We start from the raw sequence: 72,089 nt of genomic DNA, 5'->3' as shown, positions 1-72,089 counted from the left end.
TCCTTGTCTTATTACATGGTGTCTATGGAAGAGAAGATGCAAGGCTAGAATGGATGGAAAGTATGATACGACTATGACTGTCTGGAGAAGTGTTTAGTTGTGGATTAAGTTATTGGCTAATAACATAAGATCGTTTAGTAATTTATCCATGCACGATTTGAAGATCTTGGAAGGATTTAATTTGGATAGGCCAAAAACTTCTATGAGACCTAGAAAAATTGTTAAATGGTCTAGGCCTCATACGGGTTAGGTGAAGCTTAATTGTGACAGGAGTTGCAGAGGTAATCCCGAAATTCGGGAGGGGGTGGCATTATTAGAGATTCAAATGGTATGGTAAAAGGGGCTTTCCCAGCCTCTTACAGGGTCGGTACGAATAATGGCACGGAAGTGAAAGCAATTCTGGATGGTATTAGACTATGTAAACGGCTCCATATGGTCAATGTGATTATTGAAAGTGATTCTCAAATTGTTGTAGATTGGCTTTGCAACGGCAAATGTACCTTATGGTATCTTTGGGAGTTTCGGGAGGTTTTGTGAAAGGAGCTCAAGGGGATTAATTTCATGGTGGCTCATCAATTCGCGAGGGTAACAGTGCGGCGGATTTTCTTGCTAGAGGAGGGGAAATGGGATGAGTGTCACGTATAATGGTAACCAAGATCGTCCCCTATTTTTAAGAGGTATTATGCGGCTGGATTTCTTCAGCCTTCCTTATTTCTGTCGTTAGCTCTGCTGTTTTTTGGTTTGCTTGTCAAACTTGTTTAGCTTGTTTTAGGCTTGTTTAGATTTTTACATGTCTTGGTTTAGGCCTGTTAGTTCTTTTGTGGTGTTTAAATAGGCTTGTTTAGATTGTTCGTCTCTTTGTTTCTTTTGTTTCGGTTTTGGTTTGTTTGTATTTGGGAGGTTTTTTTTTTCTTTTGTTTTTTGGGAGGTATTTGGGAGCTCAAGGGGATTAATAAGATGGGTTTCAAATTCGCAAGATACCTAGCTATAAGAATAGGAAGTTTGGAATTCCCGTTGCAGAATTGTTGATAATTCCAAGTGTTTAGCGCAATTTTAACAATGAAAATAATTGCAATTCTTTAATAAAAAAAAAATGACAGACAGGGATAGAGAGAGGTAGCTAATCTTCATAGGCCAATCGCTAACTGTGTCTTTCTGTCTCTCTCTGATAGTTCCGTTGTGTACATGAGTAACATGACCACTTAGCATCCCATCTCTTTTAACTTTTTTTCAACCAAAAAGGTCTGGAAAGGAAGCAATCGTATTCATTATTTGGCCGCAGATCCAACATTTGAGATCCACCCTCTTTTTCCTCGCTACCTTCCCAATAATTAGCAAACTATTTGTAAAAGCTCACACTCTATATATCTCTACTCTCTCTTCTAACTCTTGATCGAAGACAGATAAGCTGCATACAACTTGGGATTTCTAACTAATAATTTTACCCTTTCACCCAACTGCCTAACTTCATTCTCTCCCGGCCCTTATAAAATCCCTCCTCTAGTCCGTCTCAAAACATCAACAACTACTGCAAATACCACTTTGCATTCCCAAATATCCCAAGCTAAAGAAAGCCCACCTTGCAAACTGTATTACAAAGCTCCCCAAACAGGCCTTGATACACACTAAAAGTATCGAAGATGATGACCAAACCCGGTGTCTTTTCCCTCTCAATTCTACTTCTTTTTCACTTCCATGTTATTAACACTTCAGCACAGCCCACCGCGGCTCCAGTCCAATCCACCACGGCTCCAACTCCACCTGCCAATGCTCCAGCCAAGCCGGCCACGCCCCCAAGCACTCCTGCCACGCCTCCCACCTCACTTGCCAAGCCTCCAATCCAATCTGCCAAGGCGCCTGCCCAGTCTGTCCAAGTACCTATACAAAAAGGCTCTATTGACGTCACAAAAATCCTTGCAAAGGCACACGGCTACTCAGTCCTTATCCGCCTCTTAAAAAGCACTGGATTGGCTGCGCAACTATACGGGCAACTCAACAATTCGAACAATGGCTTTACCATCTTTGCACCTACGGATACAGCATTTTCGAATCTCAAACCAGGCACTATAAACTCTCTATCTGACCTACAAAAGACCCAGCTAATACAATTTCACATCTTGAACTCCGTGATTGGTCTGTCCAACTTCCAAACTCTAAGCAATCCAGTGCCGACAGAGGCCGGTGATACTAGCGCCGGAGAATTCCCCCTAAATGTGACCACAGCCGGCAACCAAGTGAACATTTCGACCGGCCTTGTGAATACCACAATGGGTGGTACAATATATATGGATAACCACCTAGCGATATATCGAGTGGACAGTGTGCTTCTTCCACTGGACATTTTTTCTCCTAAGCCTAAAAAGGCTGCTGCCCCTAAACCAGCATTGACAGACAGCTCAAATACTACGACTACTGCAGAGAGTCCATCAGGTGGTGGTGGTGCTACTACTGCTTCTTCTTCTACAACGGACACCGATGCTGCCACAGTAAATGCGTCTGGTGCAGTAAGCCTCAGTACAAACAAACTTTTGTTGCCCATCGGAGTTGTTGTGGTTGCATTCTTGGTGGCGAAATGAACAATTGATGGCGTAATATTACCAGCTTGAATTCCCTTGGTGGAATCATTTTATTTTGTAATGCATTGTTTGGCTTAAGTTGGGTTGATAAGATTGTGTTCTTTCAAAATTATCGCCTTTTTTAATCTCCTTAATCGTTCTCTGTTGTTTTTCATTTTTTTGTTTGTTATAGTCGTACAAGTTAAAGGATCAGTTTTCTTCTTAGGTTTCTGCTGACTCTTCCTTTTCTGTCTTCTTTACAGTTCATATGAATTTTGTTTAAATATTTCAGAGCATTTAGTGGTCTTGATCATTTATTTTTCATTTTTCAACTCGAATGTAATTTTTTTTGAACCAAATTGTATTAAAGTGAAACTAAAAACAGAGATATATCCAAGGAGTGGGCTGCCCCACACAAACATTGTTAAAGTGCTTGCAGTATTTAAAAAAAGAAAAAAACTAAAAGGTTGAAAAAAGGCAATGCCTAGTGGTTCAGACCCTTATTCCTTAACGAAACCAAATATCAGAACCATGTTAGATGATTTTGTAATGACCAAAGCCCAAACGTTTGACTAACCCGCCTAAGGGGAAAAGAAAAGAAGGCCCATAACGGCATCGTTTTAGGCGTACCCCCTAAAATCCTATTTCTTTTGCCCAGCCCGTGCCCCAATGTCTTTCCCTGTTTTCTCTCCAGCCCCACTACAGACAACCGGGGTGGGAACCCCCAGGAAATCGGTATGCCCTGTAGCAGATATAATAATAATAATAATAATCTGCTGTAACATAAGAAATTTTGTGAAACAATTTTCTTTCTTTTCGGATTTATAAGCTAAGCTCACCTCGTTCTAACAACTCCATTTCTTCTACAACCTCCTGGTAAGGTAAAACGAAAGCCCCCAACCTTTGCTTAGGGTTCCCAAGCTTATTGTTGGCTCGCCTGTGCTTTCGTGGAGAAGGTTATTTTCTTCTTGTAAAAGGATGGGTAAGGTAAAATGAAGGGAGGCAGAGGACAGAGGTACATGCGTCCCTCCTTTCCATGACAGCTTTGAGTTTGTCTAATAGGAACTTGCAGTTATCTATCTGAAGGGGAAACAAAGGAGAACATTTATAACTTGTAATAGTTAAGAATCAATACTTAGAAAAAGATCCAAACAGCACTTGAAGGTTGTTTGGATGAAATGAGTTGCTATAGTGAAGATCAGCATGTTATTAACTTTAAGGCCAAACAATACATAATTAGTCGATTTTTTTTTGTCGAATTTTTTTTAATATATCTCAGCTTTTGGGAACTTGGATTCACTCATTTTTCACCTAAATCCCATAAACAATAAAACTGTTGTTCTTTCTGCAATAAAACTGCATGAAATCTTTCTCTCTCTCTGTTCTTTCTTCTTTTTTGTTTCTTTCTGGGTTTCTTGCAAGCTTCCATTTGCCGCATGCTCAAATACCATGCTTTTCTGAAATCATGGAGATTAGATCTAAGAAATAGAAATCTATTGGCCTTCAAACAACCCACAGTAATGTCCCCATGGAGATGGAAAGGGATGGATTTAGGGTTATGATATGGAGACTAAGAGGGAGGAAAGAACAAAATGGAGAGGGAGAGGGAAAGGGAGAGGAAGAGGTCCGATAGAGATGGAGATGGAGGGAGGGAGGGGGAGGGGGAAATGAAATTTTGAGAGAGAGAGAGAGAGAGGGGGAACGAAATTGAGAGGAGAGAAGAAGAAAAAAAAATGGAGGAAAAACACACCGTTTTATTAAAAAAAAAAAATCCAATTTAAATGACATGTACACGCCAGTTGCACGTTGGTTACATAAGGTGGTTGTATCTATAATTTTTCTTTCTCTCGTACTGCACAAATACCACCATGCTTCTCTCTCTCTACGCACGTTACCCTCTATTCTACGTGATCGCAACTCACTAGCATGCCCAGCTCCAAGCCGTTCATCTCAGCTCATGCCGGGCCGCTCTCTATAGTTTCGACCGTCGAAACTCTAAAGCCTCAGGGCAGGTTTGGGACATCAAACAAAATTCAAAATTCTCATCTCATCTCATCTCATATCATAATTACACCTTTTTCAAATCCCCATACAAAATATAATAAACAATTCAATTTTTTCAAATCCCAATACACATTTTTCAAATCCCAAAACAATAATAATATTAAAACTTAATATTTTAAACTTTAAAACAAAACACAAAATTCTCATCTCACCCCCCAAACCTACCCTCAATGTATCGCCATGCACCATAAAGCTCCTCTACATCAAGCCTCTATTTCCCAAGCTCAACACTCTCATTCTCTTTCTCTCCTCTACACCTTCGCTAACCGTGGAACGTCTAGCACTACTGCCTCCATCTGGATCGCTGAACTATGTCTCAATGTTAGGCTAACCTTGGTGACCTACGAAGGCCATTGGAGCCCGTGTGACCCATCCAGGCCGCTTAGTTCCCCCGCCACTCATGATGTCGCACTAGATTGTTGCCCTCGCAAGTAGTGGAGGCTACAGCGCCACAAGCGAACCACAAGGCACCATTCAATTTGCCATTCTGTCATCGAGTTTGGTCAAACACTGCTTCAAGCCTAGTGAGGTCATGATATGTAACACCCTGCTCTCTAATAAAGACATTTTAAGAATTTTTAGGGAGCCAATGCGTTGCTAAACTGGAGTAAAAATATTTTTTTTTAATAACGCGCCAAATATGAAAAATTTCATAAATAAAACAACCTTTATTAGATACTTAAAATTCAAAATAGAATCTGCGGAAGAACTTATTAAAAAAAATACTAAAATCTCATGTGCTTATCAAACTAATTTATTTAAACTCTTAAATCATAAACTGAACATGACATAAACTATCTAGGCCTCTGCCTCGCCTCCTTAGGTCAAGTCCAGGCCTGCAGTCTCATCGTCAGAAATGTCATCACCTGGGGTGGTTTAAAAATATAAAAATATACAAAAATGAGTCGAATACTTAATAAGCAACACAACATACAGTAAACATAAAAAAATAAGGTTTCTTAAAAAACGTGCATACTCATAAATACATACCTAAATAAAATGAACAAGTCTATCCCACTTAAGTACCGATACCATCATTCTGCATACTAATCCCTAAAATACCATCATTTCCCTAATTTCATCAACATATAACTGATATTCACTTTGTGATATCATGTATTTTAGTGTATTTTAACTAAATGATTTATTTTAATTAATTTAAATATTGGTTCTCTTATTTTAAAATTTATTGGGTTTCCCGTTGGTTTATTTCTTGATTTCTTTTTTTTTTTTTTTTTGAAAATTATTTTGATATGCTCTCTATATATTAATTATTGTTATGCATTTAAATTGCTCTTAATTTTAAATTAATTTATTGTTGGGTTAATTATTTTATTTTCGTTTAATCACTACGCTTAAATTATTTTATTTAACTTATTGTCTTGAAATCTTTTTCGTTTGATCATTTTTGTGACCCAAGATGTGAGGATTGGACCTCATTTCCTTCCCTTATTTTTTTTTCTTTTCCCTTTTTCTTTTACTCTTTTTCTTTTATTCTCCTTTTCTTTTCCGCATTTCTTTTTCTCCTCTCTCTTTCTTCTCTCCCGTGTGCAGCCCCTCCCTCCTCCCGTCCGTTTTGTCATCCTCCAGCCACTGCCGCCGTGCGCCGCCGTGGTCAACACCGCCCCTCCTTTTCTCTTCCCCTCCGGTCGGCGACCTCACCCTCCGATTTCCAACCTCTCTCGCGCCACCTTGAGCCTTAACACACGACATCAAGCCGTCGCACCCCTTGTGTTCGCGCACCGCCGTCGTGCCACCTCCGGTCACCATTTCTTCAACACATCTTCCTTGACCTCCTAGTAACCTAAACCACACATCCCCAGCTCCGATCCGCCACCAGTGAAACTCCACCATCAACATTTTCGTTTTGGAAATTTTGGACTTCAACCGCCCTCTACGCCACCATCCACAGCCACCACTACTAGCTTTACCGACATCCCTAAGCCATTCCCTAGTAATCTCGAGTCTTGGTTTGTCCCTGTTCAAAAGTGAGTTTTTGAGACCCACGGCCGAGTGCATTTTGCACTGTTCTATTACTGTGCCGCCACCTCTTGCACCTTCGTAATCTTTCAAAAATTATATTATAGCGTTATAAGTATTTTCCTAAAGAACTTTCATGATTTCAATGTATTTTTGCACTCATCCATTTTTACTGTAAATTGGTTGGTTGTACCAGACTGAGTCCGAGGAGTAAGGGGGTTGGTTGGATTGGATGATAGAGTTGTTTGTGTGATTGGTTTATGTTGAGATTTGTTGGTTGTTTCGGGTTTAAATATTAGTGTTTTGAATTTGACGTTGGTTATGGTGGATATTGATGATTTTAGGAAGTAGTGATATATTTGGGGATTATGAGGGTTTTAGGTTTTAAGTAATTAAAATAGGTTATTTTAGAAGTTTAGGCTTAAATATCGAACTACGTGATTGATTGGAAACTTACGGAAATTATGTGATTATTTTTATAGGTGACGATTTATAGTCGACCCGACATTTTTGAGGAAAATTTTGAAAAACTAAGAAGTCCAAGTAAGAGGGGTTCCTATGCTAGACTTTGCATAAAAATGAAATGAATTGAGGTCAATTTTGGAAAAGTATGCATGTTTTTTTATGAAAAGAAACTTGAAACGACCTCAATTATTTGTTCTGCATTACTCATGAAATTCTGTATAAGAATAAGATATTTTCTGGTTTGACTGGTGTAGACATGAGCTTATTTTTAATATTCTGTTTTTGAAATGTGAAAAAAATGAGCGAATATGAAAATTTGATAAATTTGCATGTGACATGAAGATGTTCTGAATCTGTTTTGAGAAAATGTGAAATGATCTAAATTTCAATACTCTATTTTGATATGATTTGGCATCTGAAAAACCTTTGGCATGATTTTCTGATTTTGTTCGGACTCTTATTCTGATTCTGATGTGGTGATTCTAATTCTGTTTTGCTTTGATATGTGGCCCTGTCACTAGATATAATAGTGATCTCTAACCCTATTACGGGATACAATAGTGACATCTGGCCATGTCACGGGATACAATAGTGACCTTTGGCCCTGTCACGGGATACAATAGTAACCTCAGGCATTGCCACTAGATACAATAGTGGATTTCTGTTTTGAGTACAATCGCTTTGATATTCATGGTGATTTATGTTATGCTTGGCTTTCCGCAGAATGCACAACCCTACCACGGGGGTTAAACATGGTCTCTATTCAGATATGATAGGATAAGATGAAAATGTTCAATCATGTTGTGCCAAATGAGTCTTTGAATATGAAAAGTTGTTTTCTGAATATGAAATATTTGAAATATCACTCTGGATTTCTAATAATATATATTTTTGAGAAATGCATATTGAAAATTGAAATATTTTGTTTCTACATTCTGAACTCTAAGAAAATGCTCATGTTTACATACTAGCATATGTTCTCTGCTTACTGAATTTTTGATAACTCACCTCCTTATGTTCACAATATTTTCAGATGATTTTGAATTTTTCAGCTGAGGATCAAGACTATGAAGCATTGGGTGAGACAACTTAAGAATAGTGGATTAAGAATAGAAAGTTTTCAACGAGTATTGGTGATTTTTGTTAACTATATTGTTGAAATATGAGTTTAAGTGACATGTAGAGAAGTTGATATTTTTTTTGGGTTACTGTACTGAGGATTTGACATATGAGTTTGTGTGGTTAATTAAATTAGATGTGTTTACGTTTGATTTGGAGCTTTTGGATGTGTTTTAGCAATATTGGAATTGATTATTAGGTAATATGAGTTAACTCTCTGGATCTTTGGGGACGGGGCATTACACACTTGCTCTAATTTTAATTCAATATAAGTCTATTTAAGAAACAAGCCTATCCCACTTGGCCAAAATGATAATTTAGAACCCGAATACAGGCTAATAACATACATGTTTATCTTCATGATAATTTAAGAAATAACTCAACTCTAATTAAGATCCTAATACCCCAGCTTAGGCTCATTACATTACAAACTAAACTCAAAGGGCAAAATTGTCATATTGTTACATACATGGTTTCTTTCGTTTGAAACCATGCAATTACGTAGAAGGACAGCAGGGCTTACCGAGAGCTAGGTGTGAGGCTGGGTTGCACTCAACGGTGGCAAGTGCAGAGACAGTTTGGCGAGCTAGGCGATTATGCAATTGAGAGAGAAAGTGATGAGAGAGAGAGAAAGAGACAACATGATGAAAGAGAGAGAGATTACGAGAGGGAATAAGCATGGCGTGAGGGAGAGAGAGGACCCACTGTGAGGCCGTGAGAGGCTTGCGACAGATTAGGGGGTGCCGAACAGCCCTTGGCAGCAATTTCTATGGGGTCTCGACATGGAGGAGCTCTTGGTGATGGTGGTTTGTTGGGGACGTACGTGCTCTATTTTGACAGACTAAAAACAGGGGATGTTGATACATTGTTGGACGTGTAGGTCGCTGGCACAGAGAGACACTGGTCGAGGTGCTTGCCAGACAGTGTATAAGAAGGAGGTGGCAGCTCGACGTGGAGGAGCTTCCTGCGGCATAGGGTGCGAGCAAGGGTTCGATTGGCAACTGCGACATGGTGTTTCCTTCAGACTGGTTCTGTGTAGTGGGTTCCCGGTGGTGTGCAGTGGTCCAACCGCAGAGTGGCTCTTAGCCTTTTCGTGGAGGTGACAACTGAGTGAAGGTTAACGATTTGCTCATAGGTTGGGCGGTGCTTGTGATTATCTCGTGGCATTGCTATGAAAGGAGCGACGTAAAGGAGCTGGGTAATGTGAGGGCTGCTCTGTTGGTTGCTGGTAGCTTTTGCTGGCAGTGTGACGGGTTATGTAGGGAAAAAGAAAATCAAAGTGGGTAAGGAAGAACATAGTGACAACCTGAGGAAGGTTTGGGTACTGCGGCTTGAATTATTCTCACGAAGGAGTGGTAGATATATATATACTATTGGTTTAAGAAATTGTAACATGAAGAGGGCTCATGTAGAGTTGTAATCCTAGTGAACTTTGATGATGAAGACGTGCATGGTTTGGAGTTCATAGAGGGAATTAGTTAGGGTTTTATTATAAAGAGGAATCTAGAATGCTAATAGTGTTTGAAGTCTAACACTCACAGGCTTGGAGTTCAAAAAATAAATTAGCCTTAACTCTAGTTCAAATAAATATAACTTATCGAATAAACTCTTTTATGGGTTTTAACTCATTTATTGAACCTAATAAAATTATCCATAATTTATCCATAAAAAATTAGGATCGGGTCGTTACATGGTACTTGTTATTTTCTACTTCAAAGCATAGACAATATACTGCAAAAGTCCGATAAGATGTCCTTCTATGCTAAACTTTACCAAAAACTGACTGAGGTTGATTTTGTGAAAAACCTGCATATTTATTTATGAAGCAACCTTGGTTATTTTCTACACTAGTCTCTGTATTTGAATTATGAAATCTGACATTTTATCATGATTCGTGTATACATGAACAATTTTTGTACTATGTTTCTCTACTGCATAAAATGTGAATATGAAATTTGAAATATTTAGTCCAATTATATGATTTTTATCTACTCAATACGTTGTTATGAAATGTTAAAGCAGACAAAAACCCTGAGGCATAAGATTCTGTTTTGCTCTGATTTCTAGCCCCACCACTGGATATAATAATGGCCTCTTATTTATGACCCCACCATGAGATATAATAGTGGTCTTTGATTCCTAGCCCAAAAAATAAACTTTGCCGCATAGGTAAACATGGCCTCTGTTTTGAGTGCATCACTTTGATTAAAAGACATTGATTAATGTTCTAGTTGGCTAACAACATATATGCATAACCCTACCATGGAGTAAACATGGCCTATGTTCTCTTCCTGTTTCTGATCTTATTTCAATTATACTTGTACCTAAAGTCTTTTGCATATACTATTATTATGAAGAAGTGTGTTTGAGAATATGACTGCTTTTTTTAGAACTATATATTTCTACGTTTTGTAATTGGCTCATGTTTAAACACAAGTATATGTTCCTTGCGTATTAAGTTGTTGATAACTCACTCAATTATCTTTCATATGAATTTGACATTCCAATTGAGGGCAAGGACTAGGAAGTACATGCGGGTCTAGTTGAGTGTAGAGGAATAAATTCCTAAGATGCATAAGTAGGCTAACATATTGAAATAAGTGTCAAAGGGTACAAGAGATTTGGAGGATTGTTATTTAGGATATTAGTTATTATACCCTTGTGTAGTATTTTTAGACTATGACGCATTATTTGAGACCTTGTGGAGTTTGTTTTATTTTATATGTTGAAGGCGTTCATTAACGTCCTATAGAGGAACGTATATTTTAAATAAATGAAGTTTACATGTTATAGAGTGTTTCCCTTTTTTCGTTTGGAATCTATGCTTGTGTTGTTTGAAATATGATATTTAGGTGGTAGGAACTAACTCCCTAATCCTTCGGGTACAGAGCGTTACATATTTGCTATTTTCCAACTAGTGGATGCAAGCATTTTGACAAGTTTATTGGAAAACTAAGCACTCTTATTTCCGTACCTCCAAATTTAAAGTTATACATGCCCTCCATGGTAAAGGGATTTGGCATCGTGTTGTCAACGATGACATTGCCATGAATGTGTGTTTGTCACTCTTTATTTAGTTATGATCTTGTTAATCACCCTACAATTAAATATTTTTCTCGTCTTGATGACTCTCATTCTTAAGGGTGGTTCCACATGTCATCTCTGGCCATGAAGAACTTGGAGTATTGTCCACTAATTGTCGCCCTCACATTTTCATATATATTGGTTTCGACCACTCTAGAAAGGATGGGTCCGACATTTGGTCATCAGATCCCGATTGTTCCGGTGTAGGGAGCTGCTAAATTTGCCACCCAATGTTGAAAGGCATAGAATCTGCCATATGGAGCACATCTAACACCTCCCCAGCATCATTTCCTCATTGGGGCCAAATTCGGCATATCAATTTCCATCCGGCATATCTGGCACTAGAGGTGGCTCCTGCCCATCAGCGAAGGTTCTTTTTTTTTTTAAGTTTTAATTTGAAGATTTTTGACTTGAAGGGGGAGATCCCCCAATATTTGGATGTGTTCACCCCGTGTACTCCTTTTTAAAAAGTGGGCAAATATGTGACCTACATGAAAACTCACTTTTGAAATTATAGGATCCACTTTAACGGAAATGCACAAGACTTGCACATCCTAGGACTATATCCAGTAATACTCTTCTAATTATATATATATATATATATATATATATATATAATCTAAGGGAGTTTTTTCTTTTTGAAAATGATAAACTTTCAATTGTCTACAACTATTTACCACTCTATTTAAAATGAATGGTAGTTAAGTAAAAGTGAAATTATTTTTTAATGAAGTGTAACAATTGCATTGGTTGATTTCAAATGAATTGTAAAAGACTTGTAATACAGTTGTAGGTGTATCATTCTCTTTTTTTATTATGCCGCATCAGCCGTTATGTTAATTAATCTTATCATTTATTTGTTCAAATAATTGAAGTTCTCCAACCATTTTATCATTGGTCATTGAACGAGGTCAATGCAACCAGTTCAAATTGAATCGTTTAGAAAGGGAATCAATTTTAGTGTATCTTTTGAATCATTTATCGAACTGCTTCAATCAGATAGTTTAGTCTGATTACAAATTGATTTAAGTCAATTCTAACCGATTCAGCATTATGTTTGATAAATTAAACTTTTTTTTTCTTGTATGAAAATATGATAGAACTAAGTATATGTTATCTTTTTTTTTAATCATCGTATTAATTAAAATTGGTAGAGAAATTAAATGATAAAACATAGTGCTCTTTATTTTCTTTAGACGAACATAAAAAAAATTAATAGGTGAATGAGTTTTTTATATTATATTTGTGGTTGTGTACCAAATACTATAATTTTGATGTATTTATAATTTAATGATATTTATCTTCTTAGCATATAAGAGTAATGATTATTGTGAATTGCCTAACTTCTATTCTTGATAAGTTGGTCTCGCATGAACAAGGTGCTTTTATTCCTGGGCGAAGTATCTTTGAGAACATTACTTTTGCTCAGGAGATGGTTCTGTTGCTACATTAAAACATTGTTGGTGGTCATGTTTTGGTAAAAATTGATATGGCCAAGGCTTATGATAGGGAGAATTGGGATTTTTTTTTATGCATGTGATCCAAGCATTTGGTTTCTTTGAAAATTTTTGCTAGCTTATTGCAAATTCTGTGCAAACTCAGTGGTTTTTAGTTATGATGAATGGAACCTATAAAGGCTATTTTCAGTCTGCAAGGGACTGCGTCAAAGGGATCCTCTTTTCCCTTATTTATTCATCCTCATGGAACAAATGTTGACGAGGCTACTCAAGAAAAATTTTGAGGAAGCTTGGATTGGAAAATTTAGTCATCCGATTGGTGCTCCTTTGGTTTCTCACTTACTTTATGTTGATGACATTCTTATTTTTTCTAATGGGGGTAAGAGGTCTATTAATTATCTGGTTCATACTCTTGAAATTTATGAGAAGTGGTCGGGTCAAAAAATTAGCAGGGACAAATCTACAATATTTCCTTCTAAATTGATTTCGGCATCAAGGAAGAGGAGTTTGTTGGGCCTTACGAGCTTTAACGAAGGAAAGTTTCATGTAACCTATTTGGGTGTGCCGTTGGTCTCAAGTAGATTGACAGCCCAGGTTTTTGAACCGTTAATTGATAAAGTGAGGAAAAAAGTTGCCAGTTGGAAGTTTAAGTTGTTATCGTAGGGTGATAGATTGATTTTAGTCAAGCATGTTTTAACAAATATGCCAATCCACTTATTGTATGTGATGAGTGTGCCCTCAATCTCGTTGTCAAGCATTAAAGCTTTGTTAGCTAATTTTCTTTGGGGAGAGACTGATTGTAAAAGAAAATATCATTGGAGATCGTGGAGTAAAATTTGTTTGCCTACTAAAGAAGGCGGGTTGGGCATGAGAGAACTTAAAGAGGTCCAAAAATCACTCCATATGAAGTTTGCCTTTCAAATCCTGTCTTCTAATAATCTTTGCTTTGAATTTTTACGTGCCAAATACCTTCGACATGGCCATATTTCTTCTTACAAGGCGAGACTGTCTGATTCTAGATTCTGGAGATTGATTACAAAGATGTTGCTAGAAGTTATGGACAATGTGACTGTCCTGGTGCGTGGTGGTAATGCCTTTTGGTTTGATCGAAGGTTGGCGTCGGGCCCCCCCCCCTACGGTCAGGGTTGAAGATATTGGTAATGACGAATTGTGTATTCAAGATTGTTGGTCCAATGAATTTTGGGATGTGGGCATCCTTAAGGAGGCTAGTTGGTGAGGAGATTATTGAGGAAATCTTACAAATGCCGACTAGTGGTACCCTAGGTCCGGATATGTTTGTGTGGAAGCCTTCCGCTTATGGCATTTTTTCAACTAGTATAGCATGGAAGGTGGTGAGAAAAAGAGGTCAAGAATTACCATGGCATGATTGGTTCTGGCAACAACTATTACCTAAACGTATCTCTCTATGCTTGCGGAAAATTTGGTTTGATTGTTTGCCCATGGATGCTCGGGTTCAAAGTAAAGGTGTGTCTCTTGCCTTTGCATGTGATTGTTTTGATTGGAGATGCATAGAAAACTTCGACCATATTTTTTCTATGGGGGCCGTGGCTCTAGACGTCTGGTCTTATGCTAGTATTGCTCTCGGTATTCCATGTAGGCGTAGTTGACCGTGGAAAAATAGAGTAGCTACCTGGTTTACTTATGCTAAAAAGTCTTCCTTTAATGGTACTCTAGTTGGCTTAATTCCTTGTCTTTTTACATGGTGTCTATGAAAGAGAAGATGCAAGGCTAGAATGGATGGAAAGTATGATACAGCTGTGACTGTCTAGAGAAGTGTTTGGGTGTGGAATAAGTTATTGGCTAATAACATAAGATCGTTTAGTAATTTATCCATGCACGATTTGAAGATCTTGGAAGGATTTAATTTGGATAGGCCACAAACTTCTATGAGACCTAGAAAAATTGTTAAATGGTCTAGGCCTCATACGGGTTAGGTGAAGCTTAATTGTGATAGGAGTTGCAGAGGTAATCCCGAAAATTTGGGAGGGGGCGGCATTATTAGAGATTGAAATGGTATGGTAAAAGGGGCTTTCTCAGCCTCTTACAAGGTCGATACGAACAATGGCGCGGAAGTGAAAGCAATTTTGGATGGTATTAGACTGTGTAAGCGGCTCCATATGATCAATGTGATTCTCAAATTGTTGTAGATTGGCTTCGCAACGGCAAATGTACCCTATGGTATATTTGGGAGTTTTGGGAGGTTTTGTGAAAGGAGCTCAAGGGGATTAATTTCGTGGTGGCTCCTCAATTTCGTGAAGGTAACAGTGCGGCGGATTTTCTTGCTAGAGGAGGGGAAATGGGGTGAGTGTCACGTATAATGGTAACCAAGATCGTCCCCTGTTTTTAAGAGGTATTATACTGCTGGATTTCTTCGACCTTCCTTATTTCCGTCGTTAGCTCTGCTGTTTTTTGGTTTGCTTTTTAGGCTTGTTTAGCTTGTTCTAGGTTTGTTTAGATTTTTACATGTCTTGGTTTAGGCCTGTTAGTTCTTTTGTGGTGTTTTAATAGGCTTGTTTAGATTGTTCGTCTCTTTGTTTCTTTTGTTTTGGTTTTGGTTGGTTTGTATTTGGGAGGTTTTTTCCTTTTCTTTTTTTTTTCTTATCTGTAGACTCCCTAATACTTGGCTTATAACCACAGAATTCTTCAGCCATAAGTGAGGGTTTATTAATAAACTTGGGACAGGGGCCACTTTCATATGGCTACCGGCTCTTCGTAAATAAAAATAAAAAAAATAAAAAATAAAAAGGGATGTGATAACAGCTGTCCTAAATGCTCTTAATAGGGTTGAACTTTCTAGAGATATAATTCACACATTTACCACTTTGATTCCAAAAGAGAATATGGCTGAAACTGTGGTTGATTATAGACCTATAAACCTTTGTAATGTAATTTATAAGTTGATATCCAAAGTCCTAGCTAATCAACTTAAAAATATATTATCAGATGTGATTTCTTTGTCCCAAAGTGCATTTGTCCCAATTAGGCTTATCACTAAAAATGTACAAATGGCCTATGAGTTAGTTCACTTTCTGAGGCAGTAAAGGCATGGAAAAAAGAGGATACATGTCCTTGAAACTTGACATGAGTAAAGCATACGATAAAGTGGAGTGAAATTTTCTTGATACTATGATGGAGAAGATGGGTTTTAATGGCAGATGGAGGCCGTTAATTATGTTATGTGTAAGGACTATTTCATTCTCATTTCTAGTTAAAGGTGTTCCTAAAATGCCAATTTCTCCAAAATGTGGATTGAGACAACGAGATCCTCTATCCCCTTATCTGTTCCTTTTATGCACTGAAGGTCTTATTATTTACTTAAGTAAGCTGAGCAGAATAAGCTACAGCAGTGGATCAAAATTTGTAGAGGCTCACTAAAATAAACCACCTACTTTTTGCATATGACAGTTTACTTTGTTGCAGGGCTACTATGCAAGAAAATCTCAAAATACAACATCTTCTTGAAGTGTATGAAAGAGCCTCAGGTCAGAAGGTGAATAGAGAAAATACTTTCAATGCTCTTTAGCAACAATGTGGAATCTGGCCAGCAAAAGGAGATTTTGGCCTTTCTGGTGTGCAGAATTTCCAACAATATGAAAAGTATCTTGGTCTCCCACCAGTGGTAGGTAGAGCTATGCACAAAACATTTTCTGAAGTGAAGCATAAGGTATGGAAGAAATTACAGTGCTGGAAGGATAGGTTGCTATCTCAAGGGGTAAGGAAGTTCTTATAAAAGTAGTTGTCTTATCAATCACTACCTATTCAATAAGCTGCTTTAAGCTTCCTGGAAATTTGTGTGTAGAGCTAGAGAACATGATGGAAAAGTTCTGGTGGGGTAAAAAATAGGAGGAGAATAAGATTTGATCGGTGAGTTGGGAAAAGATGTGTGAGGCAAAAACAAAAGGAAGTATGGGGCTTAAAGATTTACAAACATTCAATCTAGTCCTACTTGCCAAGCAGGGTTGGAGGATTTTGCAAGAGAAGCCATCATTGCTTCACAAGGTCTACAAGGAAAAATATTTTCAGAATTCAGATTTCAAAGATTCAAAAGCTGGGACATGTTCCTTCATATGCATGGAGGGGAGTCAAAGAAATACTTGCTGAGAGGATGCAAATGGCTAGTAGGTAATGAAAAATCAATCAATATCTGGTGAAATTTTTGGTTACCTGAACAAAGACTCATCCCTATGGCTCAGAACCAAAGTCGTGTTCAGGAAAATGATAAAGTGGCTAGTCTTATTGATGAGAACACAAACTGGTAGAATATGGAACAAGTGAAAAAGCTTTTACCTCCAATGGAAGCAGCTGAGGTTTTGAAGATCACTCTCGGTCCTGGGAATAAAGAAGACAAACTGGTGCGAAGCTGTGAGAAGGATGAGATTTACAGTGTGAAGAGTGCATATAGACTGTTTCATGCCATTAAGAAAACAAAGAATGAAGGGAAATGCTCAAACTCAGTGAATCAGAAGGCTTTATGGAAGAAGTTATGGAATCTACAAATCCCAAACAGAGTGAAAGTTTTTGCTTGGAGGGCATGCAGAAATGGTATTCCAACCCTGAAGAACCTAAAGCAGAGAAAAAATTATAGCTAAAGATTGCTGCAATTTTTGCTTGAGTAATGTGGAGGAAGTGAGCCACACTCTATTTTATTGTCCTTTAATTAGAACGTGTTGGAGACAACACTTTAGCTACCAGCCAGTTGATGAGCATCAAGAAGATGTAATGAGTCTAGTACATAAAGTTCAAACAACATACAGAATCGGTGAATTGGAGAAGTTCTTTTTAATAGCTTGGGTCATGTGGTATAAAAGGAATTAGAAAATGCTTGAAGGAAATAATCCAATGCCTGAGCAAGTAATTGAGCACGCTTTATCTCTATACAAAGAACATGGTGAAGCCCAGAGGAATTTAAAAAAAAAAAAAATTTATATACCATACTATCTTACTTTCATCCCACTAAATATGATGTGACATATTTATCACCATTAAATAATCATTTATTGTATTATTTTTTATCATCTAATAGTAATGAATGTGCCGCATACTAATTAGTTAATATAATTAAAATATGATGATAGTATGATGTATAGCATTATTAAAAAAAAACTTCTTAACAGATTATAAATAGAATTAAAATCAATAATTCTCACGTGCATTGCATGTACAGTTTCATTAAAATCCAACGGCCCCATAAGATGGGTTTCAAATTCACAAGATACCTAGCTATAAGAATAGGAAGTTTGGAATTCCCGTTGCAGAATTGTTGATAATTCCAAGTGTTTAGCGCAATTTTAACAATGAAAATAATTGAAATTCTTTAATAAAAATTCTTTAATCTACATCACGCGTAGGCATTATGAGAGCTCTATCTGATGGCATAGGCCAATCGCTAACTCTTGTCTTTCTGTCTCTCTCTGATAGTTCCGTTGTGTACATGAGTAACATGACCACTTGGCATCCCATCTCTTTAACTTTTTTTCAACCAAAAAGGTCTGGAAAGGAGGCAATCGTATTCATTATTTGGCCGCAGATCCAACATTTGAGATCACTTTCTTTTTCCTCGCTACCTTCCCAATAATTAGCAAACTATTTGTAAAACCTCACACTCTATATATCTACTCTAACTCTTGATCGAAGACAGATAAGCTGCATACAACTTGGGATTTCTAACTAATAATTTTACCCTTTCACCCAACTGCCTAACTTCATTCTCTCCTGGCCCTTATAAAATCCCTCCTCTAGTCCGTCTCAAAACATCAACAACTACTGCAAATACATACCACTTTGCATTCCCAAATATCCCAAGCAAAAGAAAGCCACCTTGCAAACTGTATTACAAAGCTCCCCAAACAGGCCTTGATACGCACTAAAAGTAAAAGTATCGAAGATGATGACCAAATCCGGTGTCTTTTCCCTCTCAATTCTACTTCTTTTTCTCTTCCATGTTATCAACACTTTAGCACAGCCCACCGCGGCTCCAGTCCAATCCACCACGGCTCCAACTCCACCTGCCAATGCTCCAGCCAAGCCGGCCACGCCCCCAAGCACACCTGCCACGCCTCCCACCTCACTTGCCAAGCCTCCAATCCAATCTGCCAAGGCGCCTGCCCAGTCTGTCCAAGTACCTGTACAAAAAGGGTCTATTGACGTCACAAAAATCCTTGCAAAGGCACGCGGCTACTCAGTCCTTATCCGCCTCTTAAAAAGCACTGGATTGGCTGCGCAACTATAGGGGCAACTCAACAATTCGAACAATGGCTTTACCATCTTTGCACCTACGGATACAGCATTTTCGAATCTCAAACCAGGCACTATAAACTCTCTATCTGACCTACAAAAGACCCAGCTAATACAATTTCACATCTTGAACTCCGTGATTGGTCTGTCCAACTTCCAAACTCTAAGCAATCCAGTGCCGACAGAGGCCGGTGATACTAGCGCCGGAGAATTCCCCCTAAATGTGACCACAGCCGGCAACCAAGTGAACATTTCGACCGGCCTTGTGAATACCACAATGGGTGGTACAATATATATGGATAACCACCTAGCGATATATCGAGTCGACAGTGTGCTTCTTCCACTGGACATTTTTTCTCCTAAGCCTAAAAAGGCTGCTGCCCCTAAACCAGCATTGACAGAATCAAATACTACGACCGCTGCAGAGAGTCCATCAGGTGGTGGTGGTGCTACTACTGCTTCTTCTTCTACAACGGACACCGATGCTGCCACAGTAAATGTGTCTGGTGCAGTAAGCCTCAGTACAAACAAACTTTTGTTGCCCATCGGAGTTGTTGTGGTTGCATTCTTTGTGGCGAAATGAACAATTGATGGCTTAATATTACCAGCTTGAATTCCCTTGGTGGAATCATTTTATTTTGTAATGCATTGTTTGGCTTAAGTTGGGTTGATAACATTGTGTTCTTTCAAAATTATCGCCTTCTTTAATCTCCTTACTCGTCGTTCTCTGTTGTTTTTCATTTTTTTGTTTGTTATAGTCGTACAAGTTAAAAGGATCAGTTTTCTTCTTAGGTTTCTGCTGACTCTTCCTTTTCTGTCTTCTTTACAATTCATATGAATTTTGTTTAAATATTTCGGAGCATTTAGTGGGCTTGATCATTTATTTTTCACTTTTCAACTCGAATGTAATTGTTTTTGAACCAAATTGTATTAAAGTGGAACTAAAAACAGAGATATATCTAGGGGTGTAACCGGTCCGGTCCGATCCGGTTTTGGATAAAATCTTGGACTGAACCGGTATGTACCGGTTTTGTATTTTTCAAAACCGATTACGCACCGGTTACCCTCCTCAACCGGTACTTCCGGTTTTACCGGTTTTCGGTCCGGACCGGTCCAGTTTTCTGATTTTTTTAAAATGTAAATTTCACAATTTGTCATTAGAAATTTGTTTATAAAAAAAATTGATTTAAAAAAAAAACTGTTTTATACTTTTATTAATATATTAGAGTATATAATAGTATTAATATTAGACTATTGGTATAGTTATAAGTTATATATTAGTATTAGTTATAAACTTTTAGTGATTTAGTATTAACATTTTATGTAATAATTTATAAATTATAATAAAAAATTATTTCATATATGAATATATATGTTATATATAAAATTTCACATAAAAATTTATAATTATACATTATATATAAAATTTATATATATTAATATTTAATATATATAAAATATTTTATATAAAACTTATATAAAAAAATATTATTTTTTATTTTTTTTAATCAACTGGTCCGGTCCGGTTCGGTCCAGTCCAAAAAATTCCGGAACCGGAATCGGTTGGTTTTTACGTTTTAAAAACCGGTTCCGGACCGGACTAGTTCAAAACTGATAAAACTGCTCCAGTCTGATTTTTCGGTTTAAATTTACACCCCTAGATATATCCAAGGAGTGGGCTGCCCCACACAAACATTGTTACAGTGCTTGCAGTATTTAAAAAAAGAATAAAACTAAAAGGACAAAAAAAGGCGATGCACTAGTGGTTCCGACACTTAATCCTCAACAAAACCAAGTAGCAGAACCATGTTAGGTGATTTTGTAATGACCAATGCCCAGACGTTTAAGTAACCCGCCTAGGGAAAAGAAAAGAAGGCCCATGACGGCGTCGTTTTAGGCGTACCCCCTTAAATCCTATTTCCTTTCCCCAGCCCGTGCCCCAATGTCTTACCCTATTTTCTCTCGTACTGCACAGAAACCACCAAGCTTCTCTCTCTCTCTGTGCACGACGGCACGTTACCCTCTATTCAATGTAGGGGTGTAAATCAGTCGGTTCGACTAAATGTATGGTCGATTTTGATCCAATAAATAAAAAAATTTCAATCTTTGGTCAGGTCTTAGGGTGGAGATTTCTCGGACCGGACCGGACCAGACCGACCGAATAAAAAATAAAAATAATATTATATATATTATTTATATAATAATTGTACAATTAACTATATAAAATTTTAAATATGTTATTAATACTTGTTAATATTCTATAAATTAACAATATTTTATATATATCTTCATCTAACCTATCACTATTAACAATATAAAATTTTAAATATGTTATTAATACTTGTTAATATTCTATGAATTAACTAATATATGATATCAATTAGTTAATTATATAGTAATTATATAAATTAATAATGTAATTTTCATTTAATTTATTATCATTGACTATATAAAATATTTTTTTATTGAGTTTGTTATATAATCCACATTAATAAATCACTTAATTTAATTTAGTATTTTAAATAAAATTTTTATTAATTGATTTAAAAAAAAAAAAAAGGTCGGACCGAACCGGACAGATAACTACCGGTCTGGTCCGGTCCCTATGGGGTGTTCGGTCTGGTCCGGTGATGGACCGAAGGACCGGACCGGACTGACCGGTTTACACCCCTAATTCTATGTGATCGCAACTCACCAGCATGCCCAGCTCCAAGCCGTTCATCTCAGCTCATGACGGGCCGCTCTCTATAGTTTCGACCGTCGATACCTTGAAGCCTCAATGTATCGCCATGCACCATAAAGCTCATCTACATCAAGCCTCTATTTCCCAAGCTCAACACTCTCATTCTCTCTCTCCTCTACACCTTTGCTAACCGTGGAACGTCCAGCACCACTGCCTCCATCTGGATCGCTGAAACTGTGTCTCAATGTTAGGCTAACCGTGGTGACCCGCGAAGGCCATTGGAGCCAGTACGACCCATCCACGCCGCCTAGTTCCCCCGCCACTCATGATGTCACACGAGAGTGTTGCCCTCGCAAGTAGTGGAGGCTACCACGCCCCAAGCGAACCACAAGGCACCATTCAATTTGCCATTCCATCATTGAGTTCAGTCAAACACTGCTTCAAGCCTAGTGAGGTCATGATATGTAACATCCTGCTCTCCAATAAAGACATTTTAAGAATTTTCAACGAGCCAATGCTCTATTAAACTTGACTAAAAACATTTTTTTTAATAACGCACCAGATGTGAAAATTTTCATAAATAAAACAAACTTTATTAAATACTTAAAATTCAAAATAGAATCTGCAGAAACAGATATTAAAAAAAATACTAAAATCTCATGTGCTTATCAAACTAATTTATTTAAACTCTTAAATCATAAACCGAACATGACATAAACTATCTAGGCCTCTGCCTCACCTCCTTGGGTCAAATCCAGGCCTGCAGTCTTATCTTCATAAATGTCATTACCTGGGGTGGTTTAAAAATATAAAAATATACAAACATGAGTCGAATACTCAATAAGCAACACATCATACAGTAAACATAAAAAAACATAAGGTTTCTTAAAAAACGTGCATACTCATAAATACATATGTAAATAAAATGAATAAGTATATCCCACTTAAGGACCAATACCATCATTTTGCATACTAATCCCAAATATACCATCATTTCCCTAAATTCATCGACATATAACTGATATTCACTTACCCTAAGTTTAATTCAATACAAGTCTATTTAAGAAACAAGCCTATCCCACTTGCCCAAAATGATAATTTAGAACCCGAATACAGGCTAATAACATACATGTCTATCTTCATGATAATTTAAGAAATAACTCAACTCTAATTAAGATCCTAATACGCCTGCTTAGACTCATTACATTACAAACTAAACTCAAAGGGCAAAATTGTCATATTGTTACATACAAGGTTTCTTTCGTTTGAAACCATGCAATTACGTAGAGGGATAGCAGGGCTTACCGAGAGCTAGGTGTGAGGCTAGGTTGCACTTGACAGTGGCAAGCGCGGTGGCACACCGGCGAGCTGGGTGACTATGCAACTAAGAGATAAAGTGATGAGAGAGAGAGAGAGAGAGGCAACATGATGAAAGAGAGAGAGATTACGGGAAGGAATAAGCACGGCGTGAGGGAGAGAGAGGACCCACCATGAGGTTGTGAAAGGCTTGCGACAAACTGGGGGTGCCAAACAGCGCTTAGCGACCGTTTCTATGGCGTCTCGACTTGGAGGAGCTCTTGGTGATGGTGGTTTGTTAGGGACGTACGTACTCTATTTTCAGGGGAAAAACAAGGGATGTTGAGACATTGTTGGACATGTAGGGGCAACTTGTGTGGTGATCGTTGGCAAAGAGAGACACTTGTCGAGGTGCTTATTGGACAGTGCATAAGAAGGAGGTGGCCGCTCGACGTAGTGCAGCGACTGCGAGAGGAGACGTGGAGGAGCTTCCTGCAGCACGGGGTGCAAGCAGGGGTTGGATTGGCTACTGCGACGTGGTGTTTCCTTCAAACTGGTTCTGTGCAGTGGGTTCCCGGTGGCGTGCAGTGGTCCTACAGCAGAGTGGCTCTTAGCCTTTTCATGGTGGTGACAACTAACTGATGGTTCACAATTTGCTCATGGGTTGGGTGGTGGTTGTGATTATCTCGTGGCATTGCTATGCAAGGAGCAACGTAAAGGTGTTGGGTAACGTGAGGGTTGCTCTGTTGGTTGCTGGTAGCTTTTTTTGGCCGTGTGATGGGTTATGTAGGGAAAAATAAAATCAAGGTGGGTAAGGAAGAATATAGTGACAACCTGAGGAAGGTTTGGGTATCGCGGCTTGAATTATTCTCACGAAGGAGTAGTAGGTATATATATACTATTGGTTTAAGAAATTTTAACGTTAAGAGGGCTCACGTAGAGCTGTAATCCTAGTGAACTTTGATGATGAAGACATGCATGGTTTGGAGTTCATAGAGGGAATCAGTTAGGGTTTTATTATAAAGAGGAATCTAGAATGCTAATAGTGTTTGGAGTCTAACACTCACGGGCTTGGAGTTTAAAAAATAATGTAGCCTTAACTCTAGTTCAAATAAATATAACTTATCCAATAAACTCTTTTATGGGTTTTAACTCATTTATTGAACTTAATAAAATTATCCATAATTTATCCATAAAAAAGTAGGATTGAGTCGTTACATGGTACTTGTTATTTTCTAGTTCAAAGCATAGATAGTATACTGCAAAAGTTGGGTAAATTGTGCTTCTATGCTAGATTTTACCTAAAACTGACTGAGGATGATTTTGTGAAAAGCTTGCATATTTGTTTATGAAACAACCTTGGTTGTTTTTTGCACTAGTCTCTATATTTGAATTATGAAATCTGACATTTTATCATGATTCGTGTATACATGAGCAGTTTTTGTACTATGTTTCTCTACTACATAAAATGTAAATATTAAATCCAATTATATGATATTTATCTACTCAATATGCTGTTATGAAATGTTAAAGCAGACCAAAACCTTGAGGCATAAGATTCTGTTTTGCTCTGATTTCTAGCCCCACCACAGGATATAATAGTGGCCTCTGATTTATAACCCCACCATGGGATATAATAGTGGTCTCTGATTTCTAGCCCAAAAAATAAACAACTTTGCCTCGTAGGTAAACATGGCCTCTGTTTTGAGTGCATCACTATGATGAAAAGACATTGATTTATATTCTAATTGGCTAACCGCATATATGCATAACCCTACCGTGGAATAAACATGGCCTATGTTCTATTCATGTTTCCGATCTTGTTTCAATTATACTTGTGCCTAAAGTCTGTTGCATATACTATTATTATGAAGAAGTGTGTTTGAGAATATGACTGCTATTTTTTAGAACTATATATTTCTACATTCTGTAATTGGCTCATGTTTAAACACAGGTATATGTTTCTTGCGTACTAAGTGGTTGATAACTCACCTAATTATCTCCATTATCTTTGATATGAAGTTGAGATTCCAACCGAGGGTAAGGACTAGGAAGTACATGCGGGTCTAGTTGAGTGTAGAGGAATAAGTGCCTAAGATGCATAAGTAGGCTAACATATTGAAATAAGTGTCAAAGGGTACTAGAGATTTTGAGGATTGTTTTTTAGGATATTAGTTATTATACCCTTGAGTAGTAGTTTTAGACAATGATGCATTATTTGAGACCTTGTGGAGTTTGTTTTATTTATATGTTGAAGGAGTTCATCAGCGTCCTGTAGAGGAACGTATATCTTAAATAAATGAAGTTTACATGTTATAGAGTGTTTCCCTTTTTTGTTTCGAATCTATGCTTTTGTTGTTGGAAATATGATTTTTGGGTGGCTGGAACTAACTCCCTGATCCTTCGGGTACAGAGCGTTACATATTTGCTATTTTCCAACTAGTGGATGCAAGCATTTTGAGAAGTTTATTGGAAAACTAAGCACTCTTATTTTCGTATCTCCAAATTTAATGTTATACATGCCCTCCATGGTAAAGGGATTTGGCATCGTGTTGTCAACGATGATATTGCAATGAATGTGTGTTTGTTACTTCAAATTTAGTTCTGATTTGTTAATCGTCCTCCAATTAAATATGTTTCTCATCTTGATGGCTCCCATTCTTAAAGGTGGTTCGACATGTCTTCTCTGGCCATGAAGAACGATGGGTTCGACATTTGGTCGTTAGATCTCGACTGTTCCGGTGTAGGGAGTCGCCGAATCTGCCATCCAATGTTGAAAGGCATAGAATCTGCCATATGGAGCACATCTGACACCTCCCCTGTGACACCCGTATTTTAGAGTATTTTTTTAATTGAAGGATTATTATTTTTATTTATTTAATTTAAATATTGGTTCTCTTGTTTTAAATTTATCGGACTTCTCGTTAGATTTATTTTATAATTTTTAAGTTGTGAAATTTACTTTGATGTGCTTTCTTGGTATTAATTATTGTTTTTACATTTAAATTGCTATTTACTTTAAATTAGTTTAATGTTGGATTTTAAAATTATTGTATTGTTAAAGTTTTATTATTATTTTATTTTAACTAGTCATTGCGTTTAAATTATTTTTATTCAACTTACTATTTTGAAATTCTTTTCGTTGGATAATTTTTGTGACCCAAATTGTGAGAATTGGACCTCATTTCTTTTCCTCACTTTTTCTTTTTCCCTTTTTCTTTTTCCCTCTTTTTCTTTTCCTTCTCTTTCTTTTTGTCCTCATTTGTTTCCTCTGCTTCTTTCCTCCCGCTCGCAACACCCCCCTCCCCTCTCTCTTGTCCATTTGTTTCATCCGCCCCAGTTCTGCCGTGTGCCGTCCGTGTCTGTCACCGCCCCTCCCATTCTCTTCCCCTCCGGCCAGAGACCTCACCCCTCCGTTTTCAGCCCCCTTGCGTTGACGTCAGCCCACACACGCAGCTCTAAGCCACGGCACCCATTGAGCTCGTGCACCGCTGTCGCGCCGCCATTAGCCACCATCTCTTCACCACATCACCAATGACCCCCCAGCTACCTAACTCACCTATCCTCAGCCCCGTTCCGCCACCCTTGAAGCCCATCTAACTCATTTTTCAATTTGAGTTTTTTGGACTTCAACCGCCGCCCACGTTCGACCACCACCGCCATTAGTTTCACTAATACCTCTAAGCCATTCCCTAGTAATCTCAAGTCTTCGTTTGTCCTAGTTCAAAAGTTGAGTTTTTGAGACCCACGGCCACTGTCCAATTTTCACTGTTACATTGATGTGTCGCCACTTCTAGCACCTCCGTGAATCTTTGAAAATTATATTATAGTGTTGTAAGTATTTTCCTAAAAAACTTTGAGATTTAAATGAACTTTTGTGTGCTAACTCTTATTTACTGTGAATTGGTTGGTTGTGCAGGATTAAGTCCGAGAAGTAAGGGGTCGGTTGGATTGGATGATGGAGTTGTTTGTATGGTTGGTTTATGCTGGGAGATTTGTTGGCTGTTTTGTGTTTAAATATTGGTGTTTTGAGTTTGACGTTGGTTATGGTGGATATTTATGATTTTAGAAAGTGATGATATTTTTTGGAATTGTGAGGGTTTTAAGTTTTAAGGAATTAAAATAAGTTATTTTAGAAGCTTAGACTTAAATATCGAAATACGCGATTGATTGAAAATTTATGAAAATTACTTGATTATTTTTGTAGGTGACGATTTATAGTCGACTCGACATTTTGTGAAAATTTCTAAAAAATGAGGTTCTTATGCTAGAATTTGCATAAAAATAAATCAAATGGGCTGAGGTTGGTTTCATAAACTATGCATGTTTTGTTATGAAAGGAAATTTTGGGAAACAATCTCAGTTATTTGTTCTGCATTACTCATGAAATTCTGTAGAAAAAGAAAGTATTTTCTGTCATGACTGGTGTAGACATGAACTTATTTTGACATTTTGTTTCTGAACTGTGCAAAAGAGAGCGAATATGAAATTTTGTGCATAAATTATATTTTTATGATTTGATTCTGTTTTTTTCTAAAAGTGTTTTGTACTCTGATATGATATGATGTGATTTCTGAAACCTCTAGCATGACATTTTGTTTCTGTTCTGTTTTGACCTTTCCACGGGTGTAAAACTGTGGCCTCTATTTGGGTTGGTACCAACTTTTCTGTTTCTGGTACACCCACTTTGGAAACAAAGTGATTTTCTGCGTGGTCTTTCCTATGTGCATACTTGAGACTCCGAGAATGATAAGGGGAAGATGCACATTCTGTTTCTACTCGGTTGGCGGCCGGGGTTTGCACAACTCTACCATGGGGGTTAAACATGGAATTATGTTCTGATATGATGTTTCAGTTATGCTGTGCCAAGAGAATTTTGAATATGAATATTTTGAACTTTCGCTCTGATATTTTTGATAACATGTTCTGACTTTGCATTCTGAAAATAAAAAGTTTGTTCTGCATTCTGAAATCTGTAAATGCTCATATTTGCATACTAGTATATGTTCTCTACTTACTGAATTGTTGATAACTCACCCCCTTTATCTTCACAATATTTTCAGATGATTTTAAATTTTTCAACTGAGGATCAAGACTATGAAGCATTGAGTGAGATGACTTAAGAATAGTGGATTAAGAATATAAACTTTTCAATGAGTATTGATGATTTTTGTTAATTATATTGTTGAAATGTGAGTTTAAGTGACATCTAGAGAAGTTGATATATATATATATATATTTTTTTTTTGTTATTGTATTGAGGATTTGATATATGAGTTTTTGTGGTTAATTAAATTTGAAGTGTTTACGTTTAATTTAGAGTTTTTGGAAATATATTAGCAGTGTTAGAGTTGATTATCAAGTAACATGAGTTAACTCTCCGAACCCTAGGGGACGGGGAGTTACATCCCCAGCATCGGTTCCTCACTGGGGCCAAATTCGGCATATCTGGCCCCCCTTGGCATCCGAATTTCCATCCGGCATATTTGGCACTAGAGGTGTCTCCCGCCCATCAGCTAAGGTTCTTTTGTTTTTTAAGTTTTAATTAGAAGATTTTTAACCTGAAGGGGGAGGTCCTCCAATATTAGGATGTGTTCACCCCGTGTACTCCTTTTAAAAAAGTGGGTAAATATGTAACCTACATGAAAACTCACTTTTTAATGATAGGATACACTTTAATGGAAATGCACAAGACTTGCACATCCTAGGACTATATCCAGTAACACTCTTCTAATTATATATATATATATATATATATATAATCTAAGGGAGTTTTTTCTTTTTGAAAATGATAAACTTTCAATTGTCTACAACTATTTACCACTCTATTTAAAGTGAATTGTAGTTAAGTAAAAGCGAAATTATTTTTCAATGAAGTGTCACAATTGCATTGGTTGATTTCAAATGAATTGTAAAATATTTGTAAAAGAGTTGTAGGTGTATCATTCTCTTTTTTTATTATGCCGCATCAACCGTTATGTTAATTAATCATATCATTTATTTATTCAAATAATTGAAGTTCTCCAACCCTTTTATCATTGGTCATTGAACGAGGTCAATGCAACCAATTCAAATTGAATCGGTTAGAAAGGGAATCAATTTTAGTGCATCTTTTGAGTCATTTATCGAACTGCTTCAATCAGATAATTTAAACTGATTCAATCCAATTACAAATTGATTTAAGTCAATTCTTACCGATTCAACATTGTGTTTGATAAATTAAACTTTTTTTTTCTTACATGAAAATATGATAGAACTAAGTATATGTTATCTTTTTTTTTTCATTTTTCTTTTTTTGTCATCATATTAAAAAATAATGGTATAGAAATTAAAAGATAAAACATAGTGCTGTTTATTTTCTTTAGAAGAACATAAAAAAATTAATAGGTGAATGAGTTTTTTATATTATATTTGTGGTTGTGTACCAAATACTATAATTTTGATGTATTTATAATTTAATGGTATTTATCTTCTTCGCATATAATAATATTCAAGGCAAAGAAATATAGACAATTGAAGTAAAATACATAAATTACATACTTATGTCAACTAGTGGTGACGTGCAACTAGCTACCAAGCTGCTCTACCCCGCACATCAAGAAAGGGCGGGGAGAGGCCTTTTTATTTTCTCCTTTTGTTTGTGCTTCTACTTGGGCTTTTCATTCTCTTTATGGAGACTTAAGGAAATTTTTCTAATCATTTTTGTAGAGAGGGAGGCACTTTTCCAAGTATACAAAATGAAAACCGAGATGACAACATTCAAAAGACAAGTTAGGGATGGGGGAAGAGGAGGCTCTCGAAACCAAATGAGACTAGAACGGACATGAGAATTAGCACCATTCCTATGAGTGTTGTTGTCTCAAAGAGCCAACAAAGGGGCAGTCCTCTCTCTCTCTATCTTGGTCTCAGTTCAGCATCATACATCAATCTAGAGAAGATTTAGATTGGTTGTAGTGTGGATTACAAAGCTAGCATGTAATGTTACGTAAAGACTAGACTGCGAGTCATTGGTAACACTTCTTGATTTTATTATTGTCGAGATTTTGTTGGAAAAATATGTGGCCATGGAATAAAGATTAAGCAGAACATAATTGACTGAACCATACAAATGGAGGGGAGGGGTATAGGTCTTGATCTCGTGGTTGGGGTGCATCGGGTACCGATCTATAGCTATAGAAAATGTGACTTGATCACTCGGTTATAGAAGCTATAGATCCACCAGTAGCTGCACGTGGTTAAACTTGGGCATTGGAGTGAGTTTGGCCCCTTGGGCCCCAGCCCGCCCCTCGTGAGCGAGTGTTCCTGTTCGGATGCTGGGGTCGTATTGCTCCCCTCCCCCTGTGAGGCGTGTGTCATCGCATATATAGAGAGAGAGAGAAAGAGAGAGTGTGTGTGTGAGAGAGAGACAGATACTTGGGGCTGGAGGTGACGGTGAGAGGGAGAGAGTCCGAGAGATCAAGCGTCAACGGCGAGAGATTGGCAATGAAACAACGTCATTTTATTACAAGTCTAATTTTTTTTAATAATATATGGTGGGCCGGTTGAATGGGCGAAACCTAGGCAGTCATGGGCCTAGCCTAGCCCCATACCACCTTGCCCCAGACTGGGGCTGGATCGGGGGAACTCGCCACCCAACTCTAACTTAAACTATTTAAATTCATATCATATTTTTATTGAAACTAGTTAATGAGTTCATATTCTAAACCCTTTTATACATGATGTTAAATGCTTGAATTGCAATACATATGGTTCTTTATGTTTTTATTAACATGGAAACAACCGATTTAAAATGATCATGAATTGTTCGATTCAATTTCTTGAACCAGACGATTGATTGAAACAGTATTTCACTGATTCCAAACCCAATTTCATTTTTTTAAGCCTCGAGTCTCAAATCATAAAAGTTCATGACACTTTATTTTGTTTCCTCTATAATGTTGTCATTATTCTTCATATCTTATTTCTTATCATTAATGAGTAGTGCTACAGACAGGCACAAAAATGTGCTTGCCTGCGAACCCCACTAACACGTTAGCTATTATATATATATATATATATATATATATATATTATAGAAGTTAGCTATTATATTAAAAAAATAAAAAATGAAGAAAATGAAGAAAAGAAAGGAGAAAAGCGGGAAGAAGCAGCTTTTTGTTCTCCAATTTAGTTTTGGGCACAAGTCCCTAGGTTTTTTCTCCCTCTTCGACTTGCAAAAGCGGAAGAGGTTTTTTCATTACGGCGGAAGAAACGAAGCTCCAGAAAATGAAACGCAACAAATTTCATAAATCAGATGAGTTGACAGATCTTTCATAAATTTCGTTCTAACGAATTTCATTCTCTTCCTCGGCGTCAGATTTTTCTATATGAGTTTCTTGTAGGCATAAATTAGATGAATCTCTTGGGGTTTCAGAGCGTTGGATTTTGGGGTTTCAGAGCGTTGGATTTTGGGGTTTCAAACTTTCAGGGGAAGGCGAATATGAACTTGATTCTGGGGAAGGCGACAACGAACTTGATTTGAGAAAAAGGCTTAGAGATGAAGTCGCACAAAGAGAGCGCTTGGGAGAGACACCGAGTAGGGGGAGAGACAAAATCATAAAATGTAAAACGCATCATTTGAAGAAGCCGAACTCCTCATTTCACAAGTTTCTAAACACACCATTTTATTTTCTCTAAAACGGTACGTCTCTCTCCACGTCGGATGTTGTCCGCAGACCGGCCCTAATTTGTGCTTGCGTTTAGACTTTTCATCATTAATAGCATTTAAAACACTTCCTAACAGATTATAAGTAAATAGCTAGAATTAAAAATAATAATTTTCACGTGCATTGGATGTGGGACTAGTTTCATTAAAAACCAACGGCCACATTAGATGGGCTTCAAATTTACAAGATACACCTAGCTATGAGAATAGGAAGTTTGGAAGGTAAAAATTTTTAGTGCAATTTTTGAAAGATGAGTTTCCCGTTGCAGAATTAATGGTTGATAATTCCGCAGTGTTTAGTTCAATTTTTCGAATGATAATAATATAATTTTTTTAAAAAAAGGAAAAGGACAGACAGATAGAGAGAGCTAGCTAGCCAATCTTCTTGTGTGGCCATTATGAGAGCGCTCTGCGACGGCATAGGCGAATTGCCAACTCTCTCTCTCTCTCTCTCTCTCTCTCTCTCTGATAGTTCCATTGTGTACATGAGTAACATGACCGCTTAGCATCCCATCTATAACTTTTTTTCAATAAAAAAGGTCTGGAAAGACGCCAATCATATTCATTTGGCCGCAGATCCAATATTTGAGATCCCCACTCTTTTTCCTGGCTACCTTACCAAATAGCAAACCATTTGCAAAACCTCACATTCTATGTATCTATTATCTCCTCTAACTCTTGATCAAAACAGATAAGCTACATAAAACTTAGTAATTCTAATTAATAATTACGCCCTTTCACCAACCTCCCTAACTTCACTCTCTCCCGGCTTTTATAAAATCCCTCTCCATCTCAAAACATCAACAGCTCCTACACTCGCATTTCCAAATATCACAAGCAAAAGAAAGCCCGCTTGCAAAGTAAAATAAAAACAGGCTTTCTTCTCTTTCTCACACATATCAAGCCTCCAGCAACCACCACCGTGAATTTGAAACGCACTAAAAGTCTCGAAGATCATGACCAAGCGCAGTGTCTTTTCGCTCTCAATTCTACTTGTTTTTCTCTTCCATGTTATTAACACTTTAGCCCAGCCCACCGCGGCTCCAGTCCAATCCACCGTGGCTCCAACCCCACCAGCCAATGCTCCAGCCAAGCCGGCAACACCCCCAACCTCAGCTGCCACGCCTCCCGCCTCACCTGCCAAGCCTCCAATCCAATCTGCCAAGGCGCCTGCCCAATCCGTCCAAGTACCTGTACAAAAAGGCTCTATTGACGTCACAAAAATCCTTGCGAAGGCCCGAGGTTACTCAGTCTTCATCCGTCTCTTAAAGAGCACTGGACTTGCTGCGCAATTATATGGACAACTCAACAATTCAAACAATGGGTTCACCGTCTTTGCACCTACGGATACTGCATTTTCAAACCTCAAACCGGGTACTATAAACTCTCTATCTGACCTACAAAAGACCCAACTAATACAATTTCACATCTTGAACTCTGTGATCGGTCTGTCCAACTTCCAAACTCTAAGCAATCCAGTGCCAACAGAGGCCGGTGATACTAGCGCTGGAGAATTCCCCCTAAATGTGACCACTGCCGGCAACCAAGTGAACATCTCGACCGGCCTTGTGAATACCACAATGGGTGGTACAATATATTTTGATAACCAGCTTGCGATATATCGAGTGGATAGTGTGCTTCTTCCATTGGACATTTTTTCTCCTAAGCCTAAAAAGGCTGCTGCCCCTAAACCGGCATTGACAGACAGCTCAAATACTACGAATACTGCAGAGAGTCCATCTGCTGCTGCTGGTGGTGCTACTGATTCTTCTTCTACAACGGACACCGATGCTACCAAAGTAAACGCGTCTGGTGTAGTGAACCTCAGGGCAAACAAGATTTTGTTACCGATCGGAATTGCTGTGATTGCATTCTTTGTGGCCTAAGGAACTTGACGGCGTAATATTACCAGCTTGAATTCTGGAATGCATTGTTTTTAACGCATTGTTTTTCCCTCGGTGGAATCATTTTATTTAATGTATTGCTTCTCTATGTTGGGTTTATAACATTGTTGCATTCTCCTTACTCGATATCTATTTTTTTCCTTCTTTTTGGTTTAAGTCGTACATGTTTAAAGGATGTGTTTTCTTGTTAGTTTTCTGCTGATTCCCCTTTTCCATTTTCTTTGTAATTTATATGAATTTTGTTTAAAATTTTCAGAGCGTTTTTAGTGGTCTTGATCGTTTATTTTTCCAAATTGTATTAAAGTTAAACTGAAAACAAAGATACAGGAAAGAGTGGGGCGTACTAAACAAACACTATGACCATGCTTACATTAGTAAAATAAAAATAAAAAGATAAAAAAGCGCAATGGACTAGTGGTTCCGAACCTTGTTCCTTGGCAAAACCAAAGAGGAATGCGTCAAGTGATTTGCTATTTTCTAACTAGTGGATGCAAGCATTTTGACACGTGTATTAGAGATTCTCACTTTCGCTACCTCCATATCTTCATGAAGGAAAAACATGAATTTAGAAGCATATATAGTATAGTTGTGAATTTCGTACCGTACCGACCGGTACGGTTAAAATTTTTCATACTAGTCGTCCGGCTGGTACAAGCACTATATATATTTTGTACCAGCTAAAATACTACCAGTACCGAACATACCGGCCTCAATTTCAGCTAGTGTTTTTTTTTTTTTTTTTCATTTTTTCAAACTACAAGTTTATTTTTTTAACTTCCAATTTAGATTAGACTATTTATAATTTATATATATATTTATATATATAATTTATTTATATATAGACTATTATTTTGGAATATAATTTTTATATATAATTTATTTATATATCGACTATTTCGAAATGTTATCCCTGAAACGCTATTCCGAAACGGTACCGGTACCGAAACATTTCGTTCCAGTGCCTTGACCAGTACAGCATCTGGACAGTATTCAAAACATTGATATATAGAGTCCGAATGATACATGCAATCGCTGGCGGCATAGTGGTCGCGCACAATAGTATACCGTCACGTACACTATTGTGCGATGCGTGAGCCACATGCGCTACTTTGGTCATTTGGAACACCGCTTGAGCAGGTTGTTTATCAAGGACTTCTTAATTCTCTATTGAGGTGTGTGCATCCCTTGGGTAGTCGAAAGGCAGTAGATCTAACATTTGATCTCAACCAGAGGGAAAATTGAAAAGTTGAAGAGAAAAAGTAAATGAAAAAACAATTAACTTTATATTATAGTAGGAGACGAGTGTCATCTCCAAAGTTTTGAATTCCTTTCTGATTACCGTTTTGGTTGTGGTAATAGAACGAAATATTTTAGTATCAATATATTTTATTCTACTATTTCAAGATAGTCTTTATATAAATAAATTGAGTATACATAAAATAAAAGAGAAAAGCTTTGTTCAACCGGCTGGTGCAACCGTCGGGTAATCTTCACATTATTTAAATAAAACGGTGTGTTTTAATTGAAGCTTACAGCAGACAATGAGAGCAATTAATCACGTGATGGTCTTCTCCTTTAAAGTCGAATACAATGTTTTTACTCTCTTGTCAGAGCATTCCCATCCGATTCCCTAAATTTTTTCCTAAATTTTAGCTAAAAAGGACACTCCCTATAATTTTATCCTAAATTTTACTCATTTTTAAAAAACCTTCTACATCTCATTCCCTATCCTTTCTCTATTCTATTAAAATAATATTCTTCTATTATTTCTTTATTACTTTTTTCTCTCACTTCCATTTTCAAACTTCACTACTTAATATTTTTTCTTACGTTTTGAACTATTATTATAGTGAATATTTTAAATAAAAATTTAAATTTTTTTTAAGGGTTTAATAATATTTTTAAAATTATTATTTTTATATTTTAGTAATTATTTAAATTATTTTTAAAAATATTATTTAAAAGTATAATAAATATGAGTATAAGAGAAAATGTAGTTGATTGAAAAAAGAATTTATTTTATTTATTTGAATAAAATATTAATAAAAAATAATTTAAGGGATGAATAGTAGTATTTAGGGAATCACCGTTCATTTCCTAAATCAAAATCCTAAAATAGGGAATGGGATGGGAGGGGATTTTTAAACTTTTCCCTAAAATTTTCCCTATAATTTAGGGATAATAGTGGTATAGGGAATGGGATGGGGATGCTCTCATTCCATAGTCTTCTCCCTTCTCCTTTTAAGTTTTTTTCATTTCTTCCTTCCCCAAGCTTTTTTCTTCCGTGTGTTTCCTTCTCCCTAAAAAAACACTGATATCTACCACTTTTCTTGATCAGATGTAAAATTTTCTTTCTGTTAACAATCCTACCAAAACTCAAGTCAAGTCATTTTGATTTTCTGGGCCTTGATTCATGTCTCCCTTATCATATGTTTGCATGTCGAGAAAATTAAAAACCCATCTCACCCAAGTCAAAATGGCAATGCCAGGCTCATTTGAATAGACTTTTTGAAAGTCTAGAATTGGAATCGTCAATTTATTAAATTTGATGGCATTTCCTAGGAATAGAAACCAGACAAAGGCTTGGGTTAGTTCTTTAAAATTAGCTACCGATTGCTTTGCTTTCACCAATTAGTTCTTTGATCTTTTAGTTGTTTTAGCCAATTTAATTTTAGTTCTGGTTGCAACGTGTGTAGTTGAATTCATTTCATTGGGCATGCAATTTTTCTTGTTGTTGCGGATGAGTCGGTTGGGAGGAGTGTGCCTTTCGTGTTTCTTCAACGAGTGAAAGATGATTTAGAAGGTGCAAGACCCTAGATCTGTGCTTGGGAAAGACAAAGGGTAAAGGGGATTTGGCTTCTCTATGCTTGGGGAAGAAGAATGAGCTCTGTGCTAGAAGACGAAGGACTTCTCCTCTGCTCAGTTTTCATTTCTTTTTTATTATTATTATATTTTTTGTCAGATGATAACGTCGCAAATTACCACATCACTCGGTTACGCATCGCTTCCACATGAGCGGTTGCATGTAGCAAAACTCTAACTATAAATATATTAATTATAAAAATGTATTTTTTGGTTCCTTTAAATCGGTGTTATCATTTATAAACGAGCCAGAGAGCCAGTGTAGCTGTACAAAAGTAGATGGAACCTTAGTAAACATTAGGAAAACTTGGCAATGTTTTGCATTTCAATTTCTAGCTATCTCATAGCTAATAACTACCAAAGCCATTGCCGGTTAACAGCTAAACCATTTATTTAATATTATTTTTATTTAAAAATTTAAAAAATTTCTTATATTTTATATAAAAATTATAATTATTAAACGAGATAAAATAAGATAATTTTATTTTGTTTAACCAAATCCAGTGTTTTAATTTCGTACCGTACCGGCCGGTACGGCCGAAATTTTTCATTTCGGCCGTCCGGCCGGTACAGGTACTATATATGTCCTGTACTGGCTAAAATACCGGTCATACCGGACTAAATTTCGGCCTGTACCGACCTGTACCGGCCTATATTTCGACCGGTACCGGCCGATATTTCAGCCTGGGTGTTTTTTTTTTTTTTTTTTTCATTTTTTCAAACTACAAACTTATTTTTTAACCCCTAATTCAGACTATACTATTTATAATTTTTATATATATGTATTTATATATAATTTATTTATATATAGACTATTATTTTAGAATATAATTTATATATATATTTATATATATAATTTATTTATATATCGATTATCCTGAAATGTTATCCCGAAACGCTATTCCGAAACGGTACCGGTACCGAAATATTTCGTTCCAGTGCCTTGACCGGTACGAAGTCTGGTTCGGTATTCAAAACATTGACCAAATCAGCAATTCATGCCTCTTGCTCAAAGAAAAATAGCTCGAAAACAAGTTGAAACCCCTCCCTTTAAACGTAACAAAGGTGTTTGAGACCCAAGAAAAACCCTGATCCATTGATCCCAACTGATCGAACCACAGGTCAAAGGTAGAACCTGGAACGACAACCCATCAAGCTGAAGATAGATTACTGTTTGAATAAAAATGGTCATACAAGATGATCAGCTCCCCCCCTCTTTGCTCTCCATAAAAAAATCGCCCTTCTTCCAAAACCCCAAGGGGCCAAAGGCCATCCAAAGCCGCAAATGGGTACAATCCTCACCAGTCGAATCCAAAATTCTTTAACACTAAACTCGAGTAACAACCATATATCAAAGAATCTCTCCTTCCCTTTATCTTACCTAATCATTACTTGCATGTGGAGTGGGCCGATTTTAGTGTGACGTTCGAAATCCACCTGCGGCGGAGCAACACTAGCTGGGCATGGATTGGAGACAGACCAAAATAGTGTTTTGAATTTTTAGGATTTAATCATTTCACCGCTCGCAAATTGCAAAGACGGAGAAAAGTGGATGGGAGAAAAATATCGAGAAATGACAATTGTTTCCTCACTACTCAAAACTATTCACGAAACTGCCACTAAGGCTTATTTCGGACCGAAACGCATTTATAGCAGGAATCGACCGAAACTTATCGGAACGGCCGAAATTTGACCCGGTATCAAACAGTAACCTAGACTGTGCATTGCATAAAACTTCTGGTCCTTCCTACCGGGACAGACTTTAAAAACCTTGACTCAACCCCTCTCCTTTGGGTTTTTCTTTTCTTTCTTTTTTTTCAAGAAAGGGAAGAGAATTTTATTTAATTTTTAGGGACAATTTATAGGGTATAACTCCAATGTAATTTAGAACCAGTTCTTTGTCAAGGCTTGGAGAGAAGAAAGGCGAACAAGGTGAAGGCCAGGCAATAATGCATTATTAAAAAAAATGGTAATGCTTGTTACCTAAATTAAGCACTTACACAGCCAAGCAACAAGGTGTGGACAGTAAGATGATTACTTGAAGCTTATCCAGGCAAGAAAAAAAAGTAAAGCTCAACGGTAAAAAGAAAAGTTATAAAAACTTTAAGATTAATACTAGATATAAGTATAGGTTGTACATGCTCCGTGCATCAAAATGCATATGATCACCTATTTGTACTCTCTTTGAAAAAGTATGATCCGCTATTAAAAAATAGTTTTTTCATGTGGGTTCCAAATTTAACCAATTTCAAATCACAAGAAGTAAGCGGAATTTATACATTTTAAAATTGTAAATATTATTTCTTAAACTTTAATTTTTTCCATTTCTCTCTTCTCAAACCTTTTGTATGATTATTTAAGGAAATTCAGGATCCTCATAATCATTAATTGCCTCCATTTTCATTTTTGTTTTTGTTTATGTTTTTTTTTTTTTTTTTGTAGTTATTGTAATAGGGTTATTGTCAGGAAATCCAACTCCTTTTAACAGTATTGATATATATGATTTACTTGGAAAAAAGATGAGAATACCAAAAAATATCAATGACATGATGAATCCTTTGATTTAATCAAATATAGTTAAAGCTGGAATGAAATGGATGCTAGGAGTTCCACTTTTTCCTTTTTTTGATATAGCCGTGGGTGTGTGGTCAAAGTACAATACACGAATTACATATGTTGTAAATGTCTAACTTGTACTAGGGACAGTATATCATCTTCATTGCTTAGGAAAAACGTGCACCCGGTTAACGTCGTGTTTAACACGCCTTAAGGTTGGATTCCAGCAACTCGGGTTTTCGGGCTTTCATCTGCACACTTAACCAAACACAAAAAATTGGGAGCCTTGGTGGTGGTTGGGGAGTCTCCGATGGCAAAGTCAGTATGTCTCCTTCGTAGTTTGTGCGTAAGTTTAGAAGGATCCGAAAGAGTTCTTCATACCTAGGGATCGACTTTTATACTAGGTTTTTAGTGGGGATAGTGCATCCCTAACTTTGATAAACCTATGTCCTTTCCACTAGTTACCATCCCAATGTTTGAAGTGTTTGGTACTGTAATGAAAATGAGAGGCTGAACATTAAACTCCTAATATACTTATAGTAGAGTTATGTTAATGTTAATTAGTTACTGGACACGTTTGGTAAATCTACCTATATGAGTGTTATATGAGTATTCGGGGTGGTGTCACCTCGTATGCAAATTAGGTTTTGTCTGTAAAGTGCTTATAAAACCAGGATATGGACACAAGGCCAATCCACATGTTGGCTTTTTTGAGCTATCCAAAAGAAGAAAATTTATATGTGAGATATATCTGGCTAATCATATAGGATTTTAGTTCAAAACATGTCTACTACGTCATATTAATTAGTCTTGACTTATTTTCACTATGTTAAGGTTCAAGTCCAAAAGACACCTTCATTTGTGTATAAATTTTTGTTATTCTAATGAACATGTATTTTGAATGATGGGGGATTGTTCCAAAATGATGGTAGGGGTTCGAACCACCCTTTTTTTTCAAGAAGGGGTTTTAGCTATATTGGGAGGATAAGCCCCACAAGGGCTTGGGCTTGCGGCCTAGCAACCCAAGGGCACACAAACAGCTATTGCAAAAATAAAAACCAATGGGCGTGCTTGGATGGGTTCAAGTCACGACCCTTTCAGAGAGGCCCACATAACTGTTGGAAGTCCAACCTTTGTGCCACTTGGTAACAGATGTGGCATAAGTACGTATTCGGTAGCAATTTTATTAATACAAAAAGTTATAACTTTTCGTTGGCATCCTTTGGCCATCTATAAATATATCTATTGGCCTAAAATTTTAATATATCTCATAAGCCAATCTCCAAATTTTCTCTCTTCCAAAAGTACTTCATTTCTTTAAAACTTGTTATTAAATCTGTTTATTCTACAGAGAACATATTTCTAATCTCTTGGTTGAATAGAAAAATGTGAGGGTATTCAAGTCTAATTTCATTTGTGCATAATCTAATTAGACAAACAGGCTTGTTATGGGCTTCATTGTATCTTGGAGGCAAATTCGTCGATAACCCGTGTACATATCGTTATTGGTGGGGCCGAATTGCAACGTCTTATTCCCGGATGTCCGGAGAGTTAGCTCATGTTACATAAAATCATCTCCTATAACATATTTATATACTCCAAATTCCTCATAAAATATAAACTCATTTATTCAAAACTAAAAATATGTGTTCCTCTACCACGACACCAAAGAACTACCTCAATAAAATAAATTAAAATCTCCACAAAGACTTGGAAATATCCATAAATCAAAAGGCCAAAATAACATAAAATAATAAATCCACTAAATAAGACTCTCCAATAAATACTTGTAGCATTTGGCTCTTATTTCTCTACGACCATCAAACCTTGCTAACACTTCCTACTCTTGACTTCCAGCTGAGCTATCAAAATTATCTGAAAATTATTGTAAGATAAGGGGTGAGTTATCAATAATTCAGTAAACAAAAAACATATACTAGTATGTAAATATGGACATTTACAAAGTTCAGAATGTATAATAAAATATTTTTATTTTCAGAATGCATAATCAGAATATGTTATCAAAAATATCAGAGCGAAAGTTCAAAAATATTTTTATTCAAAATTCATTTAGCATAGCATCACTGGAACATTACATCAGAACAAAATTTCATGTTTAATCCCTATGGTAAGGTTGTGCTAGCCCCGGTGGCCAACCTAGCAGAAACAGAATGTGAAATCTTCCCTTTATTATTCTCGGAGTGCCGAGTATGCACACAGGAAAGACTACATAGAAAACCACTTTGGCTTCTAAAGTGGGTGCACTGGAAATAGAAACGTTGGTATCAACCTGCACAAAGGCCATAGTTTTACACCCGTAGTAAGGTCAAAATGGAAAAGAAACAAAATGACAAGCTAGAGGTTTCAGAAATCACATCATATCATATCAACGTACAAAACATCTTCATAACAAAACAGAATCAGATCACAAAAATATAATTTATGCACAAATTTTCATATTCGCTCTCTTTTGCACAATTCAAAAACAAAATGTCAAAATAGCTCATGTCTACACCAGTCATGCCAGAAATATTTTATTCTTATATAGAATTTTAAGAGTAATGCCGAACAAATAAGTGAAGTTGTTTCAAATTTCTTTTCGTAACAAAACATGCATATTTTCCTAAAATTGACCTTAGTTTATTTCTTTTATGCAAAGTCTACCATAGGAATCCCACTTGCCTGGACTTTTTATTTTCGCTGAATTTTTCCACAACAATGCCGAACAAATATTAATCGTCACCTATAGAATAGTCACGTACCTCTGTAAATTTTCAATCAAACACATATTTCGATAGTTAAACTTGAAATACTAAAATAATCTATTTTTCCCAAACAATAAATCTAAAATCCTCATACCCTAAAATATCATCACTTTCCAAATTAATCCCGGTCCAAAAAATAAAACTTCCGCTATGGCTTACATACTAAGCGACATATAGGTAATAATGCTAAGAGAATTTTTTTTCTTTTCCTGTATATTCTGCAAAGGAGTGACCCGCGGTCTTAGACTCTTAAGGTCATTTATGTAAAATCAATGTTAGGTGGTTGTAATGAAGGACTAGTGTTCACTTGAGAGAGATGATAAATTGTGCCAAGATAGAGGGAGAAACCGAGGGTTGGCTTAGGTTATGCAACCTTGGTGAGGGGTGGAGTACGACAGCATGGTGGGGGATGTAGTCTGATGATCTCCTATGATCTAGAGTTTCTACTAATTTGTCTTCCAATCCCGCAGTGATGCTCAATTGGACGACATCGACAATTGGAGTGAGCTCTTCATGGTGGAGCTACTCGGGCTTCTGAGCGAGGATCACGGTGGCTTGTCTGAGCAGTGGGGGCTCACCAGGGTGGTTCCGTCATGGGGTAGCGACTGAGGTGTGTTATGGATCAAAGAGTTGTGCTCTATTTCAGGGGTCTAAACTAGGGGCTTTGCGTGATGAAGAGAACGTGCAGCTTCCATGGCAGAGACTTGTGGTGGTGTTGCCATGAGTGTGGGTGGTTGCGGCTTATGGAAGGAGGCCATGGTGGTTGTCAGTTTACACGTGGGGCTGGGCAGTGGGGATGGGCAGGCTAGTCTCTTCTGTCGTGCGGCTTGGAGTAGCGCTTGAAGAGGGGAGCAGTGTGCATGGAAGGGAAGGCTTCAAAGAGGTTTGCGGCTTGGAGTTTTCTTTTCAAGCAAAAGGGACAGGCATATATATATATATATATATACACCCTAGAGATGAGGGAGAAATAGACGTGTATCAAGTAAGAAGGCTAGGTGCGATCTGTGAAATGAAACTTATGAATATATGGTGTTGCCAATAACCCTAGCAGGACTGACAAACAGACGTGAATCATGCTCAAAACCATGCATGAAGAAGAGTCTGGCATGGTGAAGAGTCTGGCCCACTTCTCACGACTTGGGCTTTTTGGCCCATTTCAAGTATTTGGGCTCACATCTGGTAGTGTATAAAAAAACTAAATATGCTTTTTTTTCGAGTTTTGGCCCTCGACTCAACCTACAAAAAAATAATCCAACTTGTCTTCGGCCCACAAAAAGATTTTTAACCAAATTATCAACCCAAAGAAAAATCATATTCCGCCAAAACAAAGATTTTAGGCCCAAAGTCTATACAAGAAAAAGTACTCGCTAACTCAATTGAACTTTTCATACATATAAATCTAAAAATATTTAGAAAACGGGCTTGGTACTGGACCTGGGTATTACATGAATATATATTGTATTAAGTAAAGTGAAATTGTGGGTGCGAGGGGCTGCAATCAGCAATGGTTTTCTTAGAATATTCCTACTAACCTTAGAGAGATTTTATGTTTGGAAAAGCTTGGTTTTCCTAGCATTAGGCTTGTTTACCATAAGCGAGGTTGTTTTATCTTTGGAGTGGATTTTGTTAATCCTGTTGTTGGGTGTAATTTTTTTTAGTCTTGTCCTTTGTTTGTAACAGTTTTCCTCCACCATGAGTGAGGTTGATTAATAAAGTATGGAGGTCCCATCCTCCCTTACACAAAAAAAAAAGAAAAAAGAAAAAGTAAAGTGAAGTTGTAACGTGCCATGAAGTAAATTGTTTTCTCTCACTACTTTATTGTTTTGCGACCCCTTTTCACCAACAGCTATCAACTAAATTTGATTGTTCTGCATAACGAGAGTCCAAAAGTGACTCAATACAAATTGAGGCCTAAGGCAAAAGTCTAAAGTGAGACCTTTCTATAGTTATATTATAATGATATACATCACATCAAGTAAATATTTATAAATTATTTAAAATCAACATTTGCGACTTTATAGGATGCAAAATTATAATCAAATATTCTATTCAAGATTCACTAAGATATTATTTTTAATCGATAGTATGATTAATTCATATAAAAATCTGGTGACATGTAATATCCCGTATTTTAGTATATTTTTAATTGAATGATTATTTTAATTAATTTAAATATTGGTTCTCTTGTTTTAAATTTATCTGATTTCTAGTTGGATTTATTTTCTAAATTTTAAGTTGAAATTTATTTTGATGTGCTTCTTAATATTAATTATTGTTTGCATTTAAATTGCTCTTTGCTTTAATGAATAATTTTATTGTTGGACTTTAATTATTGTATTTTATTAATATTGAGTTGTAGTGTTTTTATTTGGCTTTTTTTTTTTTTTTGTTGTGCCCTTTTCTTTTGTTGGACTCTTCTATTTTCGGAGTGGGCTTGTTTGAGTGTGTTTTAATTTTGTTTGGGCCCAACCCAATAGGTCTCCAGCCCAACCCATGAGCCTTCAACCCAACCCACTAAATCCCCCAAACGGCACCGTTTGGTCCCTCAATTAGGGCTTCTCCATCTCTTCTTTTCTTCTCCTTCTTTCTCTTGCATGTCGTTGCTTCTCCATTTCTTTTCAGTTTCACTTTTCACCCCCTTTTCCTTTCCTTCTCTTTCTTTCTTTTCGTTCTTCCTTCTTTCCCTCATCTTTCTTCTTCCAGCCCCACACCTCTCAGGCTCTCTCGCTCAGATCACGTTCTCTCTCTCTCTCTCTCTCTTTCCTTCTCTTCGTTCTCTCTCTCTCTCATCTATTTCTCTCTCTCAGTGTGCCATTGTCAGGACAACGATCCCCCATCTCTCGCCCAGCTCTGCCACCACCACTTTCCCTCATGGTGAGCCTCCATCGCATCTCCTTCTCTTTTGGTTCCATTTCCTTTTTGTTGTGTTTTATGTCTTCCTAGAAACTTTGCACTCTTTGAAAATATTAACATATAGTTTTAAACTTTATGTTCATGATATTCCTAGTAATTATGAAAATGCCATCATGCCTTTGGTCTCTGATTTTTCCGTAAAACACCTCAAACTTGTTTTTAAGTGTTTTCACATTTTGTTGTATGATGTTTTCATATATACTGTTACGTGGATATGGTTTAGTGGGTTTATGTTTTAATGGGCTTGGTTTAATTGGTTATGTTTAATGAATGGACTTGGTTTTTATTATACATAAAAAATGATTATAATGATAATTTGAACTATTTATTTTTTAATTGAGCTCGTTTTTAAGTTGGCCTTATTTTATGGGATTTTTAAGTAGCCATAATATTCCATTAATCTATAATACGTTGTGGGTACTTTTGTATTTTACAACACCATCATTCTTTGAGTACCGTATTTATCATAATATTTATTCGATTATTTTCTTCGGTAGAGATTCGTTTACGTGGATACCAATGAATTTGGAAAGTGACGATATTTTAGGGTTATGATAATTTTAGAATTTTAAGAAAATAGGTTATTTTAGCATTTCAAGTTTGAATATTGAAATACGTGTTTGGTCGGAAATTTATGAAAATTTCGTGATTATTTTATAGGTGACTATTTTTAGTCGTTCAGCAATTTTGAGGAAAATTTATGAAAAGCTAAAAAGTCTAGGTAAGCGGGGTTCATTTACTAGATTTTGCATAAAAATAAAATGGACTGAGGTCAATTTTGAAAATGTGCATGTTGTGCTATGAAAATAAATGTTAAACGATCTCAGTTATTTGTTCAGCATTACTCATGAGATTCTGTATAAGAATAAAAGATTTTCTGGCATGACTGGTGTAGACATGAGCTTATTTTTTGTATTCTATTTTTGAACTCAAAAAAATATGAGCGTATATGAAAATTGATAATTTTTGCATGTGACATGAAGATATTTTGAATCTTTTTGGATAATGTGAAATAATCTGATTTTGTTCAGGACTCTGTTTTGGAATGATTCGGCATCTGAAAAACCTTTGGCATAATGTTCTGATTTTGTTCTGATTCTGATTTTGACTTTGTTCTGACGCTGGTTAAGATTCTGTTCTAACTCAAATTTCTGATTTTGTTCTGACTCTGATTTCGATTCTGTTTTACTCCGAGATGTTGCCCTGTCACGGGATATAATAGTGACCTCTAGCCCTATCATGGGATACGCTAGTGACCTCTGGTCTTGTCACGGGATACAATAGTGAACTCTGGCCCACCACGGGATATAATAGTGGTTTTCTGTTCTGAGTGCAATCGCCTTGATATTCATGGTGATTTATGTTCTGCTTGGCTTTCCACAAAATGCACAACCCTACCACAGGGATTAAATATGGAATTCTGTTCTGATATGATGTTTCAGTTATGCTATGCCAAAGAAATTTTGAATAAGAATGTTTTCTTAAAGTTTAGCTCATATATTTTTGGTAATATGTTATAATTTTGCATTCTGAAAACAAGTTTTCTAATTCTGCATTCTGAGAGAAAATATTTTGTTCAGCATTTCAAAGTCTGATAAATTCTCATGTTTACATACTAGTATATGTTCTCTGCTTACTAAGTTGTAGAAAACACACCCCCTTATCTCCAATATTTTCAGATGATTTTAGATATTTTAGCTGGGAATCAAGACTAGGGGTGTGCAAAATTCCGAAAATTCTGACTCCGTCCGACTTCCGCTCCGACTCCGACTCCGACTTCGTCGGAGTCATCGGAATTCGGAGTCGGAATTTGGAGTAGCTCCGAATATCTATTCGGAGTCGGAGTCGGAGTCGGAGTCGAAGCTCCAAGAAGCTCCGATTCTGACTCCGAAATTTTTTTTACTGAACACTTGCGCTCGAGCGAGGTGTCGAGCGCAAGTCGAGCACACGTTGTATTGAACATTGGCTCGAGCGACATGTCGAGCGCAAGTCAAGCGAACCTCTCTGGAAGATTTCTGCTCGAGCGACAGGTCCAACGGAAGTCGAGCGAACCTCTTCCAGAGAGGTTCGCTCGAGCGAAAGTCGAGCGGAAGTCGAGTGAACCTCTCTGAAAGAGTTTCGCTCGAGCGCTACGTCGAGCGCACGTCGAGCTCCGATCTTATGTCGGAGCTCCTATAGGAGGTCGGAGCTCCGATAGGAGGTCGGAGCTCCGACCTCCGATCGGAGTCGGACTCCGACTCCAGTTCGGAGTCGAAGTCGGAGCTCCAATTTGGCTCCGACTCTTGTCGGAGTCGAAGGTCGGAAACGAGCACTCCGACTCCGTCGGAGTCGGAGCCCAGCCCTAATCAAGACTGTGAAGCATTAGGTTAGATGTCTTAAGATTGGTGGATTAAGAATAGAAAGTTTCAATAAGTATCGACGATTTTTTGTTAAGAAATTTCATTGTGTTCTGATGATGTGACATTTTTGAAGAATTGAGTATATCGAGGATTTGATAAATGAGTTTCTGTGATTATTTAAATTGGAAGTGTTTACATTTGATTTGGAGCTTTTGGAAGTATATTAGCAGTGTTGGAGTTGATTATCAGGTAACACGAGTTAACTCTCCGGCCCCTCGGGGACGAGACATTATAGTTGGTATCAGAGCTAAGGTTTGAGGTTCTGCAAATTATAAACATTTGAGTTTTGGATATCCGTGGGTTTAGGAAGAAACTTCAGATTTGAGGTGTAGATTTGTATAGAATAAGAGATGATTATGTGGATATGTAAGATTTTTGATTTTGCAAACTTTATGATTGAGTTTTGAGATTTAGGGATTTTAGATCCGACAAGCTTACTTTGTGGATTATAAGAGATAATCTTTATAAGATTTAAGGTTTAGATCTTTGTAGTTTAGATTCTAAAGATGTACAGGAGTTTAAAGCCATCTCGGGTTAACAATTATAGATGGTAGGAAAGACTATATGACTTGGTTAAAGATATGGCTAAGAAAGGATAAAACAAGTTCAAGATTTTATTGATTCATTTATTTATCTTTAACTTGTTTTAAATATTTTAACTAGTATTTATATTTTGTTTATACATATTTTATTTTCTTACCTTAGAATGTTTAACCGAGTTTAAGAACTCAAGATGGTTGCTCGTCGTTGAGTACGAAATCTGGAAGATTTGAACGAAAACAACAATGAGGGGAGTTGCACGTTCGAGCAATTTAATCGCACTCATCCACCCACCTTTGATGGAAGAGGCGATTCCAATGCAGCTGAGGATTGGATTCAAGACATCGAAGAGATATTCTGTGTTTTGGAGTGCATCGATCAACAGAAAGTTTGACTTGCAGCTTTTAAATTGATCGGAGAAGCGAAAAGATGGTGGAACTCTGAGAAAGCCATAAGAGAAGCTGATAGAACTGGAGTAGTGAGCTGGCCTTACTTTAAGCAAAACTTCTTCGATCACTTCTTTCCGAAAGTAGACCGGGAAGCTAGAGCCTGAGAGTTTACTAGCTTGGTGCAAGGGACCAAGACGGTATGCTAGTATGCTGCAAAATTTGCAGAGTTATCGCACTTCGTCCCATATTTGATTCCCGATGAGGAGAAGAAAACTCGGAGGTTTGAAGAAGGTTTAAATCACAGAATCTACAAACAGGTTATGGTTCTACAAATTCAAAACTTTTCAGACTTGGTACATAAAGCGATGCTAGTGGAGCAGAATCTTAAGAGAAGCGCCGAGTTGCAGGAATAGAGAAGGAGAGCTACTCCTCATGGATCCTCTAGTATGGGTCGAGGGCCTTGGAAGAAGAGAAATAAAGGTAGCAACTCAGGCCAGAGACAGGTGCAAGACAATCAACAGAATAACTCCTACAAGTTATGCTGCGTAGTACACTTTGGGGATTGCAGAAGGAGAACTGGACGGTGTTTTCGATGTGGGAAGCATAACCACCTAGTCAGAGATTGTCCAAGGCAACTAGATGAGAGCATGAACTCCAACCCGCCTCAAAGGAATGATTTGGCGGCACGAGGCAAGAACCAACACAACGCAGTGTACACCTAAATTCAACTCAATACAGAGTGAGCAGCGGAGCCCATTGGAAGTAGCAGCAGCTAGCTAAGCAAATTTCGATGATGAAATTTTTTTTAAAGGGGGAGGATGTGATATCCTGTATTTTAGTGTATTTTTAATTGAATGATTATTTTAATTAATTTAAATATTGGTTCTCTTGTTTTAAATTTATCAGATTTCTCGTTGGATTTATTTTATAAATTTTAAGTTGCAAAATTTATTTTGATGTGTTTCTTGATATTAATTATTGTTTGCATTTAAATTGCTCTTTTCTTTAATGAATAATTTTATTCTTGGACTTTAATTATTGTATTTTATTAATATTGAGTTGTAGTGTTTTTATTTGACTCTTTTTTATTTTATTGTGCCCTTTTCTTTTGTTGGACTCTTCTATTTTCGGACTGGACTTGTTTGAGTGTGTTTTAATTTACTTTAGGCACAGCCCCTTCGGACCCCAGCCCAACCCATGAACCTTCAACCCAACCCACTAAATCCCCCAAACGGCATCATTTGGTCCAGCCCTTAGGGCTTCTTCATCTCTTCTTTTCTTCTCCTTCTTTCTCCTGTGCGTCATTGCTTCTCCATTTCCTTTTTGTTTCACTTTTCACCCCCTTTCCCTTTCCTTCTCTTTCTATCTTTTTGTTCTTCCTTCTTTCCCTCCTCTTTCTTCTTCCAGCCTCGCACTTCCCAGGCTCTCTTCGTTAGATCACGTTCTCTCTCTCTCTCTCTCTCTCTTCCTCTCTGATTTGTGCTCTCTTTCCTTCTCTCCATTCTCTCTCTCTCATCTATTTCTCTCTCTTAGTGCGCCATTTTCAGAACAACGATCCCCCCTGCCTTGCCAGCTCTGCCGCCACCTATTTCCCTCACGGTGAGCCTCTGTTGCACCTCCTTCTCTTTTGGTTTCCATTTCCTTTTTGTTGTGTTTTATGTCTTCCTAGAAACAAGTAGAAACTTTGCACTCTTTGAAAATATTAACGAATGCCATCAGGCCTTTGGTCTTTGATTTTTCCGTAGAACACCTCAAACTTGTTTTTAAGTGTTTTTACATGTTGCCCCTTAGTATGATGTTTTCAGATATATTGTTACCTGGATTTAGTTTAATGGGTTTTTGTTTCAATGGGCTTGGTTTAATTGGTTATGTTTAATTAATGGGCTTGGTTTTTATTATACATAAAAAATGATTATATTGTTAATTTTAACTATTTAGTTTTTAATTGAATTCGTTTTTAAGTTGGCCATATTTTATGGGATTTTAAGTAGCCATAGTATTCCATTAATCTATAATACGTTGTGGGTACTTTAGTATTTTAAAACACTAGCATTCTTTGAGTACCGTATTTATCATAATATTTATTCGATTATTTTCTTCGGTACAGATTCATTTAAGTGGATACCAATGAATTTGGAAAGTGACGATATTTTAGGGTTATGGTAATTTTAGAATTTTAAGAAAATATGTTCTTTTAGCATTTCAGGTTTGAATATTGAGATACGTGTTTGATTGGAAATTTATGAAAATTTCATAATTATTTTATAGATGATGATTTATAGTTGTTCGGCAATTTTGAGGAAAATTTATGAAAAGCTAAGAAGTTCAAGTAAGCGGGGTTTCTATACTAGACTTTGCATAAAAATAAAATGGATTGAGGTCAATTTTGAAAATATGCATGTTGTGCTATGAAAAGAAATGTTAAACGATCTGAGTTATTTGTTCTGCATTACTCATGAGATTTTGTGTAAAAATAAAAAATTTTCTGGCATGACTGGTGTAGACATGAGCTTATTTTTGGCATTCTGTTATTGAACTTAGAAAAATATGAGTGAATATGAAAACTGATAATTTTTGCATGTGACATGAAGATATTCTGAATCTGTTTTAGATAATGTGAAATGATCTGATTTTGTTCAGTACTCTGTTTTGGAATGATTTGGCATCTGAAAAACCTTTGGCATAACGTTATAATTCTGTTCTGACTTTGATTCTGATTGTGTTCTGACTCTGGTTCTGATTCTGTCATGGGATACAATAGTGACCTTTGGCCTTGTCACGAGATATAATAGAGACCTCTGGCCTTGTCACGGGATGCAGTAATGACTTTTGGCCCTATCATGAGATATAATTGTGACCTCTGGCCCTATCGCTGGATACAATAGTGACCTTTGGCCCTGTCATGGGATACAATACTGATCTCTGGTCCACTACGGGATATAATAGTGGTTTTCTGTTCTGAGAGCAATCTTCTTGATATTCATGGTGATTTATGTTCTGTTTGGCTTTCCGCATAATGCAAAGCCCTACCACGGGGGTTAAACATGAAATTTTGTTCTGATAGATGTTTCAGTTATGCTATGCCAAGAAAATTTTGAATAAGAATGTTTTCTGAAATTTTCGCTCATATTTTTTTGGTAATATGTTTCGATTTTGCATTCTGAAAACAAGTTTTTTTATTCTGCATTCTGAGAGAAAATATTTTGTTCAGCATTTCAAAGATTCATAAATGCTCATATTTACATACTAGTTTATGTTATCTACTTACTGAGTTATTGGTAACTCACCCTTTTATCTCTAATATTTTCAGATGATTTTGAATATTTCAGCTCGGGACCAATACTATGAAGTATTGGGTGAGATGTCTTAAGAATGGTGGATTAAGAATAGAAAGTTTCGATAAGTATCGAAGATTTTTTGTTAAGAAATTTCATTTTGTTCTGTTGACGTGGCATTTTTGAAGAATTGAGTATATCGAGGATTTGAAAAATGAGTTTGTGTGATTATTTAAATTTGAAGTGTTTACGTTTGATTTAGAGCTTTTTGGAGGTATATTAGCAGTGGTTGAGTTGATTATTAGGTAACATGAGTTAACTCCCCGAACTCTCAGGGACGGGATGTTATATGACATGTTTAGTTGATCAAAACAAAATTTATTAGATTAGGCATTGAATTAAGAAACTGTTACCAGAATTTTTAATAACATTCCAACTGCTATGAGAAATTTCAATAAAATTTTACAATAAATTTATGCATTTGGTAAATATACACATAACTATACTCTCAAGCATTAACTATACTCTTAAGCGATATGGATTGAATACAGAGAAGAATGAACGTATTTAATACAACCCATGGCTTTTTAAATTTTTAAGTTGCCAGGGCCTTATTTTTTATATCAAAGTATAAAATAAAAGGGCACTTCATACATTTTTTTCTAAAAGAATGTATAATAAATTTATGTGGACTTTGTTCAAATGCAGAAAAGGAGACCTTTGCATTTTGGGGGCCTAAGGCAGGCACTTAGAGTAGTACTGGTATTGGTCTATCCAAATGTTAGTGCCTAACCAAATTTTGGCAACATAGCTCAAAAGTGGTTTGCATTGGAGTAGTCAAAACTTCAATGCTCCACTTTTGAGCTATAATAAATCCAACCCTCTCTAGATCTCCAAATTTGGGCAACTACTATTCATCTCTAAAATAATATTTTACTCTAAAAATATTCTCAATGACTACTTATATATATTGGATAATTAGGTTGGGAAAAAAATAGCTGGGAAACAATAATTTTATGTAAAAAGTGAATTACTAATTAATATATATAGTGTATTCGAAAAGTCTAAATGCATGCATAATTCTGGCCTCCTAGCGGACGACTTCCTACGTGGAAACAAAATGCACTGTTTTGGAGTAAATAAAATGGTGCGTTTTGAGTCCACTGATATGACTGCCTTCTGGAAACAAAACACACCGTTTTGCATTGTTACTTCCTTCGATCCGTCTCCCTCCTAAGAACTCTCTGCTCTCTTTGCCCCTGCGATTTCACATTCTTCTTCGTTTCTCCTCGGTCTCTTCGATCTTCTTCATCGTTTCTCTTCGTTTCTTTCTCAATCTTTCTTCACCTTACTTCTTCTTTGTTTCTCCTTCCAGAAATCTCCCCCCTGCCCGATCTCTCTCACAAACTTAAACCTAACCCTAACACAGCTGTGCGATGCCAAGGAAGATTCGCCGTCCAGCTATCCACCAAGCGGCTCCATCCTAGGTAACTTTCCCAACCCTATATACGTGTATATAACCAAATATACATGTATTAATTTGTAAGAATCTCTCAATTTCATGCTATTCGTTTGTTAGAGTAAAATAGAAGATATTTTTTTTATCATTTGAATATCCAATATCTTATCTTAAATCAATATGATACATTTTATTTGAAATTGGAAAGTTGCTGGATTGAAAAGTTGCTAGATGGAATTGGAAAATTTCATTGCTGGTATTTTTATCCACAATATCTATGTTTCGGTCTTTGCAAATCTGTATTGTTTCCACTGGTCTTTTTAGCTTTTACTTGTTGGTAGTTAACTGAATATCTCATCACTTTTCATGTACTTTCAATTACAAAATTATACATATTATCAACATGGGAGGGTTTAGGTAATGCTAAATCAGTCTAAGTGTTGCAAAAATGCAGAGGTTTAAAGTCACTTCCAATATTTTTTGCCTAGTTTTTCTCAATCTGCTTAAGATTCATTATTGGTTCTATGGGTTTACACAACATGTTGTAGTTTTCTCTTGTTCTTAAACTGTAGGTCACAATAGGAGGCAGTCCTTGTCCTCCTCCTTGAGCTCTTCTTCACTGCTATAGAAACCTACCTAGTCTTCATCTCTACTCTCATTTGAAAGACACCCATAACTATTGCTCTTTGACAACATCAAATACCAATCACTTTTTCTAAAGCTAAAATTTCATTTAGAAAAAGTCTTTTATTTGCAAAATACCTACGCCGATGATCAATGAACTAATGAAGATAATTATTAAGTCTTTGATGCTATTCAATTCTGCTTAATGAGTAAATATATTTGTGTGGGATCAACTGTGTATTGTTTTTGTGCCTTCATGGTATGCTTAACAACTGTGTATTGTTTGTTTAGAAGCCCAAAGGCCTCACAACTCTGTATTAGTTTCCAAAAAAAATGTAAACATAAATAGTTAAACCAATATTCAAGTCTAACATTAACTACATTAACTACAATAAATACTTTAAAAAATAATCACTTGGTTTCTCCATGGATATGTGTAGGCAGTTGGAGGAGGTCCCATCATTGGTATAGTGGAACTATATAAGGCAACAGTACTTGACGCAGCAGCGGAACTACTCAAGGCAACAGTACTTGACGCGGCAGCGGAACTACACAAGGCAGCAATACTTGACGTGGCAGCGAAGGTAGTGCTCCATGGGTGTTGCTGCAGTTTTCCATAAAAAAATTAAACATAAATAATTAGACGAAATATTTAAGTTCAGAAAATTAAAGCACACTAACTGTAATAAATATTCCAAGAAATTATCACCTGGTTGCTCCATGGATATGGGTAGGCAGTTGGAAGAGGTCTCATCATTGGTATGGCGGAACTTGACGTGGCAGCAGCAGTAGAGCTCCATAGGTCTTGCTGCAATTCTCCAAAAAAAAATTAAAAATAAATAATTAGACCAAATATTCAAGTTCATAAAATAAAGCACATGAACTACTTTACCATCCAACGATCACCTGGTTGCTCAATAGATATGGATTGGCACTTGGAGGAGGCACAAAAGGTGTTAACCACGCATGAGGCACTGGACCAAAGTAACTTTGCATGTAATTTAAAAAATTTGGATACAATGGTCTTGATATGTCCTAACATATAGCAACATAATGTTAATTAACCCAAGTGGACAATGACTACACATAAAATAAACATACGCCAACTGTTGAAAGAGGTTTACAATACCTGGATTGATGGATTGGTGATAGTAGCTATTATGTGGGATGCATCTTCTTTCTCTTTCTCTTTCTCTATTTACCTCAACAATGAAACCTAGTGGGTCATACTTTTTACGTAAGTACTGCAGCAACACTGAATGCAACTTTTTACGATAAATCTTTATACAAATCTGCAGCAACATATATACACAATCAAGTTGGGCACTCAACATTTTTTCACTTAGCATTTTTTTAGGAAAAAAAATTACAATCAAGTTGGGCACATTTTAAAACTGAATGCAAATGTTCTACATGGAAAAAATCTCCCTTTCAGCTAAGGACAATGTCAACCATTTCCTGGTCATTAAAACTTATCAACAAGAAAAAATAAATTAAAAAAACAGAAAGATCTAAACAAAAGAAATTTCCTTTTTCCATTTTTTTCAAACATAAAGTAACTTAAGCACCAAGATTGAACCATGCCCACTCGACGCTCTAGATTGTACAGGCTCTCCCACTGGAAAAAAAAAACACGAGATGGGATTCTCACCAGTAAATTCCCTCCAAGACTATTTTTTTTAAAAATTGTTTTTTCATATATCATCCAAACTAAACCTGGAATTGCCATTGCAACAAAATAAAAAGCCTAAAATACTATAATAAAATGCAATGAGTCTGAAATTGAAAGGAAGATTATTACCAGGTTCGGTTGCAACAACTGGGCAGCATAAATCTGCTTCTATTTTCTCATTACTCTGCAAAATCTGCTTTTCTCAATAATGACTGAACTGGGCAGCGTAAATATGCTTATATTTTCAGTTTCTCCCGCTCGTTCTCTCCTTCTCAGCTTCACGACATTTTTTTTAATATATAATTGCTGACATGGCAAATCTTCAGTGGCATCTGCGCACAGGCACAACATTGTGCCTGCCTATAGCAGTACTCTAGTGTATTTGCAAAATATAAAAAAATTATTATTAAAATATTTAATATTATATTATTATTTTGACTTTTAAATAGATAGTCCAATATAGATTAACCTCTCTAATAATTTTGGCTTTAGCTAAAACTTCAATTTTTAGTCAAATTTTGAACTTAATGATGGATGGGCCAATGCTCTGTTGCCTTGCCTTTGAGCTGCCCCTGCGAGAGCCGTTTTGATGTCAACACATAAGTAGTCTATGGGGTAGGCTGCGACGGGCAGCGAGATAAGAAACAAAAGAAGGGTGTGGAGATTAGACAAAACTGCTCCTGTTGCCAAAGTTTCAACATTAATTTGTCTAAAGATTAAGGTTAATGCCCCATTTATCATGATATTACCTTACTGTGACCACCGAACAACCAATTTCGGCAATATTCAATAGATTAATATCAATATGACGCTTAAAAAATAGAGCATTGGCAAATGGAAAACTTGAAATAATCATAACAGAAGGTGCACAATACAATAAATTCTCGAACTTGAGTGTGTTTTGTCGAAATATGTAGTTTAATTAGAAAAGATTTTAAAAAAAAAACAAACAAATACAGTAAGAGAGAGAGGCTAATCAATCCTTAATTGGTGGACACCAGTTAACATAAGTCCCGTCCCATCCGACCTCTTGCTTTCTCCAAATAAGTATGTGAAAATGAGGCAATCGTACTCATTATTTGGCTGCTGATCCAATTGAGATCCCCTCTCTTTTTCCTAGCCACCTTCCCAAGACAGATAAGCTGCATACAACTTAGGATTTCTAGCTAATAATTGTACCCTTTCACCTAATTGCCTAGCTTCACTCTCTCACGGCATTTATAAAATCCCTCCTCTAGTCCGTCTTAAAACATCAGCAACGCCTGCAAATACCATCTTGCATTTCCAAATATCCCAAGCAAAAGAAAGCCCGCTTGCAAAGTAAATTACAAAGCTCACCAAGCAGACTTTCTTCTACTTCTCACACATATCAAGCCTCCAGGAAGCACCACTCTGCATTTGAAACGCACTAAAAGTATCAAAGATCATGACAAAGTGCGCTGTCTTTTCCGTCTCAATTCTACTTGTTTTTCTCTTCCATGTTATTAACACTTTAGCCCAGCCAACGGCGGCACCAGTTCAATCCACCGCAGCTCCAAAGCCACCCGCCAATGCTCCAGCCAAGCCGGCCAAGCCCCCAACCTCAGCTGCCACACCTCCCGCCTCACCTGCCAAGCCTCCAATCCAATCCGCCAAGGCGCCTGCCCAATCCGTCCAAGTACCAGTACAAAAAGGCTCTATTGACGTCACAAAAATCCTTGCAAAGGCCCGTGGTTACTCAGTCTTTATCCGTCTCTTTAAGAGCACTGGACTTGCTGCGCAATTATATGCACAACTCAACAATTCAAACAATGGGTTTACCATCTTTGCACCTACAGATACTGCATTTTCAAACCTCAAACCGGGCACTATAAACTCTCTATCTGACCTACAAAAGACTCAGCTAATACAATTTCACATCTTGAACTCGGTGATTGGTCTGTCCAACTTCCAAACTCTAAGCAATCCAGTGCCAACAGAGGCCGGTGATACTAGTGCTGGAGAATTCCCACTAAATGTGACCACTGCCGGCAACCAAGTGAACATCTCGACCGGCCTTGTGAATACCACAATGGGTGGTACAATATATTTGGATAACAAGCTTGCGATATATCGAGTGGACAGTGTGCTTCTTCCGCTGGACATTTTTTCTCCTAAGCCAAAGAAAGCTGCAGCTCCTAAACCAGCATTGTCAGATTCAAATACTACAACGACTGCGGCAGAGAGTCCATCAGGTGCTGCTGCTGCTGCTGCTACTGCTTCTTCTACTACGGACACCGATGCTGCCAAAGCAAACGCGTCCGGTGCAGTGAGCCTCAGTACAAACAAAATGTTGTTACCAATTGGAATTGCTATGGTTGCATTCTTGATGGGGAAAGGAACTTGACAGCGTAATATTCCCAGCTTGATTTCCCATGGTCGGGTTGATCACATCGTGTGCTTTCACAATAATCGGCTTCTTTAATCTCCTTCTATGTAATTTTCTTTTCTCTAGTTTTCTTCCGGCTATCTGATCTTTTCCACCTTCTATGTAATTTGTGTGAATGTTATTGAGCATAATGATGACTTTTTTTTTTATATATTTTCAATTACAATGTAATTTTAGAACAAGTACTCATTTTTCAACGCTTCGAGTTGAGAAAGGCAAACAAGGCAACGTCAATGATTGGGAAAAAATGGTAAAACTTGTTACGGCTCACAAGCAATAAACTTGCTGCGTGCTAATTAGCGCTTATCAGGGGAAAAAAAAAATGGTAAAGCTTAGCAGTTGAAAGAAAAACGTTTTATTTTGCCGCCAGAACTTTTATTTCCTGATCACTCTTGTGATGATCAAACCTTTCTTTTGATTTTTTAACTCATGACCGATGTATTTATTTGCCACATTCTCTCCATTTTCCCATTTTTTTATTCTTGCAGTTATCATATTAGGATTAGTTTAAGATTCACTCAGAGTAGTCAGTTCAAAGTGATCGATAGTATTTTTCTAGTTTTTTATGTTTATTTTTTTATTCATATTTTTTAATATATTTAAATATTTTAAAAAGTACAAATATATACCGATATATTTAAAATTATTTTATTAATAAAAAAAAATTAAGCAGTCACTTTAAGTAGGAGGCAAAGTATTAATGTTTTTCTTAGTTTAATGCTAAATACATTTTTAGGTCAGGTCCTTTTTTCGAAAAAGTAGATACTATTAAAAAAATAAATTTTTTTACATTTTCTATGATGGGACCCACTTTTGAGATTTATAAATCATTACTCTTAAACTTATTGTTCGGACACCCAACTTATTTTATCTTAAATGATATATCTCCTTATACTTAAAAGAGCCTATCGCCCAATGAACAGTGACATCAACAATAATGAACAGTAACATCAACAGTGACATCAACGGCAAAATCACAAAACCGCAAACCACAAGAGGCAACCGAAGCAAATCCACCATAAAATCATCACAAAAAATCACAAAACCGCAAAACCACAAAGGCAACCGAAGCAAATCCACCATAAAATCATTACAAAAATACACGGTAAAATCACAAAATCATCATAAAATCTTCACAAAAATACCACAAATTAACAAAATCACCACAAAATCACTATAAAATCACAACAAAAATACCATAAAATAAAAAAAAATCACCACAAATTACGGTAGGGGAGGTGGCCTAAGGGGAAGTGGGCGTCCATGAGGGAAGGTGAGCATCCATGGTGGCTCAGCTGGGCGTGAGGACGGCTACGAGAGGTGGTCGGTGGCGAAAGGAGGTCCCGGTGGTGGTGCGGTGGCCAGAGGAGGTGGAGCTCCGCCGTGGGTGTGGAGAACCCGTGCAAGAGAGAGGTAGATTTCGTGGGAGCAAACGGCACGGAGATGGAGGCCGAGCTCGCTGGAGAGGGATGGCCGGTGGGAGAGGAGGCTACCGTGGAGGTGGTGGCGCCGGAGGATGGTATACGGCGGCGCAGCAGCATCAAACCCATTCGGGCTGTGCACAGCCGACAGAGAGGAAGAGAGAGCGTGAGAGAGGGAGACCGGTGTGGGGGGACTCGCCGGAATGAGGTGATGCCGGTGGAAGAGGCGGTGAGGCTCACTGACGCACGGCGGCGTCGGGCTGGGCAGAGGAAGATTCGGCTGGGAGGAGGGGCCGCGTACGCGTGAGCCGAGGGAGGAGAGAGAGAGGGGAGGGAAAAGTGAGGGAGAAAAGAAAAAGATATAGGGATTTATCCGGTCCTTTCGTTTTGGGATCTTCATAATGATTTAACAATAAAAGATAAAAATACTGATTTAAATATACATAAATATTAATTTAATTAAAAATATTGAAATAAATTAAATAAACAATAAAATTTTATTAAATATTTTTAAGAAATTAATCTCAATTCTTCATTTTAAATTCTTAGATTTGATCTAACAATAGAAATTTAAACATTGATTTAAATTAATTTAAAATTTAAATAATTAATATATAAATATTATATTATACATAAACTATCAAATTTAATTTATTAAATATTAATCTTCCATCATTAAATAAATGATAAAATTTTACTAAATATTTTTAAGAAATTAAAATTATATAAATAATTAGAGTCTTAACATAATTTAAATATGATAATATTCTTAATTAACTAAATTCGGTAAACGTGCGTGGAGAAAATGTTAGTTTTTAGGTTTTATATTACAACCCTTCATCTTTAATTTTCAGATTTAATCTAACGATAGAAGTTTAAATATTGATTTAAACTAACATAAAACAAATAACTAAAATATAAATATTCTACCATACACTTAAAATTAACTTTAATTTATAAAATATTAATTTTTCATCATTAAGTAAAAGATAAAGTTTTACTGAACATTTTTAAGAGAATAATATTATATCATACACTTAAAATCAACTTTAATTTATAAAATATTATTTTTTCATCATTAAATAAATAATGAAGTTTTACTAAATATTTTTAATAGAAAAAAACTATATAATTATTTTAAATTTTTAATATAATTTAAATTCCATAATAAATGATGAATATAAATAAATAATAATTTTACTCATATACATTAGATTATTTTAATATTAGAAATTATTATTTATCTATTTTTAATTAGGCAGACATGGCAAACGTGCTTTGCACGTTAGCCACCGCTAGTGTGTATATATATATATATATATATATATATATATATATATAGTGTTATATATATTTTAAAGAAAATGAAAATAATACGTTTTCTTTTTAACTTTATACCAATGCTCTTGGAATGGATTGCGAGGAATGGCTATTCCCCGAGATCAATAACTATTCCTTCCCCTACAAATGTAACCAAGCAAAATAATAGCAATAACCATTCCTCTATTGTCTTCCGCGAACCAAATGCTTCCTCCTACTTCTCTAAAATCTCCTCATCAATATGTCTAGCAGTTTGATCATCAACTCTATAAAAAATAATGCTATCATTTGCGAACATTGGAGCCCCTCGGCACACTCTAATCCTCCTCACAAGCTACTTATTATTATCTGTATATTTTAACAAAGTAATAAGACCCTCAGTACATAAAAGAAATAGGTAAGGGAATAATGCATCCGTTTGCCTAATTCCCTAGTAGGTAGAATAGGTTCATGAGACTCCCCATTAACCAAAACTGAGAAAGAAACTATCTTCACACATTGCATAATCATCTTCACAAAAACATTGCTAAAAGGATTTTCTTATAAATTTATCAAATATATCAATTTTTCTTTAAAAGAACTTTTAGCATCACTACAAGAAAAATAGACTTTTATGACTAATTTATTACAACCAAAAGGCTATTTATAACTAATTTTAATTGTAAATAGTCATTTAACTGGAATTAACTAGTTGTAAATAAGCAGTTTTTTTGTAGTGCATATTAAACAATTAAAAGAACTTTTTAGATGTAAATTGTCGAAATATGTAGTTTGAAATTCACATTAAACAAAAGTAGATAATTCAGAAGAGTTTAGGGCAGTTTTTTCAAAAAGAGAAAGAAAAAGATGAAGATCAGAGAGATCCATTAATCCATTCATGTGTACACCTGTTACCATAAATCCTATCCCATCCGACCTCTTGCTTTCTCCAAAGAAGTATGTGAAAAGGCCGAGGCCGCAATCCCGCTCATTATTGGCTGCAGATCCAATTGAGATCCCCTCTCTTTTTCGAAGCTACCTTCCCAAGCAAAAAGTATTTGCAAACCTCACATTCTATCCATTATCTCCTCTACCTTTCCAAGACAGATAAGCTGCATGCAGCTTAGGATTTGTAACTAATAATTGTACCCTTTCACCTAATTACTTCACTCTCTCCAGGCCTGCCTTTGTTATAAACTCCCCGGCCTCCTCTCCACCTCAAATCAACCACTCCTGCAAATACCATCTTGCTTTTCCAAATATCCCACTTTAGCACCAATCTTGTATTTGTAAAACACTAAAAGGATCAAAGATCATGACCAAATACGCCGCCTTTTCCCTATCAATTTTATTTGTTTTTCTCTTTCATGGTATTAACACTTTAGCCCAGCCCACTGCTCCTCCAGTCCCGCCAGCCGTGGCTCCAACCCCGCCAACCTTGGCTCCAGCCAAGTCAGCCACGCCTCCTGCCTCACCCGCCAAGCCTCCAACCCAATCAGCCAAGGCGCCTGCCCAGTCAGTCCAAGTACCTGTACAAAAAGGTTCTATTGATGTCACAAAAATCCTTGCAAAGGCCCGTGGTTATTCAGTCTTTATCCGCCTCTTAAAGAGCACTGGACTTGCTGCACAACTATACGGACAACTCAACAGTTCAAACAATGGGTTTACCATATTTGCACCTACGGATACCGCATTTTCAAATCTCAAACCAGGCACTATAAACTCTCTATCTGACCTACAAAAGACCCAGCTTATACAATTTCACATCTTGAACTCCGTGATTGGTCTATCCAACTTCCAAACTCTAAGTAATCCAGTGCCAACAGAGGCCGGTGACACTAGCGCCGGGGAATTCCCACTAAATGTGACTACTGCCGGCAACCAAGTGAACATCTCGACCGGCCTTGTGAATACCACAATGGGTGGTACAATATATTTTGATAACCAGCTTGCGATATATCGAGTGGACAGTGTGCTTCTTCCACTAGATGTTTTTTCTCCCAAGTCTAAAAAAGCTGCAGCACCTAAACCAGAAATGTCAGAATCAAATACTACAGCCACTACTGCCGATAGTCCGTCAGGGGATGGTGCTGCTGCTGCTTCTGCCGCAGCTTCTGCTGCGGGTGCCGCAGCTTCTGCTGCTGCCGACGCCGCCAAAATATTTGCATCTGATGCAGTGAGCCACAGCAGGAAGGGAATGTTGTTACCGGTTGGAATTGTTGTGGTTGCATTTTGTATGGCGAAAGGAACTTGATGGCGTAAGAGTATCAGCTTGATCTTCTTTGCCGGGATCCAATTTGTTCTTGATTTATCATTGTTGGGTTGACCAACATCGATCGTGGGCTTTTAAAATAATTTTGCTTCTTTAATTTCCTTGTCCCATGCATATTATGATTTTTCACCATTTCTTTCTCTTTTTTTCCCTTTTAGTTTTGCTAAAGTTGTGCACTTGGTGATTTTGTTTTTGAAAAGTGGCATTCTATCATTTTATTTTAATCATCATCCTTTTAAATCTTTTAATATATACAGCTAGCCTTGTATGATTGAAAAATTATTTCTAATTATTTTCTTATCTTTCAATCATTATGATGATATGAAGACCGACAACCTAAGATCAAAGGAAAGCTTTTAAAAAAGGTCACAGTAGAAAAAGTTTTCTACTTATTCAAACACAACAATTACTCCACATTATTTGGTAGATTGTTTTTTTACTCATGTCCATAGGGAAGCCAATATGGCTGGCTGCACACTGGCTGCACATTCACTTGCTCAGTATGCGAGAAATGTTGAGAGTATCAAATTACACCACTCTTCAATAAATTGATTATTATTTTTAAAATTCAAAACCATCAAATTAAAATATTAAACAAACAAATAAATAAATATTTTATTATATAATCGTGCAAAAGTTGTGTTATGTTTCACGAATTTGGGCTAGTTTTTGGAAAGGACTGCAACGCAGCTCATTTGATAATCATCATTTTATATAATCATTATAACTATTTTAAACTTTCACACAAAATATAAAAAAATAATTTAATTTTTTATAAATTACAAATCAAAATTATATTCTAATAATATTTTATTTAAATCTGTTGTTAATAATCTAGTTAGGATCTGAATTATAACCGGATCATTTACACTAAAGCCCAACCCAAAGAGGGAAAATCCAGCCCCAATTCATGCTAGGTAGGTTAGTATTTTCAAATCCAGTATATATATCCATGTGCGGGCTTTTTAGAGGGCCCGACACTAGCCAGCCTATGATTGCATGCTAATTAATAAGCCTCTCATGATCTTCTTGGTTCCTTCTCATGTATACCCGTCGCTAGCTACAAATAAAGCAAAGCAATCACATTCATCATCATTATTTGCCCGCTCATCCAATTGAGATCCCCTCTCCTTTTTCCTGCCTTCCCACGCAAACGCAAACCAGTTGCTATAACAGCAGAATCTCACACTCTGTCCCATTCATTTATGGTTTATCCACCTCATCTCCACGACACATTAGCTGCAAATAACTAAGGATTTCTAACTACAATTGTTCCTAATAGATACATCATATCTCAATTAGAAGAGAGATCGATACATCATGTAAACTACAGTATTTAATTTAATATAATACTGTTTAATTAAATATTTTTAAATTATTATATGATTTATTTTATGTTTCTATTTTTCTTTTACTTTAACTTTATTTATTATAAGAAAATTGTTTATTAATGACAGGTTATTTTCTATAAAAATGATTACTTTTTATTAAAATAAATCTACTTTTATCGTAAATAGTTATTTTTGCCCGAAATAATCCGTCGATTTTTGGTTGAAGCACTCAAATTCAAACGAGACACCGACTATACTCCCAAATAGCCTTAATAAATTCACCTTCCGCTTCTCACAAATGTCAAACACTCCTGCAACGATCACTCTTCGGTATCCAAATTTCCCAAGCAAAACAAAGCCTGTAAATTGCGAAGATGACCAAACATGCTGTCTTTTCCTTCTCACTTCTACTCATATTTCTCTTCCGGTACTACTGCACCACAGCCGGTGCCCAGGCTCCCGACATCACCAAAATCCTTGAGAAGCCTGGCCGGTTCACGATCCTGCTCCGTCTCCTAAAGAGCACCGGAATAGTTAACCAACTCAACGGGGAGCTTCAGAAATCAAACACTGGTTTTACCCTTTTTGCTCCACCGGACAAAGCATTTTCGGACCTCAGATCAGGCAGCATTAACTCTCTAAGTGACCTCCAGAAGGTCCAACTTATACAGTTCCATATCTTAGCCACTTACGTCACTCTACCAAATTTCCAAACTTTGGGCAACCCGGTGCCGACCCAGGCCGGAGACACCAGCGCAGGTGCGTTCCCACTAAATGTCTCCTCCTCCGGCAATGACGTGCAGATCTCCACAGGCGTTGTGAATGCCACAGTGGGCAGTGTAGTGTATTCGGATAATGATCTGGTTGTGTATCAAGTGGATAAAGTGCTTCTTCCTCTGGCAATTTTTAGTGACTATGAGCCTGATTCGGTACCGTTGGCGGAGAGCAATCCTCCTGTTTCTGCTAAAGTAGACAAATCTGCAGGTGTGGTGAGTCTCCCCATGCATGGAATGCCGGTTTTTCTTGGAATTGCAGTGAATATCGCAGCGTTGGCTTTGTGACCAAAGCAGCTTGAAGATATGTTGCAGTACGATCGAGTTGGGATACTTAATTTGGGTGCATGCAGGCATGGGGTTCCAATTTTCTTCTTGTGTATGTTTTTGGCTGAATTGCATAGATAGAGCGGGCGTGATTGACTCTCGAGTGCTTCCTTTTGTATTGCCAATGTGCCATCTTTCTCTCCTCCTGAAATTCAATGATTTTTCTTTCTTTTCGAAAAAGAGAAAATCTTTTTCTCCGTCCTTTCTCAAAATCGACCCGAATAATTTGTGGTATCACTTTATCTTGGTAAGCCTAGACTGTTTGGAATCTATTATTTCATGGGTCCAATAGGAAAAATTTTCCGGCCTTGTTTGCTAATTTAAGATAGCTACTCAGTTGATATTAAAGGTCTATGCCTGATTGACGTAACATTCGAAACCCACCTCCCCCAATCAAAAAAAAAAAAAAATAGCTATTCAATTGTTTCTTCGGTTTTTAAGAATATTTTTTGAAAAAACTAGAGAAAATTACACTTTAACAACTCATTTACTACTGCTTATTTGATTATTAGACAATCAAAATTGTACGTCCCTTATCCTTCCATATATATTAGTAATTATTTCATTATTTTCTCATCTAGGATTCAAGCGGCCTTAATTTTCATTGTCCCACATCTTTTTTCTTCATTTTTAATGGTAAAATTCATTAAATTATAATTTTAGGTTAATGATAGACACATGATTTTCCCAAGAAAAAAATTGGTCTTAAATCGTCCATTTGAATAAGAATCGTGATAATTATACAAGTGAATCATAGTGTAACACCCCAACCCCGAGGGTCCGGAGAATTAACTCATAAAACCTGATAATCAACTCTAACAAGGCTAGAGTACTTCCAAATTCAAGAATTTATCCATTTTCCCAAACCTCAAATCGAACGTATATACTTCAATTAAATAAATCAAATAAACTCATCTATCCAATATTCAATCCAACAACCCAAATAAAATCAACTCTTCTTCATGTCTCAAATAACAACTAAAAATAATATAACATTAACATAAGTATCCATAAACCGTCTAAATCCATTGAAGCAAACTTAAGAAAGATAATTAACCTCCAACACCAATACTAATATCATGAGATACCCAACAACAAAACAATGCTAATCTTCTCCATAGACTCTAATACTGATCTTCAGCTGAGCCATCGATGTCATCTGAAATATTATGAAGATTAATGGGGTGAGTTATCAACAACTCAGTAAGCAGAGAGCATATACTAGCATGTAAACATGAGCATTTATAACATTTGATAAGCCGAACAGAACATTTACTTTCAGAATGTAGAAACAAAACTTGTACAAAAAACATTAGAGCGAAATTTTCAGAAAAATGAACTTATTCCAAAAATAGAATCCGTTGACATTTCTAAACTGAAACATTATAATCTTATCTTCATTTAATATCACATTGGGACAATACCATGTTTAACCCCCGTGGTAGGGTTATAAACCACCATTATACCCGTGGCTGGGCCATATTCCATGTTTCACCCCCGTGGTAGGGTTATAAACCACCATTATACCCGTGCTTGGGTCTTAACAGAAACAGAACGGATTTCATCGAAAATCCGATTACAATCATATACAGAACCAGAACTTCATGCCAAGGTTTTCAGATGACACATCATATCAAAACAAAACACTGAAAGGCTTCAGATCATTTCACATGTTCGAGATAAACATAAACAAAATATTCTCATTTGTTCATAACAAAACTTTTAGAATTCCTTATTCGCTCTTTTACATAGTTCAGAAAAAAAGTGCACAAAACTAGCTCATGTCTACACCAGTCATGACAGAAAATACTTTCTCATATATTGAATTTATGCATATGCAGAAAAAAGAACATCTGAGGTTGTTTTCAGATCATTTCTTTTCAAAAACAAACACGTTTATTCTCAAAGTCAACCTCATTTTATTTCTTTTATGCAAAACTAGTATATGAACCCCGCTTACCTGGACTTCTTAGCTTTTCAGAAATTTCTTCAAAAAATGTTGAGTCGACTAATAATCGTCACCTATAAAAAATAATCACACAATTTCCGTAAGTTTTCAACCAATTACGGATTTCCATATTTAAGCCTAAGCTTCTAAAATAATCTATCTTAATTTCTCAAAACTTAAAAATCCTCATAATCCCAAAGTATATCATTACTTCATAAAATCACCAATATCCACCACAACCCACGTCATACACAAAACACCAATATTTAAACCCGAACAGCCAACAAATCTCATAGTCTAAACCAATCATACTAACAACTCCATCACCCAATCCAATCAACCCCGTTACTCCTCGGACTCAGTCCGGCAAAACCAACCAGCAATTAAAATACAGTGTAATGTGCTAGTGCAAAAATACATTAAATTCACGAGAATTCTTTGAAAAAAATACTTACATTGCTATATAATGATTTCCGAAGGATCACGAAACTGAAAAAGGCGACGTCTGAGCAACACCACAGTGTAAAATACACTGTGGCCGTGGGTCACAAATACCCACTTTTCAACGGAGACAAACGAAGACCCCAAAATGATAGGGTAGGGCCTAGAGAGGTCGGTGAAGCCAATGGTGGTGGTGGTTTGCCGTGGATGACGGCGCAAATGGTGGTTTAAGGCCAAAAACGTACAAATCGGAAATGGACTTGGTGGGGCTTCACCGGTGACGGATCGGAGCTGGGGTTGGGTCCAAAGGGTTGCCAAGAGGTCAGGGATGAAGTGGTAGGAAGATGGTGGCCAAAGGTGGCGCGACGGCGGCGCGCAAAGGAGGTGAAGGCCGCGGCTTCAAGCCGTGCGTGGAGGCTAACGGTGGCTCGGATGGAAGTGAGGTTGGTAGGGTGAGGTCGCCGGCGGCAGGGGAACCAAATGGAGGGGGCGGTGTCGACCACGGCGGCTCGACGGCGGTGGGCTGGGTGGAGGCCGAAGTCGCACGGGGAGAGAGAGAGGGTCGGGCTCGCGCGGGAGAGAAAGAAACCGAAGGAAAATAAGGAGAAAAGAAAAAAAAAAAGGAAAAGAAAAGGAGAGGAAAGAAAAAAGAGGGAAAAAGAAATGAGGTCCAATCCTTATAACTTGGGTCACGAAAATGATCCAACGGAAACGATTTTAAAACCATAAGTTAAATAAAATAATTTAAACGTAATGGTAAAGTCAAATTGAAATAATTAAATCACCCAGTGATTAATTTAAATATTAAAAGCAATTTAAATGCATAACAATAAATAAATATCAAGAAAGCACACAATAAAATAATTTTCACCAAATTAACAAATTAAAATCATAGAAATAAACTCACTAAAAATCCAACCAATTTTAAAATAAGAGGATAAATTTTTGAATAAATAATAAAAATCCTTCAGTAAAAAATTACACTAAAATACGGGGTGTTACATCCTTCCCCCCTTAAAAAAATTTCGTCCTCGAAATTTGTAAGGTCAAACATCACGCTAAAGCAGGATGCCAGATACAACTCAAAACACGCTCGAAAAGACCATACCAACAACAACTCCCAACAAGCATGAGTAATGTTTTCTCAAGTCTATTTTCATAGGCAATTCCATCATACTCGTATTAGTCCCCCAGTGGCACAACACGTCCAGTATTCTTAGGGTGGCAATACTATCCAAAATCTCATCTTTCCACAAGAGCCTTTACACAACATCCAAGGAATCCCAATGATTATTACTATTTTCGTAACACGATCTGCGCTAACCTCAATCGACTCTTATGTTAAAACTCACAAACCTTAATTGAATTCTACAGGTTGGTAACCTATTAGCCACTTCCAAAGTTAAACATCAATAAACATTTTCATCATCCAGACCTATTATCTCAAAATCAACAAGAATTATATCCTAATTCCGCACCACCAAAAGTTTAATCTCTAATTCCTTAAGATCAGCATAAGGTTTGAATCCTTAAATATAACACAACATAATACCATTGAGTACGAGGTAGCTCAACGCCTACTAACCAAAAAACTCTCACCACATTTGGTAGAAAATTCTTTATCTCCAAAACCATGAACTATTACACACTTTCCTCAAACTCACTAAGAATTAATTCCTGGATCTGCACCAACTATTATCCTTAAATCTGCTATGGATCTAATCCCAAAACCTACCACTAAAACCTCGAATTAATAACAATTATTATCCAAACTGGACCAATACCTTCAATCCTCAAAGAAATAATTCCCTTAAAATTTCCTATATTAATAACTCAACTTCGATCAACCCCATTAATGGTCACAGATTAAACAGTCTCCAAAATAAATCAAGCTAACACTCCAAGCTTGCAGAATTAAAAAATTTCAATCTCATTATAAATCAGTCCTTCAAATTGCAATTCTAAGATCTTAAATTATATAAGAATCAATTTCCGAAATCTGTAAGATCGATGAACTTATATCCAATAATAAAACAATTGACTCCCAAAGCTTTCAAAATCTAAACATTAAACGATAACAATCATTTCTGAAAATCTGCAAAACCTTAAACTTTTGGTGAAATTTCCGTAAGTCTATCTTTAAAGTTTGTTGAACTTACAATCTTCTATTCTAAAGCCTCATGTCATACATCCATGAAATCGAAAATCTCAACTATCTTACTCCCCAAATAGATCACCCAGACTATGCCGTTCCTTTCAAACCTTGATATTATAAATGCACACCAAGTTGATAAAAGTTCAAGTTTACTCTGCTAAATATAACAAAAGCGTTCTCAGTCATACCATCATCCTGCCATAACTTAATCCATAACCTGCTTTTCAGCTTCGAACGAAACGAAAAAAACAAAATAAACTTAATAAATATAATAATATAATTTCAATTCAAATAAAATAAAATCAAACAAAACCAAATAAATTCAAGTTAAATAAAAATAATAATTTCCAATTAAACCTTTAAACTTTTCTGGTACTGCACACATGGTTTTACCCAAACTTAGTCATATCATTAATCAGCACATATATTCATTCCTACCATCTAATATTGTAAACCCGACATCGCTCTAAACTCTCTTTCGTCTTTAGAAATCTAACCTCAAAAATCTAAACCTTAAATTAATCTTATAAAGATTATCTCCTACAGTCCACCAAGTAAGCTTGTCGGATCTAAAATCCTTAAACCTCAAAATCTCGAAACTCAATCATAAAGTCTGTAAAATCTAAACCTCCAATATCCACATAATCATCTCTTATTCTTTAAAATTCTACACCTCAAATCTGAAGTTTCTTCTTAAACCCACAGATATCTAAACCTCCAAGGTTTATAGTATGCAGAATCTCTAACCTGGCTCTGATACCATCTGTAACGCCCCGACCCCGAGGGTCCGGAGAGTTAACTCATAAAACCTGATAATCAACTCTAACAAGGCTAGAGTACTTCCAAATTCAAGAATATATCCATTTTCCAAACCTCAAATCGAACGTAAATACTTCAATTAAATAAATCAAATAAACTCATCTATCCAATATTCAATCCAACAACCCAAATAAAATCAACTCTTCTTCATGTCTCAAATAACAAACTAGAAATAATAAACATTAACATAAGTCTCCATAAACCGTCTAAATCCATTGAAGCAAACTTAAGAAAGATAATTAACCTCCAACACCAACACTAATATCATGAGATACCCAACAACAAATCAATGCTAATCTTCTCCATAGACTCTAATACTGATCTTCAGCTGAGCCATCGATGTCATCTGAAATATTATGAAGATTAAGGGGGTGAGTTATCAACAACTCAGTAAGCAGAGAGCATATACTAGCATGTAAACATGAGCATTTATAACATTTGATAAGCCGAACAGAACATTTACTTTCAGAATGCAGAAACAAAACTTGTACAAAAACATTAGAGCGAAATTTTCAGAAAAATGAACTTATTCCAAAAAGAGAATCCGTTGACATTTCTAAACTGAAACATTATAATCTTATCTTCATTTAATATCACATCGGGACAATACCATGTTTAACCCCCGTGGTAGGGTTATAAACCACCATTATACCCGTGGCTGGGCCATATTCCATGTTTCACCCCCGTGGTAGGGTTATAAACCACCATTATACCCGTGGTTGGGCCTTAACAGAAACAGAACGGATTTCATCGAAAATCCGATTACAATCATATACAGAACCAGAACTTCATGCCAAGGTTTTCAGATGACACATCATATCAAAACAAAACACTGAAAGGTTTCAGATCATTTCACATGTTCGAGATAAACATAAACAAAATATTCTCATTTGTTCATAACAAAACTTTTAGAATTCCTTATTCGCTCTTTTACATAGTTCAGAAAAAAAGTGCACAAAACTAGCTCATGTCTACACCAGTCATGACAGAAAATACTTTCTCATAGAGAGGTCGGTGAAGCCAATGGTGGTGGTGGTTTGCCGTGGATGACGGCGCAAATGGTGGTTTAAGGCAAAAAACGTACAAATCGGAAATGGACTTGGTGGGGCTTCACCGGTGACGGATCGGAGCTGGGGTTGGGTCCAAAGGGTTGCCAAGAGGTCAGGGATGAAGTGGTAGGAAGATGGTGGCCAAAGGTGGCGCGACGGCGGCGCGCAAAGGAGGTGAAGGCCGTGGCTTCAAGCCGTGCGTGGAGGCTAACGGTGGCTCGGATGGAAGTGAGGTTGGTAGGGTGAGGTCGCCGGCGGCAGGGGAACCAAATGGAGGGGGCGGTGTCGACCACGGCGGCTCGACGGCAGTGGGCTGGGTGGAGGCCGAAGTCGCACGGGGAGAGAGAGAGGGTCGGGCTCGCGTGGGAGAGAAAGAAACCGAAGGAAAATAAGGAGAAAAGAAAAAAAAAAAGGAAAAGAAAAGGAGAGGAAAGAAAAAAGAGGGAAAAAGAAATGAGGTCCAATCCTTATAACTTGGGTCACGAAAATGATCAAACGGAAACGATTTTAAAACCATAAGTTAAATAAAATAATTTAAACGTAATGGTAAAGTCAAATTGAAATAATTAAATCACCAGTGATTAATTTAAATATTAAAAGCAATTTAAATGCATAACAATAAATAAATATCAAGAAAGCACACAATAAAATAATTTTCACCAAATTAACAAATTAAAATCATAGAAATAAACTCACTAAAAATCCAACCAATTTTAAAATAAGAGGATAAATTTTTGAATAAATAATAAAAATCCTTCAGTAAAAATTACACTAAAATACGGGGTGTTACACATAGGCTGCGCAAGCAAATATCACTACAACAAAAA

General features: G+C 36.7%; 5 protein-coding genes and 1 pseudogene across 5 annotated transcripts; all 6 read left to right on the top strand.

Moving 5' to 3' along the window:
- The first annotated feature begins 1,536 nt into the window (after positions 1 to 1,536).
- Positions 1,537 to 2,588, top strand: LOC108990095 (fasciclin-like arabinogalactan protein 12). Its single transcript, XM_018963944.2, has one exon. The coding sequence runs from the start codon at positions 1,641 to 1,643 to the stop codon at positions 2,574 to 2,576; it is 936 nt and encodes a 311-aa protein (XP_018819489.2). The 5' UTR covers positions 1,537 to 1,640; the 3' UTR covers positions 2,577 to 2,588.
- Positions 2,589 to 18,629: 16,041 nt separating this feature from the next.
- LOC108990063 lies at positions 18,630 to 19,562 on the top strand (annotated as a pseudogene).
- A 12,921-nt stretch (positions 19,563 to 32,483) lies between these two features.
- LOC108990057 (fasciclin-like arabinogalactan protein 12) lies at positions 32,484 to 33,654 on the top strand. Its single transcript, XM_035685466.1, has one exon. The coding sequence runs from the start codon at positions 32,619 to 32,621 to the stop codon at positions 33,546 to 33,548; it is 930 nt and encodes a 309-aa protein (XP_035541359.1). The 5' UTR covers positions 32,484 to 32,618; the 3' UTR covers positions 33,549 to 33,654.
- A 22,634-nt stretch (positions 33,655 to 56,288) lies between these two features.
- LOC108990052 (fasciclin-like arabinogalactan protein 12) lies at positions 56,289 to 57,556 on the top strand. The gene has a single exon (XM_018963899.2). It carries the CDS (start codon positions 56,447 to 56,449, stop codon positions 57,383 to 57,385), a length of 939 nt encoding a protein of 312 aa, XP_018819444.2. The 5' UTR covers positions 56,289 to 56,446; the 3' UTR covers positions 57,386 to 57,556.
- A 3,814-nt stretch (positions 57,557 to 61,370) lies between these two features.
- Positions 61,371 to 62,533, top strand: LOC108990050 (fasciclin-like arabinogalactan protein 12). The gene has a single exon (XM_018963897.2). It carries the CDS (start codon positions 61,463 to 61,465, stop codon positions 62,399 to 62,401), a length of 939 nt encoding a protein of 312 aa, XP_018819442.2. The 5' UTR covers positions 61,371 to 61,462; the 3' UTR covers positions 62,402 to 62,533.
- A 1,591-nt stretch (positions 62,534 to 64,124) lies between these two features.
- Positions 64,125 to 64,811, top strand: LOC108990097 (fasciclin-like arabinogalactan protein 11). Its single transcript, XM_018963947.2, has one exon. The coding sequence runs from the start codon at positions 64,125 to 64,127 to the stop codon at positions 64,809 to 64,811; it is 687 nt and encodes a 228-aa protein (XP_018819492.1).
- Positions 64,812 to 72,089: the final 7,278 nt, after the last annotated feature.

This window comes from Juglans regia, chromosome 14 (assembly GCF_001411555.2).
Source record: "Juglans regia cultivar Chandler chromosome 14, Walnut 2.0, whole genome shotgun sequence".
In the NCBI taxonomy this organism is placed as follows: Eukaryota; Viridiplantae; Streptophyta; class Magnoliopsida; order Fagales; family Juglandaceae; genus Juglans; species Juglans regia.
This window is presented reverse-complemented; position numbering and strand designations above follow the sequence as displayed.

What these genes read in the sequence shown, in the direction of transcription:
- LOC108990095 (XM_018963944.2), top strand. Translation starts at nt 1,641, where the DNA reads ATGATGACCAAACCCGGTGTCTTTTCCCTCTCAATTCTACTTCTTTTT.
- LOC108990057 (XM_035685466.1), top strand. Translation starts at nt 32,619, where the DNA reads ATGACCAAGCGCAGTGTCTTTTCGCTCTCAATTCTACTTGTTTTTCTC.
- LOC108990052 (XM_018963899.2), top strand. Translation starts at nt 56,447, where the DNA reads ATGACAAAGTGCGCTGTCTTTTCCGTCTCAATTCTACTTGTTTTTCTC.
- LOC108990050 (XM_018963897.2), top strand. Translation starts at nt 61,463, where the DNA reads ATGACCAAATACGCCGCCTTTTCCCTATCAATTTTATTTGTTTTTCTC.
- LOC108990097 (XM_018963947.2), top strand. Translation starts at nt 64,125, where the DNA reads ATGACCAAACATGCTGTCTTTTCCTTCTCACTTCTACTCATATTTCTC.